At 31.6% G+C, this 72,089-nt stretch overlaps 5 protein-coding genes across 6 annotated transcripts in view; 4 read left to right on the forward strand and 1 right to left on the reverse strand.

Annotated features, from left to right (window-relative positions):
• Positions 1-16,576: 16,576 nt before the first annotated feature.
• On the forward strand, positions 16,577-22,678 carry LOC120124353 (indole-3-acetaldehyde oxidase-like). The gene is made up of 9 exons (XM_039143057.1): positions 16,577-16,821; positions 17,186-18,793; positions 18,888-19,141; positions 19,252-19,461; positions 19,645-19,863; positions 20,025-20,990; positions 21,066-21,161; positions 21,963-22,251; positions 22,378-22,678. The coding sequence occupies exons 1-9, from the start codon at positions 16,677-16,679 to the stop codon at positions 22,602-22,604; spliced, it is 4,014 nt and encodes a 1,337-aa protein (XP_038998988.1). The 5' UTR covers positions 16,577-16,676; the 3' UTR covers positions 22,605-22,678.
• A 16,267-nt stretch (positions 22,679-38,945) lies between these two features.
• LOC120124436 (transcription factor DIVARICATA-like) lies at positions 38,946-39,790 on the forward strand. The gene is made up of 2 exons (XM_039143114.1): positions 38,946-39,331; positions 39,562-39,790. The coding sequence occupies exons 1-2, from the start codon at positions 38,946-38,948 to the stop codon at positions 39,788-39,790; spliced, it is 615 nt and encodes a 204-aa protein (XP_038999045.1).
• A 425-nt stretch (positions 39,791-40,215) lies between these two features.
• LOC120124437 lies at positions 40,216-40,734 on the reverse strand. The gene has a single exon (XM_039143116.1). The coding sequence runs from the start codon at positions 40,732-40,734 to the stop codon at positions 40,216-40,218; it is 519 nt and encodes a 172-aa protein (XP_038999047.1).
• A 15,235-nt stretch (positions 40,735-55,969) lies between these two features.
• On the forward strand, positions 55,970-60,108 carry LOC120124494 (beta-glucosidase BoGH3B-like). Of its 2 annotated transcripts, XM_039143157.1 has the most exons (10): positions 55,970-56,057; positions 56,316-56,574; positions 56,837-57,041; positions 57,306-57,396; positions 57,504-57,649; positions 58,231-58,474; positions 58,560-58,664; positions 58,799-58,981; positions 59,094-59,298; positions 59,498-59,985. In XM_039143157.1, the coding sequence occupies exons 2-10, from the start codon at positions 56,355-56,357 to the stop codon at positions 59,983-59,985; spliced, it is 1,887 nt and encodes a 628-aa protein (XP_038999088.1). In that variant the 5' UTR covers positions 55,970-56,057; positions 56,316-56,354. The 2 variants fall into 2 exon arrangements, with proteins under 2 accessions (XP_038999088.1, XP_038999089.1); XM_039143158.1 differs by lacking the exon at positions 55,970-56,057 and having other exon boundaries at positions 56,355-56,574; positions 59,498-60,108.
• Positions 60,109-65,728: 5,620 nt separating this feature from the next.
• LOC120124511 (ubiquitin carboxyl-terminal hydrolase 8-like) overlaps positions 65,729-72,089 on the forward strand; it is an 8,530-nt gene continuing 2,169 nt past the window's right edge. The window contains exons 1-10 of the mRNA XM_039143175.1: positions 65,729-65,939; positions 66,301-66,555; positions 67,705-67,846; positions 68,197-68,256; positions 68,345-68,440; positions 69,442-69,783; positions 69,895-70,035; positions 70,153-70,323; positions 70,839-71,096; positions 71,202-71,350. Coding sequence (XP_038999106.1) covers positions 65,833-65,939; positions 66,301-66,555; positions 67,705-67,846; positions 68,197-68,256; positions 68,345-68,440; positions 69,442-69,783; positions 69,895-70,035; positions 70,153-70,323; positions 70,839-71,096; positions 71,202-71,350 — 1,721 coding nt within the window. The 5' untranslated portion in view covers positions 65,729-65,832. The remainder of the gene's footprint in view (positions 65,940-66,300; positions 66,556-67,704; positions 67,847-68,196; positions 68,257-68,344; positions 68,441-69,441; positions 69,784-69,894; positions 70,036-70,152; positions 70,324-70,838; positions 71,097-71,201; positions 71,351-72,089) is intronic.

Raw genomic sequence — 72,089 nt, forward strand, 5'->3', positions numbered from 1 at the left:
ACAAAATCTTGTTAGCCAATGCTAATTCTTTTCTTCTATAGTACAACCCTTATCATATCCACACTCTTGCTTATATACAATATTATGCCTTTGTTTCAAATCCATAACTCTGATTTCATTCATCTTATAAACGTATCATTGATGCATTTATTCTTGAACTTTTCTACCATTCTAACCACATCATTTGATCTTTTAACGTTCCTATGGTGACATTTGTCCACCATACTCTAGCTTGCCCACGTAGTAACGAAACTTCTCAATTTAACTTCTCCACTTTGGAGAAATGAACACCTTCTATCATTATATTCATATCATTTATCCAAAGGTCTGTAACAACAAAACCTTTCTAAATTCACCCTTGAACTCGGGTGCTATTAACTCTTTTAACTATTTCGATACATTCATTCTATGAATTATAAAAGAATAAATTGAAAACATACTAAAATATCATTCCACATCATAAAATATTCTCTAATCTTATACAGACACTCCCTGAGGTATTCACTCTTCTCCCCGTCTGACCAGGACAGGTGAATTGCTATTACCTTCAGTCTATCACCTTGTATTTCACTTTGAAAGCTCTTATGATCATACATCTAATATAACATAGCATTTTAGTTCTATTAGCAAGACAATACACTCCTTACACTATCATATCATAATTTTTTTTCACTTTGTATTGGCATGTATACTTTTTAAAACACTTTTGACTTCGTTTTTAGCCAAGAATCGACTAAACCGTAGCTCTGACACCATTAAATGTAACACCCCAACCCGTATCCGACCCGAATATGAATCCGAGATGTCACATTAACTTTTTGAAACAATATTCTTGTAAAATAGCAAAACATTTGAACTTATTTTAAGAAAATACAATAAAATACTATTAAATTATGATTCATTATAAAAATTTGAAAAAAATACGTATTTATAAACAGTATTATATGGTATGAACACTACCATGAACATTGAAAGTTTTCGAATATAAATTGTGTATCAATGCACTGCTACAGTACTTTCGTAAAACATTCATAAAACTCGTAAAAATTTAACCGTTCATTACTATACATTTACCATATACATATATACTTTAAAACATTACAAAATTCAATCATATAATTTTTATAAAACTGATTAGAGCATATTATTTACATGTCAACCACTATTATTATTACAAAATGCATACTATTCAATTCTTTTCTGATCTTATCTTTGGAAAGGAGAACTGACCTGTCTTGCTTAGCTTTTATCATTATTCCTCTTCTCGGAACCTACGTGTGAAACAATCACACGCTAAGTCATTGACTTAGTGAGGCATATAAAACATATAATAAAAATAATGCATTTCATATTCATATGAACATATCATCTACTTATTCAATCATGTCACATATGATTCCATGTAAATAATAATAGCATGATAACATGTAATAATGCAAACACTTTTATACCTTTTTGTAAGCCCATGTACATTACTGAGAACTCAAGGTATTCGAGTACATTGAGGTTGTGCACTATTGCTGTCACCACAACTCATATAGGGTCCCACTAGGGGCTATGAAATTTTGTCCCGAAGGACCTATGTATTGTATTTGTCCCGAATGACCACTCCTTAAGAACCATATACATATTCCAATAGATCAAATGTGTCTTAAAATACCCTGTAAATGTTCCAAATGATACATATACGTCCCGAAGAACCACGTAGAACCCTCGACTCTGGGCATGCCAACTATACCTATAGCTCTTATATCATATACCATGAGCATTATTCTTGTTTTTCATATGTTCATGTAAGCATGTAGATCATATAATATTTTCATATAGTCACATAGCTTATCTCATCTCACATTGGTCATGTCTCATAGCATATATCACATATGCATATAATCATGTATATCATATCATATATCTTATATTTTATGCTATTATGTTTATGCAGATCATGTAACATATATAATAACCTATACCCATTTCATGTATTCATGCACATATTAGAATAACAAATCAAATAACATTTTCAGAGTCACTTCTTACCATAGTAACTCCATCACTGGCTCATCGCAAGCCAATGTTCGTTTACTACCATAAGTACAATTAAAATTTACACTCACCTTAGCCTTGCTTTGATTCAATTCTAATTCTTTGCTTGTTCCGAAACTTGTTTAGGCTCAATCTCTACATAAACATAATTTTTTAGACGATTATTAGAAGCCTTAACCTTATAACTTGATGTTAATAACTCTAGCTAGTTTAATGAACCAAAATTCCATTTTTTCTTTAGGGGTGTATCGATGCACTATGGGTGCATCGGTACACAGAATAGCTTCGAAATTCCCATGCATCGATGGACTCCTTAATGTATCGATGCATCTTCAAAATTTATCATAGTGCATCGGTACACACTCATAGTGCATCGATGCACCTGCCCAGAATAGACTATTTCATCCGAAAATCATCAACACTTCTCCCAAATTTTCATGTATAAAATCCTTAGTATGCTACTAAATTCATCTATAACAACTTTAACAAATTCATATCATTCCAACACCTTATAATCTTCCATATTTCATCCAAATTCTTAAGGCTAAGAATCATACCAAATTTTCCATGTTATCCAAACTTTTATTTAACACTTATAACTTCTTATTCACACCTATGACAAGTCAAATTTAGTTTCAAATTCAACTTATCAACTCTATTCCAAAAACCCACTTAAAAACCCATTTTCTTTAATCTTTCATAACTTCTTCATCTTTTGATTATAAGATAACTTAAGCTTAGTTATCATCTAATGATCAAAACTCAACCATAAAATCAACAAATAATTAACTAATAAAGAAACTCACCTTTGCCTTTGGGGTTTCACGGTGAAGAAGAAAGAAAGAAAGAATATGAAGAGAAGTTTTGGAGAAAATATCTCCTTCATCTTATCCTCATATCCTTATCAATCCCATTTTTAATTAATTTATAAGTCAAATGACCATTTTTCCCTTCACTTCATTTAATAATTACTAATAACTTTCAGGAAATATCTCCACATAAATCATTAAACTATTCAACTATTTTATTTTAATCACCAAATTCTGAAATTTTACAATTTGATCACTAACCCGGTATTGAGGATGTTACATAGAATATGGAAAAAATATGTCTTAAGATTGTTATCCAGTAGTAACAATCCGAGACTAAATTGGAACCTGAGAAAATGTTAAAGAAAGAATCAAATTCTTTAAAAATAAAAGAGAATTAAAAAGGAAATAAAATATTCTTTATATTTGATCTTGTGATTGAAATCAGTTGAGGCCAGTCGCTACATAGTTTTCTTAAGACAGATTTTCGGTCACTCTTTGGTGCTCGAGGTCCTTTGGTCGTCTGTCTCCTAGGATACAACAACTAGATGATCAGCTACAGTAACACAACAATAGAGATCACGAACTTTCCTTGCCTTCGACTATCACCGGAAAACTAAGGGAAAAAGAATATTTTCTAAGAATGAGAGAAAAAGTTTTCAAGAGAAGAAAACTTCTTGAATTCTGAGTTGGGTAAAACCTGAGAGATTTGCTTTGTATTTTAGGGGAATTTCAAGAGGGTTTAACTCCAACTAAAACCCTTTTAATATATAAATTTAAATATATAATAATATATATTTAAAATTTAAAATATTAAAACTTATAGTTTTATTCTAACTAAACATCTTTTAATATCTAAATTTAAACATATAATAATATATTTTAAATTTAAAATATTAAATTGATATACACTCTTTTTATTATTCACATTAAATAAATATTAATTTAATTTGAAATCTATAAAATTATATAATTATCTTTAATATTTAAAGTTAAAAAGATAACAAATACCTTTTTAAATTAACATATTCAAAGAGTAATTATCCTACTAATATTCAAATTAAATAATATCTTTTAATTTACAATATTTAAAAGGACTCTAAATTTAATATAAATTTTAAATCTATCAAAGTAATTCACCCTTTTTTCCAACAATTATATTCTTCTTCTTATTTTAGTTTAAAAGATCTCTCTAATACTCAAGCAACATATATTTTATATGGTTTTATGTAATTAATAAGATGATATTATGTACCACCATCGTAGTAATCAAATAAAATTATTAAAAAAACGACATGTAAATTGACGACGAGGAAAAAATAATATGATAAATCCAGAAAATAAATAATATAGTATCAATATTTTTTCTTATATTTTTATTGGTCCGAATCAAAATGAAAAATATAATTTTGATTATTTTTATATATAAAAATAATTTAATAATCAAAATAATAAATAATAAATTAATGATTAATAATGTAATTTACCTTCAATATAATACATTTTTAATTATTTAAATCATATTGTTTTGAAAATATAAAAAACTCAAATCCGGCCTATTTCAGTTCCGATAACGCTACATGTGTCTTCCATGAAGAAGCTCTAATAATTCGAATTTTAAATATTCAGTTTCGATATATTAATTTTATGATTTTTAAGGAAACAAAAGTAAAATATTGTTTAAAAAAAATAAAATTGTAGGAGAACAGTACTAAAATAAGTATAGTTATTTCAACATCAGAATATTTAGATTGAATATTTTATTAAAATGAAATCAATCTTAAGTTTTTTCTAGAGATTTGATTCTCTCCATTCTAATTGTGAAATTCTATAATATTCGTCAGTACCTTAATATTATTTAATAATTAAAATTGAAAAATATTACTGTTCTAAATATTTTTTTAATATAAATGAAAATGTGGTGATAGCGTGGGTATTATGGGTATGCATTGTTGCTGGACGCGTGGCGGCACAAGGATGGGACCCAATTTAAACGTGTGGGCCAAAAGGTGGGAAGGAAGAAGAAGCAGCCGTTCCAGATTTTTTAGGAGTTATTTGATAAAATAAAATGGTTAAGCGTTAAATAATTTAAAGATCTAAATGATTTAAAGATTCTGTATGAATTGACTCTGAATGTAATATATTGTTTGATAATGGTTCTGAATATATAATCTGAATTATGAATATTTTCATTTTTACATTCATAATGATTTATTATATTATAAGATATGATTGTTTAATAAGACAACATGTGAAAAAATAGGTATTATGGTAAAATATCAGGTGCTTAATGATTCATAATGTACTTTAATGTTGAATCATTCAATAGTGTTTTGCTGTTTCACTCAGCATAATCTTCATTCAGATGTGAGAATTAAACACGTTGAATGCTAAACAATTTAACATTTAACGCTAAATAATTTCATTCAAACAATAAACAAACGATCCTTAGTTTTGTTATTTGTCTCGCTTCCGATTTCACTATCTATTTGTTCCAAACAAAGATATTTTTCAGGTAACAGAAACGTCATGTGATTAAATAGGATAAATTACACTATTTCTCATTAAATTATACTCACTTTTCTTTTACTCATAGTACTTTTAATTTTTCTATTTTCATTAAACTTTAGAATTACTACTTTTCATCATTATTATTTATTTTATTATTATTTTTGTATGACGCGACATTTTATTATTATTTAATATAAAATAACTAAAATTATAAAATAAAAACAAAAAGTGGTCGGACATCATCTCCGATCGCCGTCGACCTTCGTAGAGGGTGGTCATTTGGTCCTAAATTTCATACGTCAGTTCGCATCGACACTGTGTCCGAATTCGACCTCCATTTTGTCGGAACTTGTTTCAAAATCCACAAATTAGAGATTGAAAGTGAGGAAACTAAAACGTTTCAGTCAATATTCACGGGGTTTGGGACATTTTCCGGTGAAACAACCACCAGATTCAGACTCAGGGGTAGAGACAAACCAACCAATGAAATTTGGGACCACATGGACACTATCTACGTAGGTGATGTCCGATCACCTATTGTTTTTATTTTATAATTTTAACTATTTTATATTAAATAATAATAAAAATGTCATGTCATACAATAATAATAAAAAAAAATACAGAGTGATCAAAACAGAAACAATGTCAACGTTCAGTGAGTAAAGTAGAAAAAATTGAAAGTACGGTGAGTAAAATGGGGGAGAAAATATAGTTCATTGAAGACCAGTGTAATTTATCTGATTAAATAATTTAAATATTTTTATTAATATATGATAATTACAAGCAATAATATATGTTTTAAAAACTCTTAATTATTTGACAATAAATGCTAAAATGTCATCTAGTTATTGATGTTCTGATCCAAGACCTTTAGGGATACTTATTATTCCTTTAGTCATTGATATGATTTCGTTCGTGCAAATAATTTAAAGTTATATATATATATATAAATAAACACATATAATTATTGTATTTAAGTCTTAATTAAAAATAAATATATAATTAAATATTTTTTTTGAAGAGTAATTAAAGATATTATAAAGTGCAATTCAGTATTTAATATATTAATATAATAACAAAAATAGAATCTTACAACTAAGTAATAAATAGTTTGAATCATTTAATTCAATGAATGTGCAATTTAAAATTAATATAAAGTTCTGTTAAAAAAATGAGTACAAAGTGTGTGAGAACGGGATCATCGACGGTCGGAGATATACCATTGACTGATCGGAGGTGATTCAGATAATCTTAAACTACTAAGGTTTTGTTATTTACAAAACAAAGATGAAATAATAAAATCAATAAAAAAGGTAAATTACACGTTTAGTATTTAAACTATTACTTTTATTCTATTTTGGTATTTAAATTTTATTATTTTTCAAAATTATACCTAATGTTTAGTTTTGGTTTTAATTTGATACCTCGTCGTTAAAAAATGATAGAAATACTGACGTGGTATTTTTTTTATCTTTTCAATGATGTTTTGTCATTATCTTTGGTTTTTTTATTTAGTTTTGGAAAAAAAATAAAGTTTACATACCAAAACAGAACAAAAGTAATAGTTTAGATACTAAATGTGTAGTTTATCCATTTGTTTTATTATAAAGGTAAATATGATTTCACAATACAAACCCTATATATGGCCCAATGCATCTTTTGGGTTCATATTACTTAGAGGTTGATCCAACAACTTTAACTAATTGAGTTAACAAACTAACAAATTCATTAATTATATTTTTCTGATATTCAATTTACTTCTTTTATCTTTTGATTTTTTTCCTTCTTGAAGTTGATTTACGAGCAAGAGCACACCTTAAGCTGATCACTAGAGCATAATAAGTTGCTTCATAATTTGATTCTATTCGAGTTTAAAGCGACTTCAATGTACTCGAAACTTATCTTACATTTTGAGATAAAACTTGCATCTGGCACAACCCGATAAAGAAAAATATTATTGTAATTATCTCTAAATATACAAGATATAATCATATTATTTTTTTACTAACGTCGGATCAAATATTTTTCACCTTAAACCTAAACTCGACTCGATCCAAATATATACTCGAAAACATTTAATCTGACCCAACTCAAATTCAAATTTTTCATAAACATCAATCTAATAAAATATAATTAAATCGGAATTCATCGAATTCGAATCTCGTGCTTTTTCCTACTTTTGTGCGGTATAAATTAGGCCACGTTCTCAAGCTTTTATCGTTTGACCCAAACGGCAGAATAAAAAGGAAGGTTTCTCCCCAGCTTATTGTGCATGAAGTAATGCTGACATCAATGAATTGAAGACCTTCGAATGAGCTTATTTATGGTTGGTTCAATTCAAAAATAAATAAATAATGGAGTATAATTTAGAGATAATATCATAATTGGTACCAATACTTTAACAAATTATCTAATGTAGTAGTTGTATTTTCAAAATGTCTGGTGTAGTACTTATGATCAAATGTATAATATAATATTTCTACTTTGATAAATTGCCAGATATTAAGTGTGATATTATATTTTGCTGAAATATTCAATATCATATATGAAGTATCATTTCGTATGCTATTGTGATACGTGAGTTAACAGCGTTGATAATGTTGTACATGAATTATCATTTTGTATATCATTATAACACTTGAATTAACGTTTTTTTTTTGTAAATATTAAATCAATCAATGAAAAATAATTATTATAATACTATACATGATGCCATCAGTTGGTATAGTGTAATGAAGTATTAGATCCATTAAGTAAAGTTAGGAGTTCAAATTATGACGTTTGCAAATTGAATAAATTGAGTTGAGAGAGTCTCTCTGTAATACTTGATATAAAGTAGCCGATTAATAAATCAGATATCAATAATTATAAAAAAATTAACATTCTTAAAGTACAGTATTGCGTTGGACAAAATTTTCAAAGTATAAAGATTAAAATTAATATTTTAGAAGCATAAGGATTACTTTAGACATTTTATTAAAATACATATATTAAAATGTGACATTACCCCTATAATTTATCACTATATTTTAGTTGAATATTACCATTATACTTTAATTTATATTTGTCGTTGTTCTTGAGGACTAAAAGTAATCCTTTTAATGTAATTTAATTTATAAAAATGGCCTTTCAAAAAATAATTTATAACAATGGATTTTATTTTTTATTTTTTATATTTTTAACTCAGTTTTACTACCCACCTTAATTGGGTGGTTTAAAAGATATATTTAATAAAAAATAATATTTTTCAAATAATTTATTTTAATAAATAACTATAATAAAATAAATAAGATTTTTAAAATTAAATATTTCTTTCCTAAAACAATAATTCTAGGCTCATTTCTTAATTATTATTATTATTATTATTTTATGTATTAAAGTTGTTAATCATTAAAAAGTGATATCATTAATAATAAAAAATGTTTTCAAATATTTCATAATCAATGTTAAGAGTGAAAATAATTAATTTTGAATAAGAATCTCTGTCATTGTGAAACATTTTTTTATATTATATCTTTTATTTTCTTGAGTTTTTTTAATTTTGAATAAGAATCTATATCCTTGTTACACATTTCTCTGTTCTTGTGGCTTGATCCTTATGGTTTTGTGTATGTTTTTCGCATAAATTTGCGGTCATTTTGATACTTGCACAAAAATCATCATGACATTTTTTTCTGATTGGTTTGTCGGTGGTCATGTATTGTCATATCTCCTCTTTTGGTAAAAGAATGTTTGTTGATGTAATCATAATTGTGTAGCAAAGCAGCTTGCTAGATTGTTTGGTTCACTCACCACTCTTTTATCACTTTGTAAAACGTCTTATTCAACAAAGACATCGAGTTTTTATGAAGATTATTGAATTTTGATATTGGTCGTCATCATTCTCAATGGAACATTTTATTTTTCTTCGTATCTTTAGATTTAACATTTTATTTTTGTATGGGTATTTTGGTGACTATTGTCTCCAAAGTTCTCTCTATATTTTGATGCATTGTCATTTTAATTCATTTCATTATTAATCAAATCCAGTTATCATTTTCCAAAAAATAGAATTAATAAATAAAATGTTGGATAAAGTACACAAATAGCCCCCCAACTATAGAATATTGCTTTATTAATTCGTTGGATTATTAAAAATTATAAAATGATCCTCTAACTATGAAGTGTTGCTTTGTTGAGTCCCTCGACTATTAAAAGTTATAAAATGTTCACCTAACTATTTATTATGTTCCAAACTCGTCATTTTTCGTTAAAAAATTAGTAGTCGCCTGAGTTGGACATTAAAATGAAGACTGAAATATGATAATTGTTTGAAATTTTAGGATAATATTTTATCACAGTCAGAAGATTAACATTCATATTAGAATGTCATCAATTTTTTAACGAAAAATGATAAGTTTGGAACATAATAAATAGTTGAATGAACATTTTGTAACTTTTGATAGTCGTTGACTTAACAAAGCAATATTCTATAGTCAGAGTATCATTATGTAACTTTCAATAATCGATGGACTTAATAAAGTAGTATCCTATAATTGGGGGACCATTTGTGTACTGTATCCTAAATTTTAAATGGTGAAAAATTAAATTCAAAATTTTGTTATAAAATGTGTTTATAACTAGAATTTTATTTTATTCGATTAAAAAAATTTATAGTACAATCTATTTAATGAACAATTTAAAAAAAAAATAAGAAATCTAATTATGAATACATGAATCTCATAGTACGATTTTATTTTATTTTATTAAAATTGTTCATGGATTTATAAATATGTATACAAGAATTTTGTGAATTTTTACAGTGCAAAACCCTTAATATAAGATAAAAAAAAAGCGTCATCAATTTTATTATTATTTAAATAAAAATGGTAAAAAAATTACATAAAATATTATTATTTCTACTTAAAACATTAATATTTTTAACATTTTCGGTAAAGTGTCCAATAATAACAAAACCAGTAGAAAAAAATAACAAAACCGATAGCACTTTACCAAAACTGGTAAAACGTCCAATAATAACAAAATAGTAGAAATAATAATGCTTCCGATATTTTTTTTACCAGTTTTCTATTTAAATAATAACAAAACCAATAATACTTTTTTAATCATATATTAAGGCTGTCGCACGTAATTATTTCTCAAAATTTTAGGTGTCGTATAAAAAAGACCATTTTTGTGTGGATTAGTGCACGTGTATATTGGTGATTGTGATTTTTGCAGTCCTTTTTGTAACCTTTTATTGGATATAGTGAAATTTCTCTCCCCTATTTGTGATTTTTATGATTTAAATTCTCTATATAAATTTATATACCATTAATTTACTATATTACTTATTTGCTCATTTTATTTCTAAATTCATAACAAAATTCAATCACATGAAAGTAGAGTGACCTTTTGCTTGTCCATGTCCTCAAAATAAAAAAAAAATCAATCAAAATAAACTATAGAACTAAATTTTATATCTACCTACCAAACAAATATATTCATCAACAAGTTATATATAAAAATATATGTATATTAAGGTTTAATGTACAATCATACAATGCATCAATATTGAATTTTGACATTATAAGCTAATGAAGCTTAAAATGATGACAAACTCTAGTTATGTTTGGTCATCTAATTATTTTTTTAATCATGCCTAAAGTTAACTTTAGTCGCCCATTGTTAGAAAATTAATTGTGATGCTAACGTGTCACCAGAAGGTAATACCACATCATTATTGAAAAATAAAAAAAAATGTCACATAAACAATTTTGTTTTAACCGCAAATAATTGAAATTGAATAAAAACGTGACTTTTAAGTATAATTTTGAAATAAAAATAGTTAGATAATTGAAATAAAATTGTGAAAATGATTGAGCGATTAAATTACGAAATTCCCCCTAAATTATTATAGCCAATGCCAAATGATTTTTCATTTTTCAAGTTAACCTAATATAACCAAACACGAAATTCGCCCTAAATTATTATAGCCAATGCCAAATGATTTTTCGTTTTTCAAGTTAACCTAATATAACCAAACTTCTCTCTTGTTGGAACATTAACCATTGACTTAGATAAAGAGATGAGAGCACGTTATCGTATTAATTCGTTTTTCTAGAAACAAAAGATAAAGGTGATCGACACAAGAGATGAGAGCACGTTATCGTATTATATAGTGCAAAAAGTAAATTAATAAATAATTTTGAATACAAATCGTATAGGATGAGAATCGAAAGAAGGTTTCCATAGGGTCCTTTATTATCCATGGGAAAGCACCCCATGCCACAGGGCATAGCTAATTTATAGTTGTACTTTTTTTAAGTGTTTAATATTTAAATTTTCAGTTTTAGTATTAAATTTTTAATTTTTTTTAAAAAGCATACATAATGTTTAGTTTTTGTTTCATTTAAAAACATCGCGTTAAAAACTTAACTGTATTTTTTTATGGGTAAATTACGTCATTCATCGTTTAACTATCTGCTGCCTTCTACTTTGGTACTAAGTTTAAAATTTTTCAATTTAACTACTCAATTTATAAATTACTCATACTTTAGTCACTCTAATTTATTTTATTAACAATTTTTGACATGATATTTTTTTTATTTTTAATATATAATTAAAAATAAAGAAATAAATTTAAAAGTTAGGCCAATTAAATTAGGAGTAATTTTGAAGTTAAGCAATTAAATTAAAAAAAAATTATTAGTGACCAAAATAGGAGCGAAAAGATAGATGAGTGATGAATAATGTAATTTACCCATAAAAAGATGCCACGTGAAAACCGCCATTTAAGTTTTTAACGGTGAGGTACTAAAACGGGAAAAAAATTAAACGCTATATATGGTTTTGAAAAAACTAAAAGTTTAGGTACTAAAATGGACCAAAACTAATAGTTTAGGTATTAAACGCATAATTTACCCTTTTTAACAGTATGAGATAATTATAAAATAATATTTATTTATAATAATTTTAATTATTGATAATGTAAACATACCTTAAAGAAACAACACTCCCTTTACTAAGTAAAACTACTAAAATTAAAATAAATCTTAATTGGAAATTGAAAATCTACTTATAGTATTTAAAGGGTAAACTACAAGTTTGGTTAGCTTCGTTTCAATTTTGTTTAATTTTTATCATCGATTTGAAAAAAATTGTATTTTAATTATTTATATTATCAATTTGTTATATTTTCGTCATGGAGACATATTTTATGTTACTTTAACGATGTGACATGTTAAAATAGTTATTATTTAATTCAATCTTTAAAATTGAGTTAAAATATCAATTTAGTCATAAACTTTAGATAAAATATCAATTTAATTCAAAATCGGATCGAAATCCCTCAATGTTGGCCTCTGCTTACCATGGTTGTCGGCTAGCATCGATTGTCATCATCGATAACGATTGATCATAACAATGAATGGTGAACTGAAGGGTGGTCCTTGCACGTCAACCACATGGGTATCAGTTTGTTAATTTAATGGAAGCCCGTGTTTTCTTGGAAAGGCTTTCGAGTGGTAGATGCTCCTATTTATCAGAAGTGGGATAACCGTTTACAAAGTATAACACATTTAATGGGTAAATTATGAATTTAATACCTAAACTATCAATTTTTATTCTGTTTTAGTATCTAAACTTTTAATATTTTCAAAATCATACACAACATTTAACTTAACGGCCCTATAACTTTCTATGTGTAAATTACATCATTCATCACTCAATTATCTTCTCACTTCTATTCTGATACTAAAGTTTAAAATCTTTTAATTTAACTACTCAACTTTCAAACTACTCCTATTTTGATCACTCTTATTTATTAATAATTTTTGCAACATGAAATTTTTATTATTATTTTATTAATATATAATAAAAAAATTAAATTTGAAAGTTAGAGTGATTAAATTAAGAGTAATTTGAAAGTTAAGTAATTAAATTAAAAAATAAACTTTAGTGACCAAAATAAGAGCGAGAAGATAGTTGAGCGATGAATGATGTAATTTACCCATAAAAAAGGTGTCACGTGCAAATCATCCGTTAAGTTTTTAACGACACCAAGGTACCATAATTAAACAAAAACTAACGTTAGATATGATTTTGAAAAAAAAAATAAAAGTTTAGGTACTAAAACAGATAAAGTCTGATAGTTTTGGCACTAAATGTCTAATTTACCCAATTAAGAATTAAATTTCATTGTTTCTAAGAAGATTTTATTGTGGTTAACAATAAATTTTCATATTAAATGATGGATGATTATTCTATGCTGGATATGCTGGACAAGCACGATGAGCACCACTAACGATAAGTATCATTAATTTAATTTATAAAAATTTAAAATTTTAAATGGGTCAACGCATAATTATAAATTAGTTAAAAAATTAAAGATAAATTATTTTTAAAAAAAAGGTGAACTATTCTAGTGACCACCAAACTATTGCCCCTTTTCCTTTTAACCACCATTTTTGAAAATTTATCAATCATGTCACTCAACTATTTAAATGCATTAAATAAGCCACTTGTCGTTCATATTTAAAGGATAAACTCATGTTACAGTTAAAATATTTGGTATAATTGCACATTTGGTCATGGTTACTTATATATTATATCAATTTGATCCTAATTTTAATAAATAATTTTATTCTATCATATATAGTAATGATATATACATAGAGTATTATTTAACCATCAACCCCGTCTTTACTGTTATCAATTCAAGCACTATATCTTTCAACATATAAATACTAATTCAACAACAACTTTTATATTTACTTTAATGTAATATGTACATTCTGTACTTTATAAAATTATTAGAAATTATACTAATTCAACAACAACTTTTATATTTACTTTAATGTAATATGTACATTCTGTATTTTATAAAATTATTAGAAATTATACTATCAAAAAATAATGAATTATGATAATAATAAAGAAAGGAAGTATATACTAATAAAAATGTTATCATTATAAATCATTTAATTTTTTGGATTCTGAGATGCGGTCAAATGGTTGAGAGTTATCTTAGAACATATATCATCTTGTACTTATTCCAAATTAATATGAATTTTAAAAGTTTTTTTCTTATCACAAGCAGAGAAAGTTTATCAACTAAAAAAAGATTAATTATGTATTTAATCACTTAACTATCACTTTGGTTATGTTAGGGTATCTAATTATTTGTTTGTCAAAATCTTCACAAATGTTAGGTTTTGATTTTATTTTGATCATCTACTGTTAAAAATTAACATAACTATTGACTTAACATTTTTTGTTATTGTTTCAATGATGATGTAGCATTACCATACGGTGACATGTTAACATCACCTTTTATTTTTTAACGATTGTTGATCAAAATGAAACAAAAAACGTAATATTAGTGATGATTTTGAAAAAAAAATAATTTGGTGACTAAAACGAAACCACATGAATAATTAGATGAGTAAATATCTAATTTACCCTATTTTTTATTCAACTTGAATTTTTACTGCAATTTTTTTATAAATTCTATCCTAAAATCAATTCTTTAATTTTTTATACTTTAATCAATAATTTATTCTCAAAATACTTTTATAAAAAATAAAACTATAAATATATCTAATAATTTTATATAATATTTAATTATAATAAATTAAAATTAGGACAAAATTGATAGAATATATAAGTAACAATGACCAAATGTGTAATTAAACTAAATACTTTAACTGTCACATCAGTTTCTCCGTTAAATATTAATGGCACGTGGCTTAATTGAATGTATTAAATAGTTGACTGACTTGATTGATAAGATTTCAAAAATGATGGTCAAAATGAAAATGGAAAATAGTTAGGTGATCACTGGTAAAATTTACCCTTTATTTTAAATAATTTATCTTTAAATATTTAACTAATTTATTGGTATTTGTTAATTTTTGTTTAAATTAATTTTTTTATAAATTATATTAATATTGCTCATCATACTCATCCAATATTGTAAAATTTTCCATAAATGATAATAACAATTGCGAACTTAGTTTTCAAGTTAACCTAATACAATCAAATTCTTCTTTCGTTAGAACATTAACCATTGAATAAGATAATAGAAAATTCGTATTAATTATTTTTTATATATATAATAAAAGTTAAGGTGGCCATCACATCGAAGTAAACATGTCCACACAAATGAAAATATATTTTGTTTTTAGTTGTTCTCTCGATTTTAAGACTTCGTCTTAATTAACATAAATTGATCTGTATCGTACATTTGACTTTGGTTGATGAGTCTTCCAACGAAAATTTTCTACATATACAAAGACTTAAACATAAAACATTACTTAAGTTATATCACGTTGCTTATCGCTTAAAATAATTCAGTTGGCACAAACGAAAATATTAATACAAGGGTAAACTATAGTGCTGGTGTTTTTCTATTTTAGATATGTTTTATTTTAATTATCAATTTTAGAATAAATAGCGTTCTGATCAATAGCTTTTATAATAAAATTATATGACAAATTTGTATTAATATTTGCTTATATTTAATATTGTTTAGAATTTAATTTGATTCATTCAAAAAAAGAATTTTAATTTCATTATTATAAAATAAAAATTGGTGAATTAGTAGATAATTTTAGACATTGTTCATATGATAAAATTTAAATTAAAAATAACATTTTTTAAAATTGAAAATCTACACTAGACCACACAAATCTAAGAGCTATAATGCAGTAATTATCATAAAATAACATTTTTTTTAAATTTAGTCATTTTTAATTTTTATTTAAAAATCTTGTTTTTCTAATAATTTATATTCAATTTATGGCTAATTATTGATCCGATCATTATAAAAAAAGATTTTCTGTTCTTTTACATTTACTATTTTTATTTAATTTTAAAAATTAAGTGTTAAATTACTGTTCGAGAGGTTCTGAGTTCGAACATCATGAATATCAGGGGTATGATCTTTCAATGTCAAGTGATTTAGAGTTATTTTTGAACAAATACTACCTTATACTTGCCTTGAATTAATAAAAAAAAAATTGACTGTTAAATTGAAGAAAAAAAACTTAAACGTGAGACTAAATAATTATTGTTTTTTTTTTATACTCATGGTTAGGTCAACGTTAAAATAAAATTTAAATAAAAAATAGATAAAAATTAAATAAAATTCTAATTTTATAAAAATGAAACGTATGAATCAAATTTAAACCTAAATAAAGAGACGTTCATATTTCAACATACACATCGGAAATTTCAAATCTTGTGCTTTTCATAGCGTTGAAGAAGTTGACTTCAGTTTCAGTATTCAATTCTTATACCAGCTTTGATAGAACAGTGAAGAACATCGACCCCATGGATATTACAACGAAGCAGAGTTTGGTTTTTTCTGTTAATGGGCATAGGTTTGAGATGTGCAACGTTGATCCTTCGATGACTTTGCTTGAGTTTCTGCGCTATCAAACTCATTTTAAAAGTGTCAAGCTAAGCTGTGGTGAAGGTTTTCCTTTTCCCCTCCGTTTTTATTTCATCTTCTTGTGATCATGTATCTGTTCAAAATTCGAACATAATGGATTTTCTTTGTTATGTAACTGTGTTTTAGTAATGGCTAAAAGTATACCATTGGGAAGAAAAATGACTTTAGATAAATTTATTTAAGCCTATTTCGTATTCGTGTTATTTTTTTTCTTTTTCATTTTCAATGCACAATTCTGTTTATTTATTTGTTTGTTGTAATGGGTTTTCATCATTTTCAGTTATGGACATGATTCTCATTAAGAAAGGGTAACCTCTTTTCGTGTTTTTGGGTACATAAGTGTAAATTTTTTGTATGTTGATGAGATATTTGTTCAAATGCTTAACAGGAGGATGTGGTGCCTGCGTTGTGCTACTATCGAAGTATGATTCTGTAAGTGACAAGGTTGAGGACTTCACTGTGAGTTCATGTCTCACACTGCTGGGCAGTGTAAACGGATGCTCAATCACAACAGCCGAGGGTATCGGGAACAGCAAGGATGGATTCCACCCGATTCAAGAACGGTTCTCCGGTTTCCATGCTTCTCAATGCGGCTTCTGCACTCCTGGGATGTGTGTTTCTCTCTATGCAGCTCTTGTCGATGCCGAGAAGACGAAGAATCGAGCAGAGCCCCGCCCGGGATTATCCAAGCTGACAGTTTCCGAAGCAGAAAAGTCTATTGCAGGAAACCTTTGTCGATGTACCGGCTACCGACCTATTGTCGATGTCTGTAAAAGTTTTGCCTCTGATGTTGACATGGAGGATTTGGGGTTCAACTCCTTTTGGAGAAAAGGGGAAAGCAATGAAGTAAAGCTGAGTAGATTACCTCGATTCGACCGTAACGATGCGATTCGTGTGTTTCCTGAGTTTCTTGAGAAGGAAGCTACAGCTGGTGCCAATATGGACTCCCAGAGATGTCATTGGTATAGTCCTGTTAGTCTTGAGGAGCTACAGAGTTTATTGCACATGGGAACTTCAGTGAAGATTATTGTTGGTAACACTGGAACAGGTTATTACAAGGAACTAGTGCACTATGACAACTATATTGATTTGAGATATATTCCCGAGCTTTCGGTCATTAGAAAAGATCCAACCGGGATCGAAATTGGAGCTGCTGTGACGATTTCTAAAGCTATCGAGACTTTGAAGGAAGAAAATGAAGGTGAATTCGGTAAAGAAGGTAAAATGGTGTTCGAAAAACTCGGTGACCACATGGAGAAGATTGCTTCAAGGTTCATCAGGAATTCAGGTAGTGTAGGTGGGAATTTGATGATGGCACAGAGGAAACATTTTCCGTCAGATATAGCTACAATACTACTTTCTGTGGATACAATTGTGGAGGTAATTACCAGTCAAAGTCGTTTAAAGCTTACACTAGAGGAGTTTCTTGGAAGGCCTTCTCTGGATTCGGAAACTGTTCTGTTAAGTATTAAAATCCCATGCTGGGAACCAAGTACGAGTGTTTCTTCTGATGCTGGCAATAAGTTACTGTTCGAAACATATCGAGCTGCACCGCGTCCCCTTGGAAATGCACTCCCGTATTTGAATGCTGCTTTCTTGGCTCAGGTGTCTCAGAGTCCTACTGGATTTATGCTAAAGAGCTGTCGGTTCGTGTTTGGTGCTTACGGAACCAAGCATGCTATTAGGGTGAAGGAGGTTGAGGATTTTCTAAATGGGAAATTGCTGAGCAGTAGTGTGCTGTATGAGGCTGTTACATTTCTTGAAACTTTGGTAGTACCTGAAGATGGCACCTCTACTCCAGCCTATAGATCAAGCTTGGCCGTTGGGTTCCTTTTTGAGTTCCTAAGCCCCTTAATTGACTCGGAGCATGAACGATTCGGAAAAACCGACTGCCCAACTTTGTTATCATCCTCAAATCAGAAGATTCGGTTCAAAAATGAATATTATCCAGTCGGAGAGCCAGTTACAAAAACTGGAGCTATCCTCCAAGCCTCTGGTTTGTTATACCTTGCCTTTTTACTTGTAATCTATTGACAATGAACATATAGTAATCAAATTGATTATGTTGCTTATTCCATTCAATTATGTAGGTGAAGCTATTTATGTGGATGACATTCCATCTCCAAAAGATTGCTTATACGGAGCATTTATCTATAGCTCGGAGCCTCGGGCAAGGGTGAAGGGCATAAAATTCGACCCCGATTCATCACCGGATGGAGTTGTTTCACTCATTACTTGCAAAGACATTCCTGGTTTGAATTTGGGTGGTATAACGATTTTTGGAACTGAACCTTTATATGCTGATGAGCTTACAGAAGGCGTTGGTCAGCGGATTGCCTTTGTGGTAATTTCATGGTTATAGTTGATATTGATGTGCTACAATGCTATATAAGTTTCTGTCATGCTTATGGCTCCCAAGTTTTTAGAACTTGATTATGGTAATTATGATTTCAGGTTGCAGATTCGCAGAAAAACGCAGACATCGCAGCCAATCTTGTAGTGGTTGAATATGACAAGGAAAATCTAGAGCCACCAATATTATCTGTTGAAGAGGCAGTTGAGAGATGTAGCTTTTATAAGGTCCCTCCTTCCTTTTATCCTGAACAGGTCGGTGATTTTTCAAAAGGAATGGCTGAAGCTGATCACCAAATTCATGATGCTCAGGCATGTTCCTATTTTCTTTGTTTCCGCTTCTAGTAGCGACCTCATAAATCTAAATTTGTTTGGCGTTCTTTGTATAAATTTAGCCATACTACACTTTATAGAGCCATTACTTACCAGGGAACTAATGATAGACTTTTATCATTGGAAAACCTGTTGATGTTTCGGTTAAATTGTTCCATCTAGATCAAACTTGGGTCACAATACTACTTTTATATGGAGACACAAACCTCTCTTGCCATCCCGGACGAGGACGACTGCATGGTGGTATACAGTTCTACTCAGTACCCCGAGTTTGCTCACAATACAATAGCTGCATGCCTCGGTGTTCCTGGCCATAATGTTCGCGTAAAAACTAGAAGGCTCGGAGGAGGATTCGGTGGGAAATCTGTAAAATCCATGGCAGTATGTTCCTTCTTCTTCTTCTTTTATACTTATTTATTGATCATCTCTATCCATATCATATTATGCAAAAAAGAAAGTAAAGTTCATTGCAATGCATCTAATTAAATATGTTTTGCTCCATTATAATTTATATCCTATTTTGTTTTTCCATATACTAAAAGGTTGCATCAGCATGTGCAGTAGCTGCTTACAGATTACACAGTCCGGTTCGAGTTTATGTGAACAGGAAATTTGATATGATAATGTCAGGAGGAAGGCATCCGATGAAAATAACTTACAGTGTGGGATGCAAAAGCAACGGGAAGATTACAGCCCTCAAACTTGATATATTGATTGATGCAGGAATGTTTGTTGATGAAAGTCCTATAATGCCGAGTTATATGCTAGGTTCACTTAGAAAGTATGATTGGGGTGCTCTATCTTTTGATATAAAGCTCTGCAAAACTAACCTTCCAAGCCGAGGAGCGGTAAGAGCCCCGGGAAATCTACAGGCCTCATACATTGCTGAAGCTGTAATCGAACATGTCGCGTCCTACCTTTCTATGGAAGTTGATTCTGTCCGAAATATTAATCTCCATACTTACAACAGCCTCAACTTCTTCTTTCCGAGCTCTGCAGGAGAACCATTGGAATATACGTTACCTTCAATATGGGAGAGGCTGGCCACTACATCAAGCTTTTACGACAGGACCAATATGGTTCAAGAATTCAATAGGTGTCATAAATGGAAGAAAAGAGGGATTTCAAGGGTGCCTATTGTTTATGAAGTGATGATGAGACCAACACCGGGGAAAGTAAGCATTCTACGTGATGGATCGATCGTTGTTGAGGTTGGAGGAATCGAGATGGGGCAGGGTCTCTGGACAAAAGTGAAACAAATGGCTGCATATGGTCTTGGCTTGGTTAAATGTGGTGGATCACGTGATCTGTTGGAGAAAGTAAGGGTCATTGAAACTGATACTTTGAGTGTAATTCAAGGTGGTCTGACTGCAGGAAGCACAACGTCGGAAGCAAGCTGTGAAGCAGTTCGACTCTGCTGCAATATCTTGGTTGAAAGACTTATCCCTCTCAAGGAAAAGTTGATGGAGAAAGTCGGTCCCGTAGAATGGGAGGCGCTGATTGTTGAGGTAGCCATCTCCACTTCTTTGACATTTCCTGATAAGATAATAATCACAGTTTCATACTTCTTCTCTGGTATGCAGGCTTATGATAAGTCTGTAAACTTATCAGCAAGTGCACTATACATGCCGAACTTTTCCACCACACAATATATAAACTATGGTGCGGCAGTAAGTGAGGCAAGTTTTTTTTATATGACTTATTTTGCTTCCGATTTCATGCTTGTATTACAAGTAATTCAGTTCTCGTCAAAGTACGTTCAAATTCAAACCAATTAACACAAAATAGTAGTTATAACAGATCGTGCCACAGTCTTGGATTGATTTCATTGTTCTTTGTTTCATGCTTGTACTACAAGCAATACAGTTCTCATCAAAGTACATGCATATTCAACCCAATTAACACGTTATTGTAGTTATAATAGATCATGCCACACCACAGTCTTGGATTGATTTCTTTGTTTTCTGTTTCATGCTTGTATTAAAAGTAATGCAGTTCTCATCAAAGCACATTCGAATTCAAACCAATTAACACGATATATAGTAGTTAGATCATGCCAGTCTTGGATTGATTTCATTGTTTTTTGTTTCACGCTTGTATTACAAGTAATTCAATTCTTGCTGAACTACATTCGAATTCAAACCAAATAACACGATATAGTAGTTATAACAGATCATGCCACCGTCTTGAATTGATTTCACTGTTTTTTGTTTCATGCTTGTATTACAAGTAATGCAGTTCTCGTCAAAACTACATTCGAATTCAAACCAATTAACATAATATAGTAGCTATAACAGATCATGCCACAGTCTTGGATTGATTTCATTGTTTTTTGTTTCATGCTTGTATTACAAGTAATGCAATTCTTGCTGAAGTACATTCAGATACGAGCCGATGAACACAATAAAGTAGTCATAATAGATCATACCAGTCTTAGATTGCTTTCATAGTTTACCAGTTTCAGAGATTTGATTCTGCAGGTGGAGGTAAGCCTTATAACAGGTGAAACGACGATTCTCCGGACAGATATCATATACGACTGCGGTCAAAGCTTAAATCCTGCAGTTGATTTGGGACAGATCGAAGGAGCTTATGTTCAAGGAATTGGGTTTTTCATGCTCGAAGAATACCTCACGAATTCAGATGGATTAGTGATCACAGATAACACATGGACTTACAAGATCCCTACGGTGGACACCATTCCAAAGCAATTCAACGTTGAAATCCTCAACAGTGGACATCATAAAGACCGTGTTCTTTCTTCCAAAGGCAAGTCATTCGATTACATGTCGATTTTATAAACGCAACGTGAGCAAAAATGCACATTATGACTGCAACTTGAATCGTCGCATATCATACTTTGTTGTAAATTTCTACTATTTTTCTCTTTTGCAGCTTCCGGTGAGCCGCCATTAACGTTAGCGGTTTCGGTCCACTGTGCCACAAGAGCAGCCGTAAGAGAAGCGAGACAGCAAGTCCTTTCATGGGGTGGCGAAAAGGAGGCTGGTTCGACATTAATCCAAATGGAGGTACCAGCCACCATGCCTGTGGTGAAGGAGCTTTGCGGGCTCGACAGTGTTCAGAAGTATTTGCAGTGGGCATTTGGCAAAAACTTGGGCTAAAACCTTTAAGACGTGTGTGGGTATATATATAAAGTTTCTTCATGCAGAATAAGACTATTTTATTATATAGGGATGATAACAGCTCGAATTGGTCGGATTTCGGTCATTTTGATCTGACTTAATATATATATAATTTATATAAACATGACATGAGACAAATAATAAATACCTCAACGTAATTTCACCTTACATGAAATTTCGACCTGTTCATTGGTCGATTAATTTTGAATTCGATCGATTAACGATTAATGATTTTTTTTAAACTTCAGTTACCGGTTAATTCGGTTCAAGATCAGTTAATTAACTGAATGATCATCCAGCTCAGTTGGTAGAGCACAAGATTCTTAACCTTGAGGTCGTGGGATCGAGTCTCACGGAGGGCATTTCATAATTCGGAGGTCTCTTATGGAAGCTGCTCTCAACCTGGTGTTGGGGTAGCCTACTATCTTATCTCCCCTTACCCCATATATATGGGAAAAAGGGACAACCATTTTTTTTAGGAGTGTTTAAACTTTAGCTCAATCGAATCAACTTAATATATCGAAAATATTAAATATTTAATGCTTAATATATATTATTTATAAATTATGTATAAATTTCTATTAATTTGGTTAACCGACTAATTAATCAAACTTAGTTCGGTTCGGTTAAATTTTTGAAAAAAATTCAACTCGTTTAACGGTTAAATGAAAAAAATCGATTAATGGATTTTTGGTGATATGGTTCGGTCGATTAATTGAATTAATCGATTGAACACCCATACTCGACCCAACTTTATATATATATATACTCAATTTTATCTAACCCGAAAAAATATATTCTCCACCCAAAATCGACTTAACCAAAATTTTTAGAGTATTTGATTTACCGACCGAAAGACTTAATTAAAAAAATAAGAGAGAGAGGGAATATTATAATTACTACGCAGAAGCAAAAATTATTATAGTGAGGCAGTTATGTCGGCTGTTTTAATTTTTAGGATATTTAGGAATGATACGTGTAAGAGTTATTAAGAAAACAATCCATTTCCTAAGAATTATTAATATCTAACTAATTAATGATGATTTCATATAAAATATTAAAAATGTTCATTATCTCCCCCATTTATCTTTACAGTTTATGCCATTTTGTATAGATCAATATAGTTTTTTCTTTTATTTTTTTAGTCGGCGATATCGATTTTGATATTGGTTATCGACTATCGATTGTATTTTTTCTTTTTTCTTTTTAATTTTTTAATAAGAATAATTATGTTTTTGTGACACGTTTATCTCTGTCTTTGTGACACATTTTTTCTGTTTTTTAGTAGTTTTCAATCGTTTGGCCAATGTTTTTGTTTATCTTTTTTCTCAGGGTTGGAATTGATACTGCCACAACTGATCAAGATGATGTTTTTTTATTACTATGTTGATCTTCCCTGCTTGAGACCCTCGGATTGATTTGGATACACGTTTTGCGTTCGTGGATAGTTTTCTCACATTGCTCGGCTCTGATTTGCAATTTGTTCGTGGTCTTTCAGTTGTTTTATCCCCTTTTGTGGTTCGTTTGTCGATGAAGTCAGAATTGTTCGTATCTTTATTTTGTTTGAGCTTTTTGGTTAGATTTTTTAACCTTCCATTCTTTGGTCATTGTGTGATCTAGGTGACTAGTTTTTGTGTCAATAATTATAGGAAAATGTCCTAATTATATTTTAGTTTACGGTTATGCTTGTAAGTATAAAATACAAAAATATATAAAAATTTCCTAATTATATGATTAATAAAATTATAATTTAAATTTTTTAATTTTATATAAAAAAAACTTAATATCTCATCATATCAAATAATAATTAATATAATATATATAACAAAAATATTCTTTTTACTATTAAAGGAATAGTTTATGACATTAAATTGAGTCTAATTAAATAAAAGATATATTTCAAAAAGAAAATAACAATAATTTGGAACAATAACTTGATTCATAATTAGATGTATCTAAAACTTCAATTATTTATATCAAACAATATATAGACATAAAATGTTATTTTACCGGTGAGAAGAAAATGATTAACAAATTCATTATTATGGGTAGTATCACTATGAATTATAAATTTAAAGGTACAATCGAACAACCCCGCACCATCCTCATTTTGTAATTTAAAATTGGGTAATACATATTTAGTATTTAAACTATTTTTTTATTTCCTTTTAACACTTAAACTTTCATTTGTTTCAAAATTTTACCTAACATTTTTTGTTTTATTTTAGTAGACGCCGTTAAAAAGTTAAAGTCGTCGTATATTTTATGGGTAAATTATATCATTCTTCACTCAACTATCTTCTCACTCCTATTTTAGTCACTAAAATTTTAAAAAAAATCAATTTAACTATTCAAATTTTAAATTGCTCCTATTTTAATCACTCTAAATTATTTTATTTATAATTTTTATGAAATGGAATTTTTTATTATTTTTCAATATATAAATAAAATAAAAAATAAATTTGGAAGTTAGAGTGATAAAATTAGGAGTAATTTGAAAGTTAAGTAATTAAATTAAAAAAATTAAATTTTAGTGACTAAAATAGGAGTGAGAAGATAGTTGAGTGATGAATGATGCAATTTGCCTATAAAAAATGTGTTGCATTCAACTTATTCATTAAATTTTTAACAGTGATATACTAAAATGAAATAAAAAAAATAAATATTAAATATGACTTTAAAATAAATGAAAGTTTAAATACTAAAAGAAACAAAAATGAGTTTTGATGGGTTTTAAGAAATTAAGTGATTCAAGTCATTTTAAGGAAAGATTTGAGTTGTAGGGAGTGTATTTAGGTTTTATCAAGCCTCTAGTTGAGTAAATAACTCATTTTTCATACCTTAATAGTTAAAGAAGTTGGAGAAAATTCAAAGGCTAGAGGCAAGGGGAAGGTGAATCCTAGTTGATTCAAGCGGTGTTTTAGCAGCCAAGGTAATCAAGTAACACACTATTAGCTTTTCCATACCAGTTGTAGGATCATTAGAAAGAAGTTTAGCTTGAAATTTGAGTATGAGCATGTTTATTAGCCTTCCATGGTAGATTTTATGTTTAATGGTTTCAGCATGTTTCTAAGCCTTAGTTATGCTCCCTTAATATCACATAAGACTTTAATAATGACTGGGGACCTCTTAGGGTTTTTGGATTACGAAAAAAGAGTTTTTCATACTTGTTTTATGGTGTCTGCAGGTAGAGTATCGATACTATAGGGATAATATCGAACTTTATGTCATAGTTTCGAAACTCCCAGGAAGTATCAGAACTTTTGCAAGAGTGTCGATATTGAAGGACTAGTATCGATACTTTCAGTCTGTTTTGGGTTAAAAAGTCCATTTTCGAGGGATTTAGACTCGAGGTACTCCAACACTTATTTATATCACTAAATAAGACTACAAGTGATAACATAATTGATGTTTAATTCAAACGTAAAAACTAAATAATTAGGGACAAATAAGACTAGCCTTATTTGATGCTCGGGAAACGATTTGGACACCCGAGTTCATTTAGAAAAGTTAGCAGAGTTGAAAGTATAGATGTGGTCCAGATATATCCTTAGGTAAGGCACAAGGCCCTTACAATCGATTAACTAAGGTCGAGGGTGACATTCGCAAGGGGTGGTTAGTCAGGGATATGGTGTTCGATGCAAAATTTTGGGGGCCATATCCTAATAGACTAGAGGGGTGCATGAGCTCCGAGATGCAGTAATCCCTCAGCTGCACCATGATGCCTATAATAGCGTAAAGAGCGAATATCACAAGGATATTCACTAAAGCATATCAGATCAGTAGACTTGATAGCTAGTCTTTCAGTGATATGCGGTTAGTATGTTTTAGCTATTAGTGTGTCGTTGAGCTAGTTAGCTCAACCTTCGGATTGTTTCCATAGGCATGTTAGTAGATCTAATAGGTGAGGAGCAGTAGATAGACCAAAACCTAGTTCAGACCAATGCAGATTCAAAGTACGTCTCAGTATTTTTAAAAGGGAATGTATATTTGTAAATATTTATGTACAGTTGAATCGTAAATTCAGTAAAAAGTTCTGTAATATTTTGTAATGTAAATATTTTATTTTGAGAGATTCCTAGTGAAAAGTTTATCTATGTTTTATTTTGTCTTTATTTTATTATAGTCAGTTAATATAATGGTTGTTTTAAAGTTAGAAAAAGTCAAAATAAGTCGGTTAGCCACTTCGGTGGTTTCGTGTTGCACCTTAAATTGGTCGAATGTGTGTTTTATTGGTCTAGGGTGTTACAAAATATATTTTCAATAACATTCGCCATTATTGAAGGAGAGATGACAGAGGATTGGGATTTCTTTTTGACCAATCTACGCAAGTATGTTGTTCAAGAAGATGGAGTGTGCTTGATATCTAATCGAGGAACAGGGCTTTTGGCGGCAATTGAATGACCATGAAGTCTATGGACACCTCCGCACGCATATCCTTCATATTGTATTCACATATTGGTAAGAAATGCGTCAAGAAATTTCATAATGGTCGCATTCGTAGTGAGATAGTCAATATGGGTAAGTTTTATTTTTAACATATGTATCCATTTTTGTGTTTGTTTTTAAATTAAAGTTAACCAATAGATATTATGAAACGAGATATAAACTACACAAACCAAATTTTGATAAGAGGTTGGAGAATTTGAAGTGGGTGTATGATGAGCGTGTTTGGAAGTGGTCTTCGGAAATCCCTCGAGAAAAATGGTCGTAAGCATATGATAGTGGTCGACGATACGGACACACGACAATAAACCTTGCTGAGTCCATTAATTCAGTACTAAACGGTACACGACATCTCCCAATAACAAGTGTTGTGAAAGATACCTACTTTAGGTTGGCTAAAGTTTGGTTTGACAAAGGGAAAGAGATTGAGTGTCTGATCAATAGAGGTCAAATTTGTACTCCTATAGTGGTGGAAGCAATGCAAGCGAATAATTGATTGGCAACATCAATGTTTGTTCATGACTTCGATCAAGTTGGACATACTTTAACTGTCATTACATGCATACATCGTAATGAAGGAGGAGAACGAGAAACATTTAGAGTTGATTTATGACAAATATGGTGTGATTGTGGTCGCTTTCAGGCTTAGAGATATTTGTGTGCTCATGCAGTCCTGCATGTATGCATATTAGAACAAACACATACACCTATGTTGATGAGTGCTTCCATCTACAGAGGATATTAAATGTTTACAACTATGAGTTTAGGCAAATTCCAAATGAATAGTATTGGCAGAAACAAGATCATGATGAATGGTTGCTAAATCCAATATTTCATAGAAGTCCAAAAGATCGACCTAAGTCTACTCGTATCCAGACCAATATGGATATCCATATTAGAGAGAAAGGTCAAGCAAAGAAATTTGGATTATGTCGGGGTGAAAGTCATTCGGAAAATACTTGTTCGAACCTACCACGATACAGGGCTTAATAATATTTAGATTTCTTGCATATTTTTATTTGAATGAATTTTTGTAAATATTATTTCTATTTGAATGAATATTTTTAAATATAAATTTAAAAATATAAATCATTATTTAAAGAAAATTTTATTTAATAATAAAATATTAATAATAATTAACATGTATTTATAATAATCAAAATAAAATGATTGTTGCCCCCACGTGAATACTTCTCAAAACATACATGCAATGACAATCATTTAATATAAAAAAACAATTCACATACATTTAATAAAAAAAAAACCAAAAAGTTGTTGCCTCCACCTACGTGAATGCTTCCCAAAACATGCATGCAATGACATGCATTTAATAAAAAAAACCAAAATTCACATGCATTTAAAAAAACCAAAAAGTCGTTGCACTCTATCCCCACGTGAATGTTTCCCAAAGATCTAGGAGCGTGCATATGCTTGATTTTTTATTTTAATTAAATTTTTAATTTTTTAATTTTTAATATTTAAATATAATTTTCATTGCACCATCAAGTTAATAAATCTAAATAAATTTCACATCAACATGTTTTGTGCATGCCACATTATTGGTGGATTTCGTTAATATAATTTTCATTGTACCATCACGTTAATATATCTCATTTTTTTTAATAATAATTTTTCATAAAAATATCAAGGAAACATTTATAATTCTTGTTGATGACAGGGTGATACTAAATAATAATGTCGAGGGACTCGTCGATTTTGGTGTGGTCGTTATGGTTGCTCAGGAGTCTGATCATCATAGGCAACCTACTTATTCACAGAGGGCATATTCTCCGGTGTTGTAAATTCTTAAAAACCATTCTGCTCTCCCATCTTTGGTGGATGACAAATAGTCGTATTTGACATCATAGATGTCATTTCATTAAAATCAAATGTCAATCCAAACATGGGATCGTAGATGGGTGCTTGAGGAGTTGGAATAAACTTAGATGTGTAGGCAGTAACAGTTGAATCATCAAAAGCTTGATGAATTGATGAGTCGCCGCCTACTATCATATTACCTATTTCCCATATGACCAGACTCGATCTTTGATTCATATACTCGTTCCACGACTATCATGTTGATCGCGTTTCACCTGAATCATCAAACTCTTGATCTAGTGGCACCGTTTCCTCTTCATGTTGAGTTGAACTCCCACTCTCATACAGTCTAGATTTTTTTGCTTGTACTAATTTTTTTCGTATATTCTTTAAATCTCTTCCTTTATGCGGTTATTGTCAAGTACAACTTCCCATCATCCCAATAATACATATGGTAAGTCAAATTTTACAATTCAAAGTCATCATCTTGAATAAGAGTGACTGTCAGCATCAACGCTACTCAGTTGTTCCAAAGATTGATGTAGTAGGCATGCTTCATAACCCGATCAACTACGGGCTTGCCCCGTGCATCTATTGCGTGGAGACCATCATCATTTTCTAGAATTCACGGAATAGGCTGGTGGAATTCGAACTGCCTCAACACTCTATCGACCCTCTGGTACTTAATAAAAGCAAAATGTATCAAGGGTGTAAAAGCACAACAATATTCACAACCCTCCCAAATATATTGCACATGTGGTGGCACATACGATATTATTTCTCCATTATCATACGACCTCTAAATAAACTATAAAACAAAATTATATAATTATAAATATTAAATAAATAGTAAATCAATATTATATACCTCATTTTTGCTTTTAATGTCGATCCTCATTCTAAACTCTTTAACATTATTATGTGTCATTCCCATTTCTTCTATTTTATGCCTCCATTTGTATACAAAAAAATAATATTAGATAATTGTTTCCATATTCAAGAAAATAAATATATTCAGACTAATATTTTAAATCAAAATTTTACCTTCCGACAAGAGGAAATTCAATCTCAACTCGATTAATCGGTGTTAAAAATGGAAGTCTGTGCCAAGTCCACGACTGTAGCAACATCATGTATCCATTGATTTCTACTGTAAATTTATTATCTGTAAGTAATGATGCCTTGCACATCTCGCGGTACAAAAACGACAATATTGTTGATCCCCAACTATATTTACCAGTTTCCCAAATTAAGTCCAACAATGGGAGATATTGTATATGAACTAGATTACCGAATTTATCCGGCATCAAAATTCCCCCAATCAGTTAGAGTATATATGCTCGAGTTGCATATATAATGTCTTCATTGATACTATAATGATCGAGCTTAAATTCATTCTCTAACCATGATAGCTTTAAACGCGACCTTTTAAACTAGGTGGCGTCTTCCCGAGATACTTCTGACAAACGACAATCGGGTCCTTTTCATTTTTCCTCTCCACTGCCATCCCATTTATCGGGACCCGAGTTGTAGGGTCACATCCTCGATAGTGATCGTGGATTCTCCACACTGTAGATGAAATGTATGAATTTTAGGTCTCCACCATTCAATCAACGCACTGATCAAACCAGAGACCAGCTTGAAGCCTCGAACAAATGTGACATCGTAAAATCCATTCACTTTCAAATTTTGGATAATAAAATCATGTGGCTCATCACAAACATTAGTTCGTAATCGAAAGTGTTCCTGCTCATTTTCCTGTAATTTTTTAATCCATTGAATTAATCATAAAAATAATTTTCATTTTTAATAAGTCATTCTAAAAAAATTATTAAATACTAATACCAACACTCCCAAATGAGAAGAAACATGTCGATCATCTAGTCTTAGAAGATTATTTTGTGTTGCCATATTTCAACAAATCTATGGAAAAATTAACCTAAATTAATTTTGAATAAAAAAATAAATTAAGACATAACAATAAAAGAAATCTAAAAAACTGTATACTTACAACCCTATATTTTGAATAAATATATCGATCACCACCCAACGATAATGGCCAACTAAATAAATGTGTTTGATATCCCACTTGTTTGCTTCCACCGGTTTCTTCAACACCAACTTTCTTTCTTCTCTTTCAACTACACAAACTTTTTTATGTTGCATCAAGGCAACTGTACTGCACGGGCGACAGTGGTGCAACTTTGCAGGAGCACGAGAAATATGTTGAAGAATCATGGAAATTCCCGGGTCTTCACCTTCAAGATGCATGGATCACTTGACATCTTCACCTTGCTCGGATTCATCTTGAAGACGCATGGAAATCTCGGCATTCATTGAAATACATTACTAATGACATGCATTGAAATTCACAACTAATATAAAATAGGGTAAAATTCATAAATAGTCACAAAATTTTTAAATTAATTTTCTTTATCATTGATTTTATAAAAGTTATAAAATAAACATTAAACTTTGAACTTTGCTAAAAAAATAAATAGCAATCATTAAATGTTATTAATGGGCGAATAAAATACTAAATTAATAAAAAAATCTTATTTAGCCACTCAATTATAAATAAAATTTCACTTTAATATTTTTCAACATTTTTAAGTAGTAATTATAAAAAAATAGAAATTTTATATATTTTTTAAAAATATATGAAAATAAATTATTTTTAAAATTCAAAAAATATTTTCAAAAAATTCAATTATCAAACAATGAAATTATTTTTTATTAAGGAAAAATTATTTTATAACTAATTATTTATATAATTTTTGTTTTATTTTAAAATAAACTTTTATTTAAAAAATTTAAATGTAATTTAAAAGTCATACATCCATAATTTTATAATGTCATATCAAATAATTTTTAATTTATATGGTACAAATTTAATATTTATAATTTGATATTTATTTTATCTATATCTATTTTATTTTTAATTCAATATAAAATAAACATTAAACTTTGAACTTTGCTAAAAAAATAAATAGCAATCATTAAATGTTATTAATGGGTGAATAAAATACTAAATTAATAAAAAAATCTTATTTAGCCACTCAATTATAACTAAAATTTCACTTTAATATTTTTCAACATTTTTAAGTAGTAATTATAAAAAAATTAGAAATTTTATATATATTTTTAAAATATATGAAAATATTTTTTTTTAAATTCAAGAAATATTTTCAAAAAATTCAATTATCAAACAATGAAATTATTTTTTATTAAGGAAAAAATTATTTTATAACTAATTATTTATATAATTTTTGTTTTATTTTAAAATAAACTTTTTTTAAAAAATTTAAATGTAGTTTAAAAGTCATGCATCCATAATTTTATAATGTCATATCAAATAATTTTTAATTTATATGGTACAAATTTAATATTTATAATTTGATATTTATTTTATCTATATCTATTTTATTTTTAATTCAACGAACCTAATTAGAATTATTTCAAAAAAAATTAAGAGTAAAATTAAATTTTATTTATAATTGAATGGTCAAATGAGATATTTCTAAATGGTTTTGTGTCCATTTTGTAACAAAATTAAAATTTAGTATTCATTATAAAACTTTTAAAAGTTAAATGTTCAAAAGGATAATTTTGAAATAGTTTAATGACTATTAGGATATATCAGCTTGCATTGTTGTTTGTAATTAGTTAGTTATCAGTCAGTTCAAGTTAGTTGATTAGTTGGCTGATTAGTTAGCTGTTGTAATTCAATTAATCAGTTAACCTTATAACTGTATATAAACTAGCCTTGTAAGCCTTATTTGTTAACAAGAAAGCATTATTCATTTCCAGTATTCTTGATTGTTATATGGTATCAGAAGTTTGTGTCTATCTTCTCACGCTTCATCATGGTTGAATCATTGAACTATAGTTTCGACAATGGAGCAAATCCTTACTACTTGCACCAGTATGACAATCCTGGTATGATATTAGTAAGTCAGCTGCTTTACAATAATAATTTTCACATCTAGAAAAGATCGATGATGCTCGCCTTATCTGCCAAGAATAAACTTGGTTTCATTGATGGTTCCATTCAAACTCCTGACTCATCTATGGTAAACCAGTTTAATGCTTGGACAAAAGCTAACAATCTGGTCATTTATTGGCTTCTCAATTCAGTCTCTAAAGACATCGCTGCCAGTCTACTATACCATACGACTGCTACTGAAATATGGAAAGATTTGGTTGATTGTTTCCAGCAGTCAAATGGACCACGTTTGTTTCGAGCTCGTGCAAGATAAATTGTCAGTAAGTAATTATTATACTCAGTTGAAAATTGTTTGGGATAAACTATTTTCAATTCGACAGTTGTGTAGTTGTCTCCAGTGCAATTGTGGAGGAGTACAACGCATACTTGTTGAACAACAACAAGAACAAGTCATTCAATTCCTAATGGGGCTAAATGATTCCTATGTTCATATAAGGGGACAAATTCTTCTAATGGATCCTCTTTCTCCCATTTCAAAAGTTTTTTTCTCTAATTGTTCAAGAAGATAATCAAAGAAACATGCAATCTCTTCATCCTATTTCTGAGCCTACCTTTGCTGTCAAGGCTCATACTGGCACCAACACTCGCAAGAACAGACCTTTGTGCAGTCATTGTAACCTCCTTGGTCATACAAAGGACAGATTCTATAAATTGATTGGTTATCCACCTGGTTATAACTCCAAGAATTGGTCTTCTTCGAAATTTTTTTGTGGTAAAAATTCTCAAGTTATCTATACCAATTATGTGGTTTCTCAACAAGGCTTTTTCACTGTCACTGAAGCCTTTACCCCTGAACAATGTCAACAATTGATTATCAATACTTCAATCAATACTTCCATACAAGGTAAGATCTTGTCACACATAACTGCTTCAGGTGCTGGAATGACTTATTACTGGATTTTATACTCGAGAGCTTCAAGGCATATATGTTGTTCAAGAAATAACTTTGAATCATTATTTCCCATAATGAGATGTTCAGTCACTTTACCTAATGAATCCATTATCCCAGTCAACTTTGCAGGCACAGTTCGGTTTTCATCTGATTTTGTGTTATATGATGTGATATTTGTTCCAGGTTTTCGATTAAACTTACTTTCAGTCAGTGCATTGTTGAAATTATCTGATCTTAGTGTGTTGTTTTGCAAAACAGACTGCTTAATTCTGGACCTTCATATAGTGATTGGGAAGGGTGAGCTGGTTCAAGGACTCTATTTGCTGCAAATGTCCTCATTCAAAACCAATATTTCATGTAATAACGTTTCTAACATTTTGTCTAATGACTGGCACAATAGGTTGGGTCATCCTAGTCTTCATGTTATGCATCTTCTCAAGAATGCTTTGTTTTTAAAGAATGTAAAAATGAAAGATTCTTTTCAAGTTTGCCCATTGGCCAAGCAACAAAGATTGCCATTTTCCGTTTCTTCAACTCATACTAGACGGTTATTTGAATTAATCCATTGTGACATATGGGGACCTTACAAGCACAAAACATATTCTGGTCAGGCTTCATTTCTAACCTTGGTCGATGATTTCTCAAGATCTATCTGGGTCTATTTGTTGCAGCATAAGTTTTATGTCAACACAATTATACCCGCTTTATATCAATGATCACGAAACAATTTGAACTTGATATAAAGTCCTTCAGGTCTGACAATGCTCCTGAATTAAAATTTACTGAATTGTTCACTAGCTTGGGTATAGCTCATCAGTTCTCATGTGTGGAAACACCCCAAAAAAATTATGTAGTTGAAAGGAAACATCAACATTTGTTGGTTGTTGCTTGTGCTTTGTATTTCCAAACAATCAAGTATTGGGGTGACTGTTTACTCACTGCAACATACTTAATTAATAGACTTCCATCACCTGTACTGAACAATAAATCCCCTTATGAAGTCTTATATGGTCATTTAATAGATTATAGTGGGCTACGAGCCTTTGGCTGTCTTTGTTTTGTTTCTACATTGAAGTCTCAATAGGATAAGTTCTCAGCTCGAGCTTTACCTGCTGTGTTCCTTGGATATCCTCCAGGTGTAATGGGATATCGTGTTTATGTGCTGCAAAGCCAGAAGATTGTTACTTCTCGAAATGTGGTATTTCATGAAGGGATGTTTTCTTTCGAAATACAAAGTTGTCTAACCATTATGTTGACTTGTTTCAGGATTTTTGCTTACCAAAAGTTGTACATGACATGGTTGGTGCTTCACATGTACATGGGACTGAACAGGTTCTTGAACCTACTGAATCAAATGGTGGTGCTTCTCTTGGCTCTAATGACTCGACTAACGGTGCCTCCCTTGGTTCTACTGACTCGACTGGTGGTGCTTTCCTTGATCATACTGATTTGAATAATGATGTTTCTTCTGAATGTGCTGATTCACATGATAATGTTCCCTTAGAACCTACTGACTCGAATAATAATATTGTCTCGACTGATGCTGTTTCAATACCAGTTCGACGTTCTTCTCGTACTATTTAAAAACCATCATACCTTTAGCAATATTACTGTAATAATGCTTCCTCCAAATGCTTATATCCTATTGAAAGTTTTCTTTCTTTTTCAAAACTCTCAACTGAGTATGGAGCTTTTGTTGCAAATATCTTGTCTGTTGCTGAGCCATCCTATTATCATCAAGCTGTCAAATCTCCAACATGGAGGAATTCTATGAGTGATAAACTTCGAGCTATGGATGACCTTGAAACATGGACCATTGTTCCATTACCTGATGGAAAGAGTGTTGTTGACTGTAAATGGGTCTATCGGGTGAAGTGCAATGTTGATGGCTCGGTTAACCGTTGTAAAGCTAGGTTGGTTGCTAAGGGGTTCACACAAGTTGAGGGAATTGACTACATGGACACATTCTCACCTGTTGCGAAGATGACTTCCTTTCGAGTCCTGCTTTCTCTTGCAGCAACACGTAATTGGCACTTGTTGCAGTTAGATGTAAACAATGCCTTTCTCAACGGTGTATTAGATGAGGAAGTTTACATAAAATTACCTCTTTGATACAAATTTGAGCTTAAAGAATCTAAAATGGTTTGTAGGCTTCACAAATCCATTTATGGTCTGAAGCAAGCATCCAGACAGTGGTTTACTGCATTTTCTAATGTTGTAATTCAACTTGGCTTTCAGCAGACTCTATTTGAACATTCTTTGTTCACAAGGGGATGTGGAAATGAATTCATTGCTCTTCTCATATATGTAGATGATATTGTTTTGGCTAAGGAATACCTACAAGTTCTTCATAAAATACAAAGCCTTTTATAAAAACACTTCAAACTAAAGGAGTTGGGACCCCTGCATTATTTTCTAGGCTTTGAAATTGCTAGGAATAGCTCTGGAATTATTTTATCCCAGAGAAAATATGCGTTGCAGTTGTTAGAAGATACAAGTTGTCTGGGTGCCAAACCAGTCAAATCACCCATGCCTTTTCCCTTGAAGTTAAGTGCAAATGAAGGAACGTTACTTTTTGATTCTCAGGAGTATCGACGGTTGATAGGCCGTTTGTTGTACTTGACTAATACAAGGCCAGACATTATTAATGTACATTTATTGAGCCAATTTGTTTCCTCACCTCGACTGCCTCATATGACTGCCTTAAAACACCTTCTGACATACATTAAAAGCTCTCCTGGTCTTGGCTTATTATTTCAAGTTTGGTCCATCAATCACCTAAGCCTATTTATTGATTCATACTACAGTTCTTATCTTGATACAAGACTCTCCACGAGAGGTTTTTGTGCTTTCTTTGGTAATAGCTTGATGTCCTGGAAATCGAAGAAACAGGCTGTTGTTAGACAATCTTCCTACAAGGCTGAATATCGAGCTATGGCCATGGCTACATGTGAATTAGTTTAGCTTGTTTATTTGCTATCTTCATTTCATGAGGATGTTGATTATTCAAGATTATATTGCGATAATCATGTTGCAATTAACCTTGCAACTAATCAAGTGTTTCATGAGAGGACAAAACATATAGAGGTTTATTGTCATTTTGTACGAGACAATGTGAAAGATGGGTTCTTGAAGCTGTTCCATGTTCGTTCCTCAGACCAGTTGGTTGATATTTTCACAAAAACTCTTTGACCTCCCATACATCGTGCTTTCATTAACAAGCTGGGTCTCCTTAACATATATGCACATCCAACTTGAGGGGGGTATTAGGATATATCAGTTTGCATTGTTGTTTGTAATTAGTTAGTTGTTAGTTTAGTTAGTTCATTATTTAGCTGATTAGTTAGATGTTGTAATTCGGTTAATCAGTTAACCTTATAGCTGTATATAAACTAGCCTTGTAAGCCTTCTTTGTTAACAAGAAAGCATTATTCATTTCCAGTATTCTTGATTGTTATAATGACCATTTGTAAATTTTACCCTATAAAATTAGTGGTAAATTGCAATGAATGTTCTGCATTCTAGAATTTTTCATTTTAAAATATTATTTGTAAAAAAGATATGAAAATATGGATGAGTCTACAATGAGTGACATTCTTTTAAATGCACCACTAATGACATACATTGAAACATATCACTAATATAAAATAGGGTAAAATTTGTAAATAGTCACAACAATTTTTAAATTGATTTTATTTATCATTAAATTTTTAATAGTTATAAAATAAACATTAAACTTTGAACTTTGTTAAAAAATAACAATAGTTAAATGCTATTAAGGGGCGAATAACATACTAAATTAATGAAAAACATCTTATTTAACCCCTCAATTATAACTAAAATTTCACTTTAATATTTTTCAACATTTTTAAATAGTAATTCTAAAAAATTAGATTTTTTTTAAAAATATATGAAAATAAATTATTTTTAAAATTTTAAAAAAAATATTTCAAAAATTTCAGTTATCAAGCAATGAATTAATTTTTTATTAATAAAAATTATTTTATAACTAATTACTTATTTAATTGTTTTTTTATTTTTAAAATAAGAAATTTATAATTTTCAACGCCGAAAATTTATATTATCAAATAATACAAATGTTTTTTTTATTACTGATGTGATTTAAGCATTTAACTTTTATTTAACAAATTTAAATGTAATTTAAAAATCATACATCCATAATTTTATAATATCATATCATATAATTTTTAATTTATATGGTACACATTTAATATTTATATTATAAAATTAAAAGATGATATTTATTTTATCTTTACCTATTTTATTTTCAATTTAATGAACCTAAAAAGAATTATTTCAATTAAAATTAAGAGTAAAATTAAAATTTTAGTTATAATTGAAGGGTCAAATGAGACATTTCTTAATGGTTTTGTGCCCATTTTCTAACAAAATTAAGATTTAATATTCATTATGTAACTTTTAAAAAATAAATGTTCAAAAGGATAATTTTGATATGATTTAATGACCATTTGTAAATTTTACCCTGTAAAATTAGCTGTGAATTGCGATGAATGGTATGCATTCTAGAATTTTCCTGAAAATATGGGTATATATTTTCACTTTTTATTATATATAAATAATTATAATATTATTTATCTGTTGAACGAATAACATTAAACTAATATAAAAGTATTTTGAATGTTTATGACTTTTAAAAATCATATTTATATGAGATAAAATTTACTTATATATAAGATAAAGTTTTTAGTTTTAATATTTTTTATATTATTGAACGAGTAAAAATAGAATATTAAGATTAATAAAAAAATAAAAAATAAAAAAATATTTAATAAAAAAATAAAATCTTAACCACCTATTTTAGTTTATTTAACGACTTTTTTTAAAAAAATATAAAATTAAAAATTTTACACAGAAGTGAATCTAACCAAATTTATATACAAGATAAATTACATTTATAAAAATAAAACAATTTCCAATAATTTAGAAACCTGTTGAAATAGAAGTCTAAGCTAATTCAAATACTAACAAAAAGAAGCGGAATTTAATCCAAAACCCTGACTTTAAACCCCATAGATTCACAAAAGAACAAACAAAGTTATCTTTTTTATGTTTATCCAATCTTCACCTACTTCAACTCTAAAACGAAAAAGGTTTATTTATAGCAAAAAGATTCGACATGTACCAAGATCGCCACGACTACAGTAATCTGTTGTTTTTCGATTCGTCGACGCCGGCGAGGAGGGAGTGGACGTTTTTCGAGGAGAAGTCTTTTGAGCTGTGTTTGGTGGAGTTTCCGGAGGGAACTCCCGATCGATGGCAGCTAATTGCCGCCAAGATTCCGGGGAGGTCACCTGAAGAAATAAAGCAACATTTTGAGATTCTTGTTCGTGATGTTTATGAGATCGATGCCGGTCGAGTTCCGGTTCCGAATTATAGTGATAATTGGTTTATTTTCGATTCGGAGTCCGATTCGAATCATCAAATCGATTGCGAATCAAAATCGAAACGGCAGGGCAACGTTGAACGAAAGAAGGGAACTCCTTGGACATTACAGGAACATAAGTATGTGCATTTTCACTTTTTTTTTTCATTTTCCAATATATATATATGTATATGTATACATTACTTGTGAATTCGATTATTTGTACTCGAGTTCAAATTAGTTAAATATTATAATGTTTAATATATGTACACTGTTATACATTGATAACTGACTTTATTATTATAAGTTACGTATTAAATTACATGTTGAACTCAATGATTATCGTATGATACATTTTAATGTATGGTAGGTTATTTTTATATGGTCTGAGAAAATATGGCAAGGGTGATTGGCGAAGTATATCAAGAAATGTGGTGAATACTCGGTCGTCGTCTCAGGTCGCTAGCCACGCCCAAAAGTTTTATCTCCGGTTGCATTCGGGGAAAAAGGCGAGAAAAAGATCGAGCATCCACGACGTTACGATAATCGATTACGATGTGATGAAAGCACTTGTCGAACGGAACATGACTTCCGGTTAGTACTGTTCAACAACCGCCTCCTTCAAGCCATCTAGTAGGAGACTATGGCTATCCGATGCAAGGATAAGAGCTCCAAAACTATGATATTTTGATCTAAAACTTTTTGTATCGAAATTAGCGCAGTAAGGATTTAAGTCGTTTGTTACAGTCTTTGTTTTAGAAAAAAAGATTTTGGAAATGAATTGAAATTTTGAGATTTTATGAATGTTTCATTTGGATAAAGATAATGGTTTGAATGTCACATGTCACATGAATGTTCAATGCAAGCTTATCTCAATTTGGAGAACTTAACTGCAAATAGGGATATATACAAAATTTAAGTTCATCGTAATAAAACCAAATTAGATTATATTCCAATAGCATCTAGAGTACATCAGATTTAATACATTTAGATTCATCGTACCAAAATCAGACTAGATTGGGTCTCAACAAAGCCCATTGGAATATGCAACTCTGTGAGCAACCCTATTGACATAAAATACCTTAAGGTTACAATTGCTCTTGATGATCTTTTGAGATTCGTTGAGTAACAATCCGATGGTGGAAATATCTTCCTTCCAGTTTGCCAGCATATTCACGATAGAAATAGCATCCCTTTCTATTATTGCTTTACGCCACTCGTTGCCCACTGTGAATCCAAGTCCGTGAATAAAGGCCATTGCTTCAGTAGATTCAGCAGTACGAGGGGGATCAATCATTCTAGCTAGACCGCCCACCACCATACCATTACTATCGCACGCCACTACACCAAAAGCTACAGAAGCATTGTGAGCGCTAAAGACTCCATCCACATTAATCTTGATCACGTTTGTTAGTGGTCTAGTCCATTTGATGAGGTGGTTCGTTCTCAATTGGAAGTAAGGAACAATGCTACCAATGTTGGCTTGGTAGAACTCGGCATAGAACCTCCATGCTAGGACCACCACATCCCTATCCTTTTGCATTATAAAACCATATGGCTACAGGTGTATTAAGGGTCATTATAAAACCTTTTAAACATAATTGAGAGGTGGGATCTAACTTGAATAAAACCATTTCACCCTTATTCTCTTATGTTCTACTTCATAATAAAAACAGAATACTTAACAACAATCACATAATCAATCTATCATTGGTTATAACTCTTCATCTAAACAGAAAAAAAAATCGTTTTATGACTGCTACAATCCATTTTATCCTATTAACCCCCCCCCCACTAACTTGTTTGTCAGTAAACTTTTGAACATCGAAAAGCATTGTAGGTGAATCTGAAAATATCCGAGTGTTTTTTCTTACCAAGTATTCTAGATTTGGGGCATTATCTGATCCCCCGGTTGCTTCTGTGACGGGCTGTTGCCGTGTGAAATGGCATTAAAGTAGCTAGATTGGGTTGTTGATCTTGGAAAATTGGTTGATTTTCTTGGTTTCGTGGACTATGGGGAGGGATGTTGAGTTACTCAAAGTGCTTGAAGGATTATGGATACCCATATGGTGTGGCAGTTAATAAGATTAATATAATTATATATTTAATTTTTATCATTGATATATTTTATTATTTTGATTTTAATTTAATAAATTTAATTATTTAATTAGATAATGATATGTTATTTTTTTTAAATTATGTTATTATTAATTTGAATTTACTATAAACTAGTTAAGTCTAAACATCGTCCGACTTATTTGAGTCTCTTGGAGCCCACTTGATGGTACGTTGGCATTTGCTTTCCGCAACGGCTATATTCCCTTTACACACTTTACATGGTCTTTTGTTTTTCTCCTAAAAATAAAGTAAATAATTACTCCATGCTTCAATCATTCTTTTGTCTTCACCGATGATCATCATCCCAAAAGCCGAGAACAATTCGATAAGATTATTTTTTTAAATAATATTTTTTTATAATAGTTTATTTTTTATAATCAATTTTAAACTTGATTTTTGGACGTCGGTGGCTCACACACATCTAAAATACCTGTAACCACGTTTGACTCAAATTTTAATATATTATATTTTCGAGTAGTTCGTGAGATTTTCGAATTGAATATATCAAGTAATTCGATTTGATTCGTTAAAAATTATAATCTATTTGATTCGATTGTTAACCAAACTTTACTAAGTTAATCTATTTTAATAAATATTAATAGCTAATTTTGACATTGTACCTATAATTATGATTATATTCGTAAACATCTTCTTAAAAATAATTCAAAATAGCATTTTCAAAATTTTATTTATTAAATATTATAATTCTTAGGGGAAAATGCATTACGTACAATTTATTTCTTATTATATATTTCCATTAATTAATTTGACAACCAATAGAAAAAAACAAACATATCCCCACATTACGCCGCGTGCTAAGATATCGGCTTCTGCAAGGAAGGCGTGTACAATTAACCAAAATAAAATATTAAACCTAATCTCTTTTGAAAGAGATGGCCAACGAGTGATTGATGGTTGAGACTATACTATTTTTTTCAATTTTTAAAAATATAATAATATATTTAAATTTCTCCAAAGCTGTAAAATTTATAAAAACTGATGTATATAAACTATTAAATATCTAATATTTTCCATCAATAAGTTTAACTAAATAAAAGTAAAAAATTTAAGTAAAAAATATTAAAGATTTAGAGGCTAAAATGATTTTTTTTAAAGTTTGAGGACAAAAAGATCATTAGGTTAATTATACTGTATCTCAAGGAACATTGTCCCAAGAATAAATCAATGGAAATCGTAATGGGTAATTTACTACTGCCTATATGCACGGGTCAAACAAATAATATATTAAAAAATTTATTGATATTTTTTAATCACTACTACTTAATTTATTTAAGTTAAGTTTTATAAAATTAATTTTTATAATTCAATTTCTTCTATTCACATGTGTTTAATTACTTTATAAATAATTTTAAAATTTTAATTTCCTCCACCAGGTCTACATATATTATCATTGAAATTGTTCAAAAAAAAGGTTTTCATAATGACATTGAATATAGAAAAAGTAAAGATTTGTTATATAATCAATTTACTATTTATTATAGGGTAAAGTATACAAATGATCCCCAACTATAGAGTAATGCTTTGTTGAGTCTCCTGGCTATTAAAAGTTACAAAATAGTCCAATGACTATAGAGTGTTGCTTTGTTGAGTCCTTTGGCTGTTAAAATTTACAAAATGGTCACTCAACTATTCATTATGTTCCAACCTCATCATTTTCTGTTACAAAATTGACGAAAGTCGGAGCTGAACGTTAACTTGTTGACTGTGATATGATAAAATCTGATCCTAAAATTTCAAAAGACTCTCATATACTAGTCATTATGTTAACGTCCAGCTCATATGACAATCGATTTGTTAACGAAAAAAAGATGAATTTAGAATATAATGAATAGTCGGGTAACTATTTTGTAATTTTTAGTAGTTTAAAGACTCAATAAAACAACACATTATAGTCATATGACTATTTTGTAATTTTTAATAGTCAAATGACTTGATAAAACATAACTATATAATCAGGATCATTTGTATACTTACCCTTCATTATATTAAAATTTTAAACGTAATTGTTAACATTTTTATTCATGATTTTAATTTTTTTTACATAATATTTGAATTAATCAAAACATAAGAATAATTGTATTTAAATACATTTAACATCATTTAAAAAAACAACCCAATTAAAATTCAATTAACCATAATTTTAATTTTTTAATAATAAACAAAGTCAAAATACGAGAATATAGCCAAAGGGATTGGTGACTTGGCCTTTAGTTATGTAAACGAACCCAACCTTAGAACCGTTTGGTGGGAAGTTTGTATTGTAGACATTCATTTTCGTCTCATTTATATATATAGATATATATATATATATATTATAGTTTAAAAATATTTTTAAAACCTATATATAATATATAGTTTTGAAAACATGTTTGAAAATATTTATATATTATATAGTTTTTAAAATATTTTGAAAATAAATATAATATATAGTTTTTACATATTTTTGAAAATATATGTATTATATAGTTTTTAAAGTATTTTGAAAATAAATATACTATATAATTTTTAAAACATTTTTTTAAAATATATATTATATAGTTTTTAAACATTTTGAAAATATATATAGTTTTTAAAAAAATATTTTGAAGAACATATATATATTATATAGTTTTTAAATCATTTCAAAAACTTATAATATATAATTTTAAAAAACATTTTTAAAAACTATATAATTTTGAAAACGTTTTAAAAAAAACATATAATATATAATTTTAAAATATTTTTAAAAATATATATTATATAGATTTTTGGAAAATGTTTTTTAGTTTATTTATTTACCTTTTGTTATGTATTTATTATTTATTTTACTTATTTTATTTTTATTTTTATTTTGTTGCAGGGTCTAATAGGTCTAACGAGTCCAACATGTTTGGGCCTGATCTAGTCCAATATGGGTTAGGGTTTAGAAACCCTAGTCACACAGCCACAGTCAGCGCCGCAAGTCAAGGAAGCATGAGCGCCAACAGTCACAACGGCGCGAGATCTCCGGCCGAGGAAATCGGGACTGACCCATCCCGAAATCCTCGGCCCACGACGGGTTTGTTACCACGACCATCGGAACTGACCGGCACCAGTAGAGGTATAAATACCCCTACGGTCAGGAACAGGGGGGGCCACAAACCCACAGTACCAACACATCAAACACGAGAGAGAACCACAAACGCAAGAACAACGAAACCAAGAACCGTTTTCTGGAACAAAACATCATCAAGCCAAGATACCAACAGAAAAAAACCATCATCAACGGTAGCACCATCACGAGAAACCATCAACAGAGGGTACACAGGAGATCCATCAACACAGAAACCTCAACCGAGACAACACCACAACAACCACAAACATAAAGTACCAAAAACCAAAACCCACCACAGCAACCAAAAGCCAAAACAAAACTCATAAAAACACACAAAAATACAAAAACAACAAAGAACCGAGCAAAGCGAGAAGCAAGAGCGCCGGGGAAGTGAAAGGTCTCGCCGGAAGAGATAAAGGCCGAGACTTTCGTTTTAGATCTACACCGATTGGCAAGGTTTTTGGGGTTTTGGGCTTCAGATTCATGTTTAGGGTGGCTAGAGGAGCATTTTGAGGGTAGGTTAGATCTTCCGGCAACCACCGTCGGTGGCCGGAAGCGGCAGCGTTCGGTGGCAGAGGCTCGGTCGAGAGGGCTGTTTGAGAGAGTTATCTCTCATTTGAGAGAGGTGAATAGCTGAGAAATGGTGAGAAATGAAGAAGACTAGGTGATTTTGGGTATTTATATACCAAGGACCAGTTTGCAAATAGTGAATTCTTAAATCCTCTCCGCAGTCCCTGGTATTTTGAATCGGTTTTCATTTTAGTCACCATTTGTAATTTTGACCCTAAATTTGCAATTCAATTAATTTGGTCCCGGTTTTAATTTTTTTTCTTTGTGAATTGGCTCCTAACTTTTTACTCCTCTTTTTTGCAGTCTATTTTAATGCCAATTTAGCCCGTTAATCCCGTTTTTTTAAAATTTGGTCCCCTACATCTTACTGTATTTTATCGCTATTATTACTATTTTTTTCCCTTCATATCGTTTTTACTACTTTTAAACTTTACCCTTTTTATTTTTTTTCCTTTTTTAATTTTATTCTTATCTATCCTATTTTTCTTTCCTCTTTGACTTATTTCTGTTTATTTATTTCTTTTTCACTTATTAATTTTCTTTCTTTCTTTTGACTTGTTATTATTATTATTATTATTATTTTTTCTCGATTCATTTAATATGTGTTTATTTTTTTTCTAACATTTTCGATTTTTCTTTTAGAAGAATTTCAACTGATCAAAGGTAAGTAATTCGAATCGGGTAATTTAAATTTAAATTTTCTAATTTTCGCTATAAAGATAACCGATAAATTAATTGGTACCGAAAGGGCGGTTTAAGGGTGCTAATCCTTCCTTCATCGTAATCGACTCCCGAACCCGACACGTTTCTGGTACAACGCAGATCAGGTAAGATGGTGTCCGACCCACCTAAATTCATTTTAAAGTGGTCGGTGGCGACTCCAACCCAATCAATTCAAGTCGAAGCCCAATTCTGGGCCCAACCGAAAGATGGTTCCGACAGCTTGGCGACTCCGTTGGGGACAGGTAAGTGAGTCAGGCCAAAACTAATTTTCGGTTGTCTTTTTATGCGAAAATGGTAAATTTAAATTTAAATTTATTTATTCGATTCCAGTTATTTACCTTTGATTATTTTTCAAATAAATAGTTGTACTAACATTTTTTAATGATTTCAGATTTTTCAAAGTTTTCATCTCATGCTCTATACCCGAGCTCTAAACCCTATTTAAGTGGGGGTGAAAGCGACGCCTTCGCGTGAATTTATTCACCGTGCGGGCCTAGCAAGTAGCCTTCGGGATTCATATACCTTATGTCTTCGTGTGAATTTATTCACCGTGCGGGCATAAGGGAATGTTTCCTCTCGAGTTTAACTTAGTCTACACAAGCCTGTGATAGGTTTAAGACTGAGGGTCTGGCAAGCCCAAGGGGGGCACCAGCAAGGATAACTCGGGTACCTCTTTAGAACCTAAACCGGGAGAGTGCAGAGAATTAGAGCGCACCCCAAAACCTCATTCCAAACCTTAGGTTGTTTTATTTCATACTTTACTTTCTGTTCAATGCATGTGAATTAGACAAATATGCGGTTAGGATTTGTTTGAAATTAACATGCGGGATAGAGATCATGTCCGGGTAGGAATACTAAGCATGTGGGGTAGATATCATGTGGGATAGGATTTTTCATTATTGTTTTGATTTACCTCACTAACTCTTCCTATTTTCGTTCTCTTTTATTTTGTTTTCATCATTTGCATCATCTAAAAGAGGTGTTGATCCACCAAAAACGTGTTTGTTAAACTCGAATAATCTGCATTAATGGATAAAGGGGTTGTAATACAAGAGATGAAAATACAGAAGACAAGGCGACTATGTGTCACCTTCAAACCAGAAGGCGTGGTGCCCACAACTGAAGAGTATATCACTCTCCTGCATTATAAATGACTCAGAATGAAGCGGGTCTACATCAAGCACAATGAAAGTCTATCTTTGAAGAACTGACTGGTAGAGGTTGTTGGGGCAAGATGAAGGTTACTGATCTTGGGAGTCCCTTCAAAGGCAACAATGGCAAAACGATAGCCGGAATTGGAGACCATTGCTGACGAATTCAAACAAATGACTTCACGTAGTTCCTATCAATTGGGGGCTCCAATGACGTATTCGTTGGGAACAGTTCAACAAAAGATAAATTCCAGAGATGCAGTTATTCGAGACTTCTTAGGCCAGTACATAAAAGCAACTCGACATTTGTACGATTCACCCAGAGAAGCCAGAGCGGTTCGACAGGTTATTCAATCGGTGACAGACGAAGGTAGAAGACTAGTCGACATATCAGAAGCTGTCAATATTTTTTTTGTCTCTTAAAAGATAAAACACTTTTGTCCCCAATAAGGATTATTTATAATAACAGACACATTTTCGGATCAATTCCTCGAACATTTCATGCATCATGCATTCTTGCATATTTCGCATAGTTCTCCTTTTTTTTCACTGCATTCACATGAACTAATAAGATATTTTCATAACGGAAGGGTACAAACACTGGACATACCTCCACAAGCTTCGGACACGTGTCATCCTTATTCAAACCGAAAAGAAGATGGAAGCCAGAATTACTCAAATCGAAGAGAACATGTTGAAGCTCCAGAGAGAGTTAGAAGAAAAGATAAATCAGAATAGCCAGAGTACCCTAGATGCAATCACGAAAGGCCAAGAGTCCTTAATCGATCAGATCGTTGCCAAGTTAGTTGGCTTACGTCAGACAAGTGTGTCTGGGGCAGGCTCATCGGAAGGGGTAACCATGCCACTTACCCCGCAAGTGGTTGTCTCACCCAGAATCTTACCAGGACTTCAAGATAATTCGGATAGTTATCGCATTCCAAAATTTGAAGAAGAGGTCAAAACAACGAGGGTAGAAATTACCATTAACCCAGGAGGTAGAACGGGTGGAAAGCCTCCCCTGAAGAAAAAAGAAAGAGAGATCATCAACATTTCAAAGTCGTTTCCAGTCGTACCCTTTTGTAGGCAAAAACCAAGGAAGGAAAAAGAGCATTTTGATCCCATTCCCATGACATACAAGGAGCTCTACCAACAACTGTTTGACGCACATGTGGTGTCACCCTATCCCGAGATACCTCTAAAGCCCCCATACCCTAGGTGGTATGACAAAAATACGCATTGTGAATACCATGGCAGTGTTCTGGGGCATGCTATCGAAAATTGCCTCCCCTTTAAGAGGGTTATCCAAAGGATGCGCAACAGGGGTTAGATTCATTTTAATAATTCAGAATCACTCCACGTTGCACAGAACCCCCAACCAAATCATGAAGAGATTAAGAAAAGTGCAGTCATCGAGGAAAAAGGTAAAAAGGCCAAAACCAGAGTTTCCGAAGTGAAGTTACCTCTTGCTTGGGTATGGAGGCAAATGATAAATGAGGGGTTTCTTGCACCACATCTTGGCACATCAGATTCCAAAAGTGATAGTTATTGTTGTTATCACAATGAAGATGGACATGATGTACAAGAATGTACAGAATTTAGAGCCTTGATCCAACTAATGATGGACAGGAAAGAGCTGGAATTTTACGATGAAAGCAATGACACTCCTAAAGCAGAAAGAGTCATGGCAAGTGGGGCATCCTGATGAGGCCTTATTCAATTTTGAGACATGTTGTTTGAATTTGTTTTGGATTTTTTTTTCATGTTTGGGACTTGTTTTTGAACTTTCTTTGGATATTTGAATAAATTTATGCTACTTTAAAGATTGTAAGCAATGAATCACATTTGCAAACTCGCAATTCTTTGAATATCATCTGAATTAAGAAACTCTGTAAATGGTTCAAAGTTACAGATCTTTGACGAAGTAACATGATTTAAAAACAAGGACTTTGACCTTACCCATAATATACACTCAAACACCATACCCTACTCTTGCATTTAACCAATATAACCTTTTCCTTTCATAAGGTGCGGACAACATGGGGCATCATTGGCATATGACAATTACTATGTTTTTTTATTTAAGACGTTCAATGACGATGATGATCTTTACAAATGAAAGAGTCGAGTAGGTGAATCCAGTTTAGGTCAGTTGCTTGAAAATTAAACTCTAAAGATGAGATTCCTTGACTTTCAAAAACACCTAGACTATGACAGGTTCTTCTTGACAATCTTAAGAAATTAAATCCGTAAAAACTGAGCTATTCCGCTAAGGCAATTGGTTATAGAGGAAACTTGAAAGCCCTGGCCTTATGAGTAGATTACGTTCAAACCATGACATTGGTCGGACACTTGACAATTCGGTGTTTGCTCCACTGCTCTTGTCAGGCTGAAGACTCTACGATGAGATGAACCCTTCAGTTAACTTGATAAGAGTGATTATAATATTAAGTTGTCCCTCTAAATCAATTGGTTAAACGCCCCGGCTTTATGGATTCAGCTAGCCAGACAATGGTAAATTAAATCAAATTTATCTGAGCAAGAAATTTTCGGTAATGTTGGACTAAGGGAGTTAAAGAACACCTGTTATAGTTGACTACACACGAGCACTCAAGAATTTCATTTTTAGACCGATATTTTTTGCACTGCCTTTGTTGGAGGAGCCTACAAAGCTTGATCAAATGGAAGATTTCAGAGGACCGAAATAAAATGTCTAGTAATTCGTCATTCTAGTTGCGTCATTTTGTCCGCACCCAAATGAGATGTCAAAGCATATTTCGATATTTTAAAAAAATGATATTTTGGGTTACCAAAACCTTAGAAAGGAGGCCAACCTAAAGCCAACTCATCCATTTGAACATTTGTCAAAGATTTGTAACTCTGAAAGCATTAAAAGAGCTCTTGATTCCTTTGATATTTTTTGAACTCACATTTACAATTTGATTCAATTGCGAACAATATTTTACAACATTTTTATCATTTCTCTCTCCTAAAACAAGAAAAAGGAGAAAACATTTTCAAGCAGAACAGTCTCAGATATGAAAGGTTTGTAAAGCCAAAGCTCGGGAAGCAAATAGGGCACGATCCATTCCAAGGACCAGATTGACAGGCTAAACATGAGACTCCATCCAAGAAATAACACATAATTCATTCATGTTGCATGCATCTTAGACATACTTAGGTGCATCACATTCGTCATTTTGGCATACATGATTTTTTGCAGCTTTTAGAATCAAGTTTCAACTTCAGGATGAAAGATACTCGATTCATAAGTGCCTTTGAAGAACGATGGTGGTTGGTTAACTCAGCAGTGAGAAGCTACACCTCAACCGACTTGACATATCTACAGATCTCAGAACCAATTTCAGATAGGTTCGAGAACCAATTCCAACCAAATCCAGTTCAACAACTCAACAAAGAACAACATATTTCAAGTTAATGTCTTCAAGCCAGATTTCAATTCCACGACGGAAGATATTCGGCTGACAGAATTAATCAGTGGGCTTTCCCGTAAAAGGGGAGTCATCCAAATATCGTCTCACTTGGTTCAGACTCGCTCAGAGGAACCACCTGAAGAATCATGACCGGCTTCGACCCATTAAGGGAAGCCATTTTTTTTAAATAACAAATCATTTGCAGTACAACTTAAGTCTAGAAGGGTTGTCTGCCAATAAAAGACCTTTGAGTTCGACTACGCTCAGCTCAACGACACATCATTTGTAGTATAGCTTAAGTCGAGAAGGGCTATCTGCCAAAGACCCCCGAGTTCGATTACACTCAGCTTCGAGGGCACATCATTTGCAGCATAACTTAAGTCGAGAAGGGTTATCTGCCAACCAAAGACCTTCGAGTTCGACTACGCTCAGCTCCAAGGCACATCATTTGCAGTATAGCTTAAGTCGAGAAGGGCTATCTTCCAAAGACCCCCGAGTTCGATTACACTCAGCTTCGAGGGCACATCATTTGCAACATAACTTAAGTCGAGAAGGGTTATCTGCCAACCAAAGACCTTTGAGTTCGACTACGCTCAGCTCAACGGCACATCATTTGCAGTATAGCTTAAGTCGAAAAGGGTTATCTGCCAAAGACCCCCGAGTTCGATTACACTCAGCTTCGAGGGCACATCATTTACAGCATAACTCAAGGCTAGAAGGGTTATCTGTGACCAAAAGACCTTCGAGTTCGACTACGCTCAGCTCTAAGGCACATCATTTGCAGCATAGCTTAAGTCGAGAAGGGCTATCTGCCAAAGACCCCCGAGTTCGATTACACTCAGCTTCGAGGGCACATCATTTGCAGCATAACTTAAGTTGAGAAGGGTTATCTGCCAACCAAAGACATTCGAGTTCGACTACGCTCAGCTCCAAGGCATATCATTTGCAGCATAACTTAAGTCGAGAAGGGTTATCTGCCAACCAAAGACCTTTGAGTTCGACTACGCTCAGCTCAACGGCACATCATTTGCAGTATAGCTTAAGTCGAAAAGGGTTATCTGCCAAAGACCCCCGAGTTCGATTACACTCAACTTCGAGGGCACATCATTTACAACATAACTCAAGGCTAGAAGGGTTATCTGTGACCAAAAGACCTTCGAGTTCGACTACGCTCAGCTCTAAGGCACATCATTTGCAGCATAGCTTAAGTCGAGAAGGGCTATCTGCCAAAGACTCCCGAGTTCGATTACACTCAGCTTCGAGGGCACATCATTTGCAGCATAACTTAAGTCGAGAAGGGTTATCTGCCAACCAAAGACCTTCGAGTTCGACTACACTAAGCTCCAAGGCATATCATTTGCAGCACAACTTAAGTCTAGAAGGGTTGTCTGCCAACAAAAGACCTTTGAGTTCGACTACGCTCAGCTCCAAGGCACATCATTTGCAGCATAGCTTAAGTCGAGAAGGGCTATCTGCCAAAGACCCTCGAGTTCGATTACACTCAACCTCGAGGTCATATCATTTACAACATAGCTCAAGGCAAGAAGGGCTATTTGTCAATAAAATTGTCGAGTTCGACTCTATTCAGCTCGACGATACCTCAATCACACTACTGTTCGGCTGCAATCAAGGTTTTCAAGTCGAGAAGAAGACCTGGGTTAACCGTGCCTTAGTGACAAGAAACTGCTTTCCGACAGCATAGCTTAAATCGAGAAAAGCTATATGTCAACGAATACCTTTCGAGTTCGATGTCATTCAGCTCAAAGGTCTATCAACCACATGGTGGAGTCAAAGAATTACTTTATAGTCGAATTTTTAAACCAAAGTCTTTAAATCGAGAAGAAGACCGAAGTTAATTGCAATTTGGCAACGAGAAGCCACATTCCAATTTCAAATTCTGAATTACGGTCTCAATATCATGGACTCGACTTCACGACGGAAGAGCCATCTGCAATTCAATTCGACAGGGAGTTATTCTTCAACTTCACCGAACGAAAATTTGTGTCTTTTTATCTTTGTCCTATTTTTCGTTCCACGAAAAAGGACAAAGAGGGGCAGCTGTAGACACTCATTTTCGTCTCATTTATATATATAGATATATATATATATATATATATATTATAGTTTAAAAATATTTTTAAAACCTATATATAATATATAGTTTTGAAAACATGTTTGAAAATATTTATATATTATATAGTTTTTAAAATATTTTGAAAATAAATATAATATATAGTTTTTACATATTTTTGAAAATATATGTATTATATAGTTTTTAAAGTATTTTGAAAATAAATATACTATATAAGTTTTAAAACATTTTTTTAAAATATATATTATATAGTTTTTAAATATTTTGAAAATATATATAGTTTTTAAAAAAATATTTTGAAGAACATATATATATTATATAGTTTTTAAATCATTTCAAAAACTTATAATATATAATTTTAAAAAACATTTTTAAAAACTATATAATTTTGAAAACGTTTTAAAAAAACATATAATATATAATTTTAAAATATTTTTAAAAATATATATTATATAGATTTTTGGAAAATGTTTTTTTAGTTTATTTATTTACCTTTTGTTATGTATTTATTATTTATTTTACTTATTTTATTTTTATTTTTATTTTGTTGCAGGGTCTAATAGGTCCAACGAGTCCAATATGTTTGGGCCTGATCTAGCCCAATATGGGTTAGGGTTTGGAAACCCTAGTCACACAGCCCCAGTCAGTGCCGCAAGTCAAGGAAGCATGAGCGCCAACAGTCACAACGGTGCGAGATCTCCGGCCGAGGAAATCGGGACTGACCCATCCCGAAATCCTCGGCCCACGACGGGTTTGTTACCACGACCATCGGAACTGACCGGCACCAGTAGAGGTATAAATACCCCCACGGTCAGGAACAGGGGGGCCACGAACCCACAGTACCAACACATCAAACACGAGAGAGAACCACAAACGCAAGAACAACGAAACCAAAAACCGTTTTCTGGAACAAAACATCATCAACCCAAGATACCAACAGAAAAAAACCATCATCAACGGTGAGAACCATAGCACCATCTCGAGAAACCATCAACAGAGGGTACACAGGAGATCCATCAACACAGAAACCTTAATCGAGACAACACCACAACAACCACAAACATAAAGTACCAAAAACCAGAACCCACCACAGCAACCAAAAGCCAAAACGAAACTCATAAAAACACACAAAAATACAAAAACAACAAAGAACCGAGCAAAGCGAGAAGCAAGAGCGCTGGGGAAGTGAAAGGTCTCGCCGGAAGAGGTAAAGGTCGAGACTTTCGTTTTAGATCTACACCGATTGGCAAGGTTTTTGGGGTTTTGAGCTTCAGATTCATGTTTAGGGTGGCTAGAGGAGCATTTTGAGGGTAGGTTAGATCTTCCGGTCACCACCGTCGGTGGCTGGAAGCGGCGACGTTCGGTGGTAGAGGCTCGGCCGAGGGGACTGTTTGAGAGAGTTATCTCTCATTTGAGAGAGGTGAATAGCTGAGAAATGGTGAGAAATGAAGAAGACTAGGTGATTTTGGGTATTTATATACCAAGGACCAGTTTGCAAATAGTGAATTCTTAAATCCTCTTCGCAGTCCCTGGTATTTTGAATCGGTTTTCATTTTAGTCACCATTTGTAATTTTGACCCTGAATTTGCAATTCAATTAATTTGGTCCCGGTTTTTATTATTTTTTTCTTTGTGAATTGGCTCCTAACTTTTTACTCCTCTTTTTTGCAGTCCATTTTAATGCCAATTTAGCCCGTTAATCCCGTTTTTTTAAAATTTGGTCCCCTACGTCTTACTGTATTTTATCGCTATTATTACTATTTTTTCCCTTCATATCGTTTTTACTACTTTTAAACTTTACCCTTTTTATTTTTTTTCCTTTTTTAATTTTATTCTTATCTATCATATTTTTCTTTCATCTTTAACTTATTTCTGTTTATTTATTTCTTTTTCACTTATTAATTTTCTTTCTTTCTTTTGACTTGTTATTATTATTATTATTTTTTCTCGATTCATTTAATATGTGTTTATTTTTTTTCTAACATTTTTGATTTTTCTTTTAGAAGAATTTCAACCGATCAAAGGTAAGTAATTCGAATCGGGTAATTTAAATTTAAATTTAAATTTTCTAATTTTCGCTATAAAGATAACCGATAAATTAATTGGTACCGAAAGGGCGGTTCAAGGGTGCTAATTCTTCCTTCATCGTAACCGACTCCCGAACCCGACACGTTTCTGGTACAACGCATATCAGGTAAGATGGTGTCCGACCGACCTAAATTCGTTTTAAAGTGGTCGGTGGCGACTCCAACCCAATCAATTCAAGTCGAAGCCAAATTCTGGGCCCAACCGAAAGACGGTTCCGACACGTATATTTATTAAACGAATGAATATGAACAATATTTTGTGTTTGTTTAATTAAATGAATGAACATGAACAGATGGTTCGTTCGTTCATTTACATTCGTGAGCGTTCGATAATATGTTCGTTCATTTATGTTCGTTTTTATGCGTTCATTTATGTTTAGTCTAATCTTTCTATACCCATTTAAAATATTAAAGCTCAATAAATTTTAATCTGAAACCTATAATATTTTAAAATTCAATTAATCTTAAATACAAATAAAAAAAAAGCTTCAGACAATTAAATATAATATAATCCTAAAATTATTAAGAAAGAAAAAATCTATTTTAATTTATGTTTGTTTACGTTCATTTATGTTCATCTATTGTGTTCGTTTACTTTCATTTATTGTGTTCGTTTATGTTTGTTCATTTGTGTTCGTTTACGTTCGTTTATTGTGTTCGTTTATGTTCGTTTACATCCGTTCATTTATGTTCGTTTATCATTTAAATGAAAGAACACGAACAAAAAAATTTCCGTTCGTTTATGTTCGTGTTCGTTCATTTGTTCGGTTAAAGTTAAACAAACGAACATAAACATATTTCATTCGATTTGTTTACAAGCCTATTAGTCTTTAATATCTATATTTTAGAATAAAGATCATAATTTCAATTTAATACAAAATAATTGAGAGAATTAAACCTGCAATAACATGACAATAAAATTATAAATTATAATATTATTTATGTAATGTAACATGACAAGAAAATTATAAATTATAATATTATTTATGTAATGTGAACCTTTCAAAGTTTGAATTCACAGGAAAAAAACAAACAAATGGACGAGACAAAAGAATACAAATACAGAATATCGTTAGAAAAATGACCAGTAGACAAGTCGTGGGGTGAGGGAAAGTATATTAGAGATCCTTAGACTATGTTTAAATGATCATTTTAGTCATTTAAACTTTTAAAATTTATAAAATAATTATAAATTTATCAAATTGTTATAAAATGGTCATCATAACTTTTTATAATAATAAAATTTGATAAATTAATATAATAATTCTGTAATATTTCAATACATTTAATGACCATAAATAATATTTTAATTAAAAATTTCATAATAATTTGATAAATATAATGATCATTTTATAATAATTTATAAATTTAATTATTATTTTATAATTTTTAACAATTTAAATACTTTAGTGACCTCTAATGTAATATACCCAGAAAATTAAGGTGATGGGACCAACGTTCTTCTCATCTCTCTCTATAAAAAGCTGCCACTTCCATGTTCTCGTCATTCCCACTTTCTCACTCATTAGTCCCATTTGGACTATTAAACGTGTTCATCATCTCCCCCCTCTGTATCTTCTTCTACCTGTATAGTTTCCCAGGTAGGCAAAGTTCAAACTTTTTTTTTTTCTTTTGAAACACTTCCTACCAATATAACACTTGCATTCATTCTTCTTCATTTTTCCTAAACTGGGTTTTAGTTCAAATCTTTTTTTTTTAAATCTTTGCCTTTTTTTTGGACTCGGTTATATATCTTTTTAACTTAGCAGATAAAAATGGGAATGCTCATCTTTTAAGTCATCTTTTAATTAGCTAATAGCTTGCAAGTTTTTGAGTTCTAACTTTATTTAAATCTACAGATTTTCAGAGCAAAAGCTTGATCTGGGAACTAAAAAAAAATGGGTAGATTTTCAATACCCAAGTTGGGATTTGTACTTTTATGCTGCTTAGCAGCTGTTACAGAAGCAACGTATGTGAAGTACAAAGACCCAAAGCAGCCATTGGGTGTTAGGATCAAAGACTTAATGAGTAGGATGACTTTGGCTGAAAAGATTGGTCAAATGACTCAGATAGAGCGCACCGTTGCTACCCCAGACGTGATGAAGAACTACTTTATCGGTACAAAACTGAATCCTTCTTTTAGAAATCTTTAATAAGTTCACATTTTAGTTTTTCTCATGTTTTGTTTGCATGTCTTGTTTTTGTTCTGAGATTGTATATTTGATGGTGATTCCTCTATGATTTGTGCAATTGGTTTCGTTTACCAGTAGATATGTAATGAGCAAAACAAACGATCTTCTGTTTTCTTATGTTTGTGCTGTTTTAGTTATGAAAAATGAGTTGTCTTGTAATTGGAGGAGATTTCATGGGTTTTGTGCAGGGAGTGTTTTGAGTGGTGGAGGGAGCGTACCAGATCCTAAAGCTACTCCGGAAGCTTGGATCGAGATGGTGAATACGATGCAAAAGGCTGCTTTATCCACCCGTCTTGGGATTCCGATGATATATGGGATTGATGCAGTCCATGGTCACAACAATGTGTACAAGGCCACCATTTTCCCTCATAATGTTGGTCTTGGAGTGACCAGGCAAGTGATTTGCCCTTAGATATGGACTCTAGAGATTCAAATCGTTTTGCCTGCATTTGTGGATGAAAGTTCGAGCAATTGCGATTCGCATTTTCGTTTAAATAATCGAATAGTTTAACCATTGATTTACTTTTCCATACTATCCCGTTAGGAAGATCAAGAAAACGTAAACATTATGAGAATTTCTAGCAAGAATAATAATGAGAGTTTAAAGTGACATTATAATTGTTTGTCGGAATCATTTAGCCATTTTTTAAACTGCAGGGATCCTCAACTTGTCAAGAAGATTGGAGCTGCAACTGCTCTAGAAGTTAGAGCCACAGGAATCCCATATGCTTTTGCCCCATGCATAGCGGTAAATAAACACAAGAACATTGCTTAAATGCTGAAATATTGTGAAAAGGATAGACCATGTGTACTAATTTTTTGTTCGCTTTCTTAATACCGTAAAATCTTTCACAGGTTTGCAGGGATCCGAGGTGGGGTCGATGCTATGAAAGCTATAGCGAGGATCACAAGATTGTTCAACTAATGACCGAGATTATACCTGGTTTACAAGGAGAACTCCCTGCTAATTCGAAAAAGGGTGTTCCTTTTGTTGCTGGAAAGTAAGACTCTTTATCATTAATCAACCACTTATTAACTCTTGTGTTCCTAATATTAACTATAATGCCGATTTCTGAAACTACAAGTTTCCGAAATTCGTCTTAAATTTTGTAGATATCTTTAGGTGTAACCATGTTGCAGGGTTTCATTGTGGGTCATTTAGTCCTCTAAATGTAAAACATCACTTGAATAACGAAGCAAAGTACTAGGTCCACCAATCTGTTCTGTCATACCGTGTTAAGTAGATGAGGTTCAATTATCTGCTCTGCTGCTTGCAAAGTGGTTTTGCTACTATGTTACTCAGATTTGAGTGTGCGTGTCGGATGTGGGTATGTGTCCGACACTGGTATGGTCAATTTTTTATACGTTATTCATGTATTTAGAGGGTCCATGGATAGCTGCTGAAGTCCACCGCTGGGAAGAAAAGTATCTTGTCAAAAATAGTTAAGAAGATTTAGAGGTTTTTGTAACGTACATTTTCGGATTAGGCATGAAGGAATTAGTTATAATTGGTTGAATTAAGTGTCAATGTTTAAAACTGGAGAGTAACAATTTCCTATAATCAATTAATTCCCTTTTCTAGGGACAAGGTGGCAGCCTGTGCTAAGCATTATTTGGGAGACGGAGGTACGACAAAGGGCATAAACGAGAATAATACAGCGATTAGCATGAACGGATTACTCAGCATCCACATGCCTGCATATCTTAACTCTATTAGAAAGGGTGTTGCAACAGTTATGGTATCCTATTCTAGCTGGAATGGGGTAAAGATGCATGCTAATCGTGATCTTGTGACCGGATTCCTGAAAAACAAGCTCAAGTTCAGGGTAAGAAAAATGACTTGAACTATAAAATTTTCTTCTACTCGGTATAAACCTTTGGGCTTGACTCATTTCTTTGGGTGTATTTCAGGGTTTTGTTATATCAGACTGGCAGGGTCTCGACAGGATTACCTCTCCTCCACATGCTAACTACTCGTATTCCGTGGAAGCCGGAGTTAGTGCCGGGATTGATATGGTCAGTCAACATTTAGCACCATCTATGCCAAACTATTCAAACACTCGAGTCTATTAGTGTACCGACCTTTATTTAACATATGTTACTTTGCCAAGTTGAATTTATTTTCTGATGCAATTTCTGGTGTCATGCAGATTATGGTTCCTTACAGCTTTACAGAGTTCATTGATGACCTAACCTATCAGGTTAAGCAGAAAATCATTCCCATGAGCCGGATTGATGATGCTGTCAAGCGAATTTTGAGGGTCAAATTCGTGATGGGTCTCTTTGAGAATCCAATGGCTGATAAAAGCCTGGTCAATCAACTTGGGAGTCAGGTATATTGAATCCATTCTGTTGTTATAATATGGGCTGTGTTACTTGGACTCGGACATGCATATTGGTCAATAAAAACAGACATCTTTACTAAATGATAACATGCTTGAACAGGAACACCGGGAGTTAGCTAGGGAAGCTGTGAGGAAAAGTCTTGTCTTATTGAAGAATGGTGAGGCTGCCGATAAGCCATTGTTACCCCTGCCGAAGAAAGCAACTAAGATACTGGTTGCCGGAACTCATGCTGATAACTTGGGCTATCAGTGCGGCGGGTGGACCATTACATGGCAGGGTCTTAGTGGCAATGATCTCACAGTTGGTACGTTTTAAATTATACTCTCAAAACAAATAAAAAAGTATTAGGTTTTCGACAAATAAAATGACCCGAAAATCGTTTTGGTTTCAGTATCGCCTCCGAATTTGTCATTGTTATTATTATTTTTTGAGGGGTTGCTAAAATCAAGAGATAGTTGGTTTCGCTTAGTTTAATTCTTTGTTGAATGCTACTTGTTTGACAGGTACAACCATCCTCCAGGCTGTTAAAAATACGGTTGATCCGAGTACTCAAGTTGTCTACAGTCAGAACCCTGATGCACAGTTTGTCAAATCCGGTAGATTCTCCCATGCCATTGTTGTCGTGGGAGAACCCCCGTATGCCGAAACGAACGGTGACAGCCTGAATCTTACGATATCCCAGCCTGGTCCCGACACCATTTACAATGTTTGTGGGGCTGTGAAATGTGCCGTTGTTGTCATCTCGGGCAGGCCGGTTGTCATCCAGCCATATGTCTCGTCGATCAATGCACTTGTAGCCGCTTGGCTTCCGGGGACCGAGGGCCAAGGCGTTGCTGATGTTCTGTTTGGCGACTACGGATTCACCGGGAAGCTGGCGAGGACATGGTTCAAGACCGTGGACCAGCTCCCCATGAACGTTGGTGATCCACATTATGACCCTCTCTTCCCATTCGGCTTTGGTTTGACTACTAAACCTACCGGGAAGTACTAATGCCACCTTAGAGCTTGTGTTTGACATTTCCCCCTATTTTTTACATGGCAGAAACTTATTATAGATTATTTTCCCTCTATTATTTAGAGATGGGCATTGAACTTAAGGCTTCATTTATCAATATTCGGAGTTATTTCTATTTTGAAATCGTACTTGATTCATATTCTAAACAACGGAGAAATTAAAAGATTAATGCTTATTTTGTTCATGGAGAAACTAAAATTCCATTCTTTTTTACTAAAAGGGTTACCTTTTACATAAATCAAAAGTATTAAAATAAGATTAACACAATGTCCTGTTACAGAATTTAAAATATTAAGGTTCTGGGTTTGGGAGTAAAATTAGAAAATGATTTTTAAAATAAATATAGGTGCAGGTATAAAAAAATATTTTTAACATCTTTATTAAAATTGTTTTGAAAATTTTAAAGAAAGAAAAACACAAGATCTAGATTTTTAACGAGTTCAAATCCTTCTAACAACAACTTTTTGACTTAATGGTATCTTAAGCCCTCTACTCTTACAAAAAAACAATGTGGTCCCTACATTTTTAAATAATTTATTTTGTAGTATTTTTTATATTTAATGTATAGAATATCTTAAGTGTAAATTTAAATAATTTCTTATTTTAAAAAAAATAAATAAGCCATCAAACTTTCTAAAAGATCAATTAGGCCCTCGAACTTAGTTAAAAAAATCAATTAAGTCCATCGACCACATTATCATCCATCATGTACTGTGACAACAACATTATAGATTGTCATGTAAGTATCGTAATGGTCAACGTTTGATTATGTTGGTCAAAGGGTTAGATTAATTTTTTTTCTTAGTTTAAGTATCACATTGAGTGCAAAAAAATTCAAGGGCTACATTAGTTTTCCCCAAAAAGTTTGAGGGCCTCAAATACCATTAAACATATTTTTATTTATTTTAATGACACTTGTGTGTGTTCTTGCTTGAAACAATATTTTTGTATATTTTTAAATTTTAATTGATGTCCAATATGCTCAATATTATATTCTTATTATAAACTAAAATAATTTTTTGTTTATGATTTTTTTTAATTTTTTAATTATTTTATATTTGCATAATTCACATGTTAAATTTATATAATAAAATTTTTAATGGTTATATTTTAATTTAATTATGAATTTAAATTTTCATTTATATTAACCAAATTTCTTTAAATTGAAAATGAAAAATATTTTCTTAAATTAAAAATATAAACATAAACAAAAAGTATTTTCTAAAATCAAACATATCCTAATGTTTTACGATTTAATTATTCTTTGTGAATAATTTAATTAGAGTTGAAATATAACACCCCGAATTGCGGGCTAGAAGTTTCGGGTTTATTCATTCGGACTTTAGAGTGATTTCATTATAGTTATGAAGCTTAGAACCCAAATGGAGTTAACTTGGGCCATAGATGAACCCAACCAGCCTTAAAATGAGTGTCCTTGAATTGGAACAAATAAAGAGGGACTAGGTAGGTGATTAACCTATTATTTCAAAACAAAGTTGAATAACATTTATGTGGGATGATCTCACGTCTGTTATGATATCCCTTTTTCTTCCTATTGCTTTGTCTTCTTCCTCTCCTCTTGCATCATCTTTTCTCTCAAAGAAATCATCAAAGGCTAAAGCTTTAAGAATCCTATACACCCCTTGTGAATTCTAAGTTAAGATTCACAATCTAAAACTCCTAAACTTTTATTCAAACCCACATTTTGCAAGTTTTGGTCAAGTTTCATAAAAATGAGTTTTAGTGGGGGTTTAGGAAATCATAAATTTTTATTCGTTTTATGAGATTTAGGTTGTAAATAAGCTAACAACTCATTAAACTTGTTTTGATTAGTGCAAGAACAAGGGAAGAGCTCAAAAGGTAAAGGCAAGGAAAAGTTAGTCCTAGGATGATTTGAGAACGTTTTTCAGTCACCTAGCTTCAAGGTAACATGATTCTAATTTGTCGTACCACATGTAGATCATTGTATGTGCATTTTGGTATGTTTTGCTCATGTAAGATGTTAGAGTAATTTTATGGAAAATTCCGTTTTTGATGTTTGTAAGCTTAAATGATTATAACTTTTAACCTCTAAACCTTAAATAAGACTTTAATAAGCTTTGTTAGTCTTAGAAGAGCGTATGGGTGAGGTTTAGAGTTATTTTCTTGCGCAGAATAGGGTATTATGGTCCGCCAGTATTGGTACTAGAATAACAGTACTGATATTGTTCTTCGTGAAAGGCTAAAGCCCAGCATTTTATAAGGGCAGTATCGATACCCTTCATGGAGTATCGATACTCGGAGTCTGATATCGATACTCAAAGGGCCAGTATCAATACTAAAGTATTTTTGAAAACATCAAAGCCAAATTTAGTATCGATGCTCATGGGGGTATCGATACCCAAGGTAGAGTACCAATACTCCTTAAAGGGGTATCGATACCCTAACACTTTTCAAAACATCGAATCTGATTTTGGTATTGATACTCACATGAGTATCGATACTGTTGGCCCAATATCGATACCCACTGTGATTTTTAGGCAATTTTCATAAATTGGTTTGGTTGTTCGGGCTGAGGTGTTGTAAGTTCGTATAAGCTATAAGTATCCAATACAAGTGAAAACAAACAAGTTAACTCATTTCTCACCTAGAAACCAAGTAAAATAGGGTGACATAAGAGTGGTCTTGTATGATGCTCGGGAAATGGCTAAGACACCTGAGTTACTCTAGCATTATGACGATCGTCCTTTGTTTGTGAATATCTAGATATTTGTTTGTTGGTACGCATCCAATGCACATAAATTCCAGGTCGTATTGATACTAATTCTGATGCACGTAAATTTCAGAATCGTACCCTATGCTCGATTACGTACGGGATGTGAGTTTCTGATGCACATAAATTTTGAACCTCGGATCTCTCGAGGATTCGATGTAGACTAAGGGCTATAAGTTCCGACGCACATAAATTTTGGTTCTTACCCCGAAGCTATCCAGGTTTATATAGGCTAGTGCATTATCCGAGATGCACGTAAATTCTTCCGACCACTCCACTTGGCCTATCTCATGTTTGATATGTATTTTTGCATGTTTATGACTTTACATTCCGGTATATTCATGTGAATGAAGGCATGTAGTATTGCATAATTATTTTCGTGGCATTGAGCTTGTGAGCTCAACGTATGGAATTTGTTTTCGTATGCAGGTTAGTAGATGATCGTTGAGGGAGCCTATCGCATTCGACCGTTCCTGACCACACGACTAGCAGAGTATGTCTTGAGTATTTGTAGAGGGCATGTATTCTATATGGGCCTTGTGTATTCGTGTCATAACTCTCTTTTGATTTTAAATTCTATGGTTGTATTGTATGTATTTTGGGAGACTCCCGTATTTTGTAAACTTTATTTTGATTCCACATATGATATATGAATGATTTTGATAATTATAAACTGTTTTGAAAATAAATTTTTGAGCTGTCCATTTCGATGGTTCCATGTGGCGTCGTAATCCATGGATCTTCGAGTTGGACTAGATTAAGGTGTTACATGAAAATTGATATATATTAAGGGTTCGTTTGTTTCACAGAAAATAAATTTTTGGAAAATAATTTACGTGAAATGAATTACATACGCTGTAAAACATTTTCTGAAAATCATTTCATAGTGTTTGGATGATGTTATATAAGTAATTTTCCATTAGTTAATAATTTTTATAAAAGCTACTTATTATAAATATCGAATATAATAAATAATATTATTTATTAAAAATATTATTATTTTAAAAATATTATAATTTTTTATTTAATATTTTTATTTTAATATTAGTTTTGATTAATTATGTTAGTATTATTACTAAAATATGATGTCTACAATTTTATGAATAAAAATATTAAGATTATTGTATTTTATTAAAATAGTATATTATATTTTTAAAATTTTTAATAAGTATAAATTGATAATTAATATTTTTATTAAAATGATATTAAAAATAATATTAATATTAAATATATAAAATAATAATATTTTGAGTATTTATGCTTTCAAGTAAAAAAATTTTGAAAATAACTTATGAAAAAGCAATTTGGCATTGTTTTTGAAAAGTGAATTTTAAAAGTGTTGTAGAAATGAACATTTAAAAGTGTTGCTCAAAAGTACAATTTAAAGTTTAACTGTTTGAGATTGATTTTAAAAAGTGAGTTTGAAAAGATAAAATATTTATCATGGACATTATAATGTAAATTAAAAATATCATTTGAATTATATTTATACTTCTATATAAATTTTTATCAATTTAATAAAAAAATATAAATTAAAAATTACAATTATAATAAAAATATATTTTATATAACTCAATAATAATATTTTAATATATAAATCATGAATTTTATTTATTTATAAATAATTAAAATAAATTATTAAAATTAATAAATTATTTCTTAAGGACGTTTGTATTAAATTATTAAAATAAAATATAAATATATAATTGAGTGAAATTCATACATTAGTAATAGTAAAAATATAAATTTGCTTCTGACCGCAAAGTTGGAATGAAAAGACTATAAATTATAATTTATGCTGTTAGTTTGAAACCACCGTTTCTATAGTTTTTTTTTTCAATTTTTTTCAATTTAACATTAATTTTAATGTTAAAACGAACTTTTTAACATTAGCAAAGGGGCCTAAGTGAACATTGTCAGCTTATTACTACGATTCTATGGTATTCTACTTTGGAGTAACATACGATAACCTTGTTTATTACTTTAGATAACATTTTTTAATAGGTTGACTAAAGGTAATGTTTTACCTCTTATAAATATAACTGTTTAAATTCAGAAATTTTAAAAATACTAACATATATTTTAATCACCGAAACTATTTGATGAGTTTAACTTGAAGTAACATTTAAAAAGTAAGAATTAACTCAGTTTTAATGCAAAGTGTTGTGTTTAATATTTTTATGCATGAAATAAAGGAGCATGAATTAAAGGATCAAAATGTTAAGGGAATGAGCATTTATTATTAAATAATTGAGAGTTATTTTCGAACATATATTATATTGTAGTTACATCGTATTAATAAAAAAATATGAAATAAAAGATGATGTTTCAATGGTATGATACTTTAAAATTATTATAATTTAAATAATAATAATAATAAAATTATTCAACTAAGTCTTTAAATAGATAAATATGGGTGGAGTTATTTTCATTAGAACAGTAACATTAAAGGAAAGTATCTATCAGTCACGTATGTATAATTTAATTAATTAGATTTAAATATAAATAATAATAATATTTAAATTTAATTAAATAAAAAATAAAGTTAATTTTTAATTTAAATTAATAGATTCAAATTTTATGAAAATTATATGTATCTGGATGATTAATTGAGTCGAATTAATTACAAAAAATATTTAAAAATATAAAAACTTTTTAAAAAGTAAAATCTTACAATTAAATTTAATTAAAAAAATATTTAATAGTTAAATAAAAATTTATAAACAGTTCATTCCATCTCCAATCAGATTTGTCTTTCACTTGGTCCGAAAATTTTTATTCTCTGACATCAATCCAAAAATTCTGGGAAAATAAATAAATAAACCCGAAAATATATGATTCTCCCTCCTAGTTTAGTCCTCTTCGCCAGAAAAAGGAAAAAAAAAGAAACTCCAGTTGTTTTGTTTGCTTCCTCCCTTGTTTTTTTTTTTGCAAAATCCGCCATTCTTTTACCCCCCCTCCGTTCCCTCAAAATACATAGAGAAAAACAATAATAATAATAATGAATAGCATTTCCTCTATTCATTTTTAAATCTCTTTCTTTCTTCCTTTCTTTTCTCTTTTTGAAAGCGATGGATCTTCTTTCCGAGGATTCCTCCGATTCCACTCTTCGGGTCGACTCAGACAACAACGAGGGCGCCTGCAACGATGAACAGCGAGTTTACTTTGTGCCCTTCAGGTCAGTTTCCTTTCTTACAAAACATTTCTTGAATCTGAAAATAACCCATGAAGGGAAAAAAGGGTTTTCTTTTGTTGAGTTTTGGGTTATTATTAATGGAGTAGTCAATCTCTGGTAACGTGATTTGGAATCTTAATGAACATTTACTTTACATGCATTTATTTGATGGGTTACTTTCTTAGTAACCAAAAAGGTGATGTTTTTTATTCAATTGGATTTTTGTTGGAATTTTATAAGCATTTGCTTGGATTTCTTTCTACAAACTGTTTTAAGTGAGGTATCCAACTTTTGAAATTTTTAGTGTTTTGTATTTTAAGATTTGGTTCAAGGAGTTGATTCATTTTTCACTTTTCTCTTAAAGGTGGTGGAAAGATGCACAGGATTCATCTTCAGGCGAATCTGATTTGAAGAGGGGGATTTTGTATACGGCAAACCCGGGAAGCTCGTATGCCGGTCCCATGAAGTTGATCAACAACATATTCAATTCAGATCTTGCTTTCAATTTAAGGAAGGAGGAGGAGGATTCTTTGCACAATGCTGAAAATGGAGAGGTTGGGGTTTCAGGAAGGGACTATGCATTAGTTCCTGGTGATATGTGGTTGCAAGCTCTTAAATGGTGAGTGTTTTAAGAGTGGGTTTTCTGTGTCATCTAATCAGACACTGTTGCCATCAGTGTTAAATAGTTTGAATAGGTAGTTAAATTATCCGCTGTTCTTTCAATGCCTTTTGATTTTATGCCGTGGCCTAACTGCATTCAAGAGTTTATGCAATGGATGTTAATTGGATTGGTAGGAGTAAAGAGGAAGAGTCAAACTTTTATGAGACAAGTGAATCAATGTGAAGTTTGATTTTGCTCCAGTTGTTTGCATTATTGGAAACTGGAAAGCGATAATTTTAGTATATTATAGTTTTGGATCCAAGCCTACCTTATAAAAGATCCTTAATTTCTCTGTTAAGTATAGTTTCTGCATTAAGTGAACTATTTGATTCCTATTTGAATCATTGGGATGTCTCCGATTCTCCTGAAAATAACAGCAGAATAGGTCTATGAAAAACTAGGCTGACAATTCTCAACATGGGGGATTACCCTACTTTGAGATTCTTGCACCAAACCATGATATATTCTTTACTACAATTCGTGCTTTCTTTAAATTGAATGGCCCTATTTGTGGCCTTTTAAAATGAATTTATCTTACGACATGCTTTCTGAATTTTTTTCTGTTCAATACACACTACATGAATTAGGGAGCCTACTATAATGGGCTGAAATGTTAATGAAAAGTTTATTTCTGCTGAAAACTGTAAATGTGCGCATTCCTGATAGGTTTTAAGATTGCCCTTCATTTTAGCAAAATCAAACTTGTTAATCTTAGTTTATAAGAGTATGACCTCGTTTATTATGAATGGTTTGTTTAATCCAGTTGCAACAAATGCACAGTCAATTTTATTCTTAAAAGTTTTAGTGATCCAAAAAGATTGACCGTTTATAATCATCTTTTATGCATCATTTCCTTTTTTTTGGTTCCTTTGGTTTGGCGATATTTACATAGCTTATTCTTCTGTATCTGCTTTGCTTTCTATACACCTGGTATTTGCCAATGATTGTATGAACTTTAGAATGAAAAGCAGTGTTTGTTTGAGTTACTAAAATATCTTGCCCGGTTTTCTATTCGGGGGTTTGAAGAATCAAATTCTATGTGGCCCTTAGAAACTAAAAAGAGCTTTTTAGTATCTCTCAAATTATACCATTTGCCGTTTCATGTAGGCATAGTGATACTAAGATTGCAGCAAAAGGTGGTAAAAGCTTTTCAGCTGCTGAAGATGACATGGCAGATGTGTATCCGTTGAAGCTAAGACTTTCTATTCCACAAGAAACAAATTCATTGGGAGTAAAAATTAGCAAAAAGGTAAGTTCATTTAACCCATTTTCCCATTTTGGTCTGTGAATATGTGTCACATTAGGCTATCCAAAGATTCTATAATATCTAATTTCTAGGTTTAATGTTTCCACCAATCCATATGTTATCTGTAAAATTTCAATCGAGGTTGACTGCATATCATTAAAGGTCTGATCATTTTTCACTCTGGAGAGGTGCTTAATTTTTTCGTTCCTGTTTGTTATAAAAAACATTATTTAAAAAATAATTAGTTCCATAGAACAAGTTCTTACATTTCTGAATCATTAGCCCTCGCCCCTCGTCCATGTTATCAGATGTCCTTGGTTCTGTGTACCCACTTTATGTTTCACTTTTTACAGGACAATGCAGTGGAACTATTCAGAAGAGCATGCAAAATCTTTAGTATAGATTCTGAGCCGGTAATTTTCCTTATCATTACGGAGGATCTTTTTCCCCTTTTATTTGCTTTTTCAATGAGATTGATATCTATGCTACTCTGTTCCACAGTTTCGCATTTGGGATTTTTCTGGGCAGACAGCTCTATATTTTATGAATGAAAGAGATGGATTTCTCAAAGATTCTCAACGCCGATCAGATCAGGAGGTAAGAGGTATTGTTTTAAATGTTATACTGGTTTGCACCTACTTATTTGTTTGATTCTATCCACTCTCCCTCCAAGATGCGCTCCTTAGTTTTTTTAAAACCAGTTTTTTTAACTATTGTGCTTCTCTGCATGCCTTGTTTAAAGAACTTCATAAATTGGCATAAAATAACAACTCAATCATATAGAATCTTTACTGAATACACTATTTTCGGGTCTCCTGTAGCTATACTTCAGTATGCTATTTTGATGGAATTCACTTTCCGTATGATTGTTACAAATAGAACAAATTCCAAATGTTGATTTCCAATATATGTTTTATGCTCCCAGGTTCAACTGAACCGTTTGGTTTCCATCGTATGGGACATATTCAATAAACAATATTGCAAGAATTCTTCATTGAGATGCTTAAATTACACAAGATTGATAATAATTTTTGAGACATCCTTTGCATTTGAGTTTCCTTTAGGAGAGTTCTGTGTTTCTTTACACTTACGAGGGTATTCTAGCTCTACCATTTGTTCTGCTTCCGTTTTCTCAGTGACTGATTTTTTTATGATGCAATTTTAACCTTTTGTCATGCATTAACTATTTCTACTATATATGGTTATTTTTTTCTTTGATTTCTTTATTATGCTAGAATTTCTAGAAATCATGTTGCATCAAATTTGAGCCCATCAAGAGAAATTCTGTGGCAGTAAATCATCTTATGTAACCTCAAAAGGAAATTTTATATACATGAGGTACTTTTACTTCAACTCAAAATTTAAGACAATAGAATGAATCTTAAGAAAATGCCAGCTGTGATTAGGAAGAACTGTGCAGAGTGCGAACCAATTTTGAAGCAAGGGGGCAAATTGTTTTTCCTCTTCTTGTTAATATTCTGCTCTCTTACTTCTGTCTTCTTGATCTTAATTGGAATATCATAAAAATTACTTTCTTACACATCATTTTTTTAGTTTTAATGTATGCCAATAATGTTTGGTTACTTTTGTTTCTGTAGATTCTCCTGGAGTTGCAAGTCTATGGGTTGTCAGATTCCATGAAATGTAGAGAAGGGAGAAAAGACAAAATGTTAGGACAACATCCTTCAAATTGCTCTTCTGGTGCTCCAGTTTTGTTAAGTGGCAATTCAAACTCCAATTTTGTTGGTACTGGCACTTCAATAATCTGTGGAAAATCCGGAGAAGCTGGTTCTTTGGGACTGACTGGATTACAAAATCTTGGAAACACTTGTTTCATGAACAGTGCCATTCAGTGCTTGGCTCATACACCAAAGGTGGTTGACTATTTTCTTGGAGATTATACTAGAGAAATAAATCCTGACAATCCACTGGGAATGAATGTAAGTTATATTTACTTCAATTCTTTTCCTTTTATGTTTGATTATATTTTTTCATAGGTTTCAGAATAGTATGATGTTTGAAGTTTGAACTAAAGCATGGAAAATTTTCAGGGTGAGATTGCTTCAGCCTTTGGGGATCTATTGAGGAAATTATGGGCCCCTGGAGCAATTCCGGTGCCACCAAGAACATTTAAGTCAAAACTGGCTCGATTTGCTCCTCAGTTCAGTGGCTTCAATCAGCATGATTCTCAAGTCGGTGAACATTTTCTTGATCGCAATAGTTGAGTTTTGTTTTTCCTTTTGTGGGTCATTGTAATATTATCAAATTCCATGGTTTTCTTTTTTAATTTGATGTGCCTTTTATCTTAGGAACTTCTTGCATTTTTGTTGGATGGACTTCATGAGGATCTCAATCGTGTTAAAAGTAAGCCTTATGTTGAAGTGAAGGATAGTGAGGGTCGAAAAGATGAGGAAGTAGCTGATGAATATTGGCAAAATCACCTTGCTCGCAATGATTCTATCATTGTTGATGTGTGCCAGGTAAATTTTTTTCCCCATGATATGACTTTGTTCCAAGTACACATTGAAAGTTTAATTTGATTTGTATGGTTCTTACAGCAATCAGTTTCATTTTCTCTTGGTCTCTATGTAATTTTCGTTTTGTTGAACACTTGAACTCCTAAAGATATTGGTTATGAGGAAAAGAATTGACATGTAATAGTAGTAGTTAGCTTTAGAACCGAAAAAAGAAAATAATGGATAGCATCAAATTCCTTTTGTTTTCAAGCAAGAGTGACATGGCGGTAGGGATAGTTTAGCACCCATTTTTGGAAGATTCGATATTCATTTTTGTTCTAATGTGTTCTTCTAGAATGATTGTAACATGACTTGTAGATTGAATGAATTATTCAATTATTGATTTATAGCATAGTTGATTTTGTTTAGTTAATCAAATGCATCAGGCAAGTTGGATCTAGTTTGTATTTTATCATAGAAGTACGTGGTGTTTGCATGTATTTGTTGACAAGTTTTTTATTCCACTTTATTCATTGCAGGGTCAGTTTAAATCAACTTTAATTTGTCCAGAATGCAGAAAGGTCTCTGTAACATTTGATCCATTCATGTACCTTTCACTACCTCTACCATCAACAACATTGCGTACAATGACTGTAACTGTCATCAGCACCGATGGAACCTTTCCACCATCTCCATTTACAGTTACTGTACCGAAGAGTGGGAAATTTGAAGATCTTATCCAGGCTCTAAGTGTTGCATGTTCTTTAAGGGCTGATGAGACCCTCCTCGTGGCAGAGGTTTATTGCATTCTATGCAGCATCTGCATCTGTTGGATTAATTACTATGTTGTTTTAATGCTTATAAATATTCAATAAATATGTAAGCATTAACTTATATTGCAGATATACAACCACCGAATTATTCGTTTTCTTGAAGAGCTTGCCGATTCTTTGTCATTGATTAGAGATGATGACACATTGGTTGCTTATCAGTTAAATAAAGACATCGAGAAAACTCCTTTAGTTGTGTTTACACATCAACAGATGGAAGAGTAAGTTGTTTAGTTCCTAGCTTGACTGTTTCAGTTCTCGGCATCCCATTCCCACCCTCTTCATGATTTATATTTGATTTTCATATGTTTGCATCTCCTGTTTTACTTCTTATTGAAAGAATATTTTTTGAGGTCATGTAAATTGAAAATAAGAAATTTGGAGTATACATAACTACCAATTTTTTCTAGTCCTAGTCTATTTTTTGTATTTATGAGTGGTTGTTAAGGAAATATGTCAGTCAAGTATCCTATAGTTGCATCTTTGGATGGCCACTTGGAATTATTGCATCTCCTTGCGGTTGTATCAAGTTTAATGGATTTATAAAGTTTATTTACTGATGGTTGGTTGTGGATTTGATAAAAATGATTCATTTCATCTAGACCTTGTTTGCTTCATATGGACATGCATTTCAAGATTACTTTATGGGTCCTATGGGTAAGGCAGTTCAAGTCATACACAATCCAAACTTGAATTTAATAGCAGAAAGTGACGTATGCGTGTGTGTATAGTGCAAGTGATGATGTGTATGTGATATAAAGTATTTTGTAAGTTGTAGTTTACCTATCAACATTACTTAGGAAAGAAAGATGGTAGATTTACTTGATCGTTAAAGGCCGTCACATGGTGTTTTACCTTCTAAAGATATAAAATGCTCATGAACTTTACCGTTTTTCCTGTTTCTTGTTTGTTTTCTTCTTGACTCGAAAAAATTATCTTTGTTGTCCACTCACCTACATC

Source organism: Hibiscus syriacus, unplaced genomic scaffold (assembly GCF_006381635.1).
Source record: "Hibiscus syriacus cultivar Baekdansim isolate YM2019G1 unplaced genomic scaffold, ASM638163v2 tig00110418_pilon, whole genome shotgun sequence".
In the NCBI taxonomy this organism is placed as follows: domain Eukaryota; kingdom Viridiplantae; phylum Streptophyta; class Magnoliopsida; order Malvales; family Malvaceae; genus Hibiscus; species Hibiscus syriacus.

Coding starts and splice junctions, on each gene's coding strand:
- LOC120124353 (XM_039143057.1), top strand. CDS start 16,677: ATGGATATTACAACGAAGCAGAGTTTGGTTTTTTCTGTTAATGGGCAT. Junction 19,864..20,024: donor AATCTGTAAAATCCATGGCA/GTATGTTCCTTC, acceptor ATATACTAAAAG/GTTGCATCAGCATGTGCAGT. Junction 20,991..21,065: donor GGGAGGCGCTGATTGTTGAG/GTAGCCATCTCC, acceptor TCTGGTATGCAG/GCTTATGATAAGTCTGTAAA.
- LOC120124436 (XM_039143114.1), top strand. CDS start 38,946: ATGTACCAAGATCGCCACGACTACAGTAATCTGTTGTTTTTCGATTCG. Junction 39,332..39,561: donor TGGACATTACAGGAACATAA/GTATGTGCATTT, acceptor AATGTATGGTAG/GTTATTTTTATATGGTCTGA.
- LOC120124437 (XM_039143116.1), bottom strand. CDS start 40,734: ATGCAAAAGGATAGGGATGTGGTGGTCCTAGCATGGAGGTTCTATGCC.
- LOC120124494 (XM_039143157.1), top strand. CDS start 56,355: ATGGGTAGATTTTCAATACCCAAGTTGGGATTTGTACTTTTATGCTGC. Junction 58,665..58,798: donor TTAGTGCCGGGATTGATATG/GTCAGTCAACAT, acceptor GGTGTCATGCAG/ATTATGGTTCCTTACAGCTT. Junction 59,299..59,497: donor TGGCAATGATCTCACAGTTG/GTACGTTTTAAA, acceptor CTTGTTTGACAG/GTACAACCATCCTCCAGGCT.